The sequence below is a fragment of the Toxorhynchites rutilus genome, chromosome 3, assembly GCF_029784135.1.
Source record: "Toxorhynchites rutilus septentrionalis strain SRP chromosome 3, ASM2978413v1, whole genome shotgun sequence".
NCBI lineage: Eukaryota > Metazoa > Arthropoda > Insecta > Diptera > Culicidae > Toxorhynchites > Toxorhynchites rutilus.
Window position 1 is genome coordinate 292253264 of NC_073746.1, and position 67256 is coordinate 292320519.

The 67256-nt window shown below is 38.8% G+C and overlaps 7 protein-coding genes across 11 annotated transcripts; 2 read left to right on the plus strand and 5 right to left on the minus strand.

Moving 5' to 3' along the window:
- Positions 1–3755: 3755 nt before the first annotated feature.
- Positions 3756–6113, minus strand: LOC129779130 (programmed cell death protein 2-like). 3 transcript variants are annotated; one of them, XR_008743570.1, is made up of 4 exons: positions 5879–6113; positions 5028–5799; positions 4458–4970; positions 3756–4385 (listed from the first exon to the last, which is right to left on the minus strand). XR_008743570.1 is itself a non-coding variant. In XM_055786408.1 (4 exons), exons 1-4 carry the CDS (start codon positions 5984–5986, stop codon positions 4335–4337), a joined length of 1329 nt encoding a protein of 442 aa, XP_055642383.1. In that variant the 5' UTR covers positions 5987–6113; the 3' UTR covers positions 3757–4334. The 3 variants fall into 3 exon arrangements, 2 of the variants coding, with proteins under 2 accessions (XP_055642383.1, XP_055642382.1); XM_055786408.1 differs by having other exon boundaries at positions 3757–4385; positions 4573–4970; XM_055786407.1 differs by having other exon boundaries at positions 3757–4970.
- Positions 6114–9882: 3769 nt separating this feature from the next.
- On the plus strand, positions 9883–11173 carry LOC129779621 (proteasome subunit alpha type-3). The gene is made up of 5 exons (XM_055787207.1): positions 9883–10037; positions 10167–10373; positions 10429–10677; positions 10733–10845; positions 10909–11173. Exons 1-5 carry the CDS (start codon positions 10017–10019, stop codon positions 11078–11080), a joined length of 762 nt encoding a protein of 253 aa, XP_055643182.1. The 5' UTR covers positions 9883–10016; the 3' UTR covers positions 11081–11173.
- A 67-nt stretch (positions 11174–11240) lies between these two features.
- LOC129779620 (organic solute transporter alpha-like protein) lies at positions 11241–34811 on the minus strand. Of its 2 annotated transcripts, none has more exons than XM_055787205.1 (9): positions 34633–34811; positions 21715–21897; positions 21494–21645; positions 21323–21429; positions 21096–21221; positions 11915–12011; positions 11722–11847; positions 11532–11658; positions 11241–11472 (listed from the first exon to the last, which is right to left on the minus strand). In XM_055787205.1, exons 2-9 carry the CDS (start codon positions 21824–21826, stop codon positions 11357–11359), a joined length of 963 nt encoding a protein of 320 aa, XP_055643180.1. In that variant the 5' UTR covers positions 21827–21897; positions 34633–34811; the 3' UTR covers positions 11241–11356. The 2 variants fall into 2 exon arrangements, with proteins under 2 accessions (XP_055643180.1, XP_055643181.1); XM_055787206.1 differs by lacking the exon at positions 34633–34811 and adding an exon at positions 34171–34326.
- Positions 34812–43173: 8362 nt separating this feature from the next.
- Positions 43174–44917, minus strand: LOC129777626 (uncharacterized). Its single transcript, XM_055784003.1, has 2 exons — positions 43937–44917; positions 43174–43607 (listed from the first exon to the last, which is right to left on the minus strand). The coding sequence occupies exons 1-2, from the start codon at positions 44611–44613 to the stop codon at positions 43541–43543; spliced, it is 744 nt and encodes a 247-aa protein (XP_055639978.1). The 5' UTR covers positions 44614–44917; the 3' UTR covers positions 43174–43540.
- Positions 44918–49312: 4395 nt separating this feature from the next.
- LOC129777165 (arrestin domain-containing protein 17-like) lies at positions 49313–59261 on the minus strand. Of its 2 annotated transcripts, none has more exons than XM_055783258.1 (2): positions 59137–59261; positions 49313–50448 (listed from the first exon to the last, which is right to left on the minus strand). In XM_055783258.1, the coding sequence occupies exon 2, from the start codon at positions 50438–50440 to the stop codon at positions 49400–49402; it is 1041 nt and encodes a 346-aa protein (XP_055639233.1). In that variant the 5' UTR covers positions 50441–50448; positions 59137–59261; the 3' UTR covers positions 49313–49399. The 2 variants fall into 2 exon arrangements, with proteins under 2 accessions (XP_055639233.1, XP_055639232.1); XM_055783257.1 differs by lacking the exon at positions 59137–59261 and adding an exon at positions 56533–56704.
- Positions 56916–58388, plus strand: LOC129777166 (arrestin domain-containing protein 3-like). Its single transcript, XM_055783259.1, has 3 exons — positions 56916–57042; positions 57100–57293; positions 57355–58388. The coding sequence occupies exons 2-3, from the start codon at positions 57158–57160 to the stop codon at positions 58356–58358; spliced, it is 1140 nt and encodes a 379-aa protein (XP_055639234.1). The 5' UTR covers positions 56916–57042; positions 57100–57157; the 3' UTR covers positions 58359–58388.
- Positions 59262–61998: 2737 nt separating the features above from the next.
- On the minus strand, positions 61999–65148 carry LOC129774309 (uncharacterized). The gene has a single exon (XM_055778024.1). The coding sequence runs from the start codon at positions 65146–65148 to the stop codon at positions 61999–62001; it is 3150 nt and encodes a 1049-aa protein (XP_055633999.1).
- Between the last annotated feature and the right edge of the window lie 2108 nt (positions 65149–67256).

The following is a 67256-nucleotide window of genomic DNA, read 5'->3' on the forward strand; positions in this document are numbered from 1 at the left end:
TGACTGATGCTGTCCTGATGGACATGCCTTTATCCACTGCCGCTTTAGTCATATTCAGCTTATCCAACGTTCATTGCATCCGCGACGACTTCCTTATGTAATTTCGAGGCATTTGTGTGTGAAGAGACGAGCAAAAAGATGGTATTTTATTTGATATGAAAATCATTCAGTATCACAACGTGTGGCGCTTTTACCTAGTCGAAAATGATCCGTCTTCCCCCCAGAGCACCTTTTGCATTATTTTGCACTTTACAAGCATTTTATATTTTCCGCAGATCTTCCGTTGATTTCGATCTTTCTATAAGGGACGAAACTCGAGACATTTCAGATCACCTTCGATCATCGTTAATCTTTATACAGTAATTTACATCTAATTCGACATTAAGATAATTGAACAGGTCTGGATGCAACACGTTTAATTGGACATTTTTGTAAACATTGAGTTTGGGGCTCAAACTATGACCCCACATTGAAAGTCACCACCATTCGTGAATGTCCAATTACTGGTCAAAATCGACTCCAATGTGATACTGAGTGGTGCCTCAGCATATCGCATTATAAGTAACTTACTGTATATAAAAATGGAGTGATGTCTGTCTGTCTGATTCTTATGGACTTGGAAACTACTGAACCGATCGGCGTGAAAATTTGTATATAGGGGTTATTGGGACCGGGGAAGGTTTTAATGATAGTTTGAGACCCCTCCTCCAACTCTAAGAGGGGGCTCCCATACAAATGAAACACAAATTTCTGCATAAAATGCGATTCACATACACCATCCACGTCACGTTCACGTTCCGTCCCGTCACGTTGCGTCAATTATTCTTCCAAGCAGTTCTTATGCAAACATTCACATACACCGGCAACGGCAACTTCGACTTGCTTCGAATTGCTTCGAACGTGACGTGACCGATCGTGAACGTGACGTGGATGTTGTATGTGAATCGAGCTTAACTCAAGTGTTCCGTCTGCTGGGAACTAGGGGTGGACTGTATTTAGGTTGGTTGTTCCCCTTGTGGCTCCGCTCCGTTCTGTAAAAGCCTAACAAACTCTTTTGGATTGGCTTTAGGGAAACTTTTCTTGGGATGCGGGTTGGAGTTGTGAAAACATGGTGTTCAAAACTGTTTACACTTTATTCATGTGTTCTTGAATCATTCACTAACTATGCATTTGTTCTTGGATCATTCACTAAATATGCTGCGTCATTTAGATTTGCTATTCTGCTCCCCTGCTGAATGGAACCAAATTTGGCATGTGGAGGTTTAAGGGAGCAATAAATTATTCTATGGTGGCTCGAAACCCCTTCCCCTCTCAAAGAGGGAGGGGGGAGCTGGGGAGCTGGCTGCTATACAAATGAAACACATATTCTGCATAACTCGAGAACTATCAAGCAAAGGGGTAAGGGTAAAACTCGAGGAAGGGAGAAACATGTCATTTGCAATCTTCAACGAGAATTGAGTCTGAAAATAATTTGATATTATAATGACGAGTTCTGATAGAAGTACTAGGAAATTTATAGTAAAAGGAATTTGTGAAGGGTCCAAATTAATCAATGAACAGTTCTGCGATTGAACCCATGGACGTTCGCTTAGTAAGAAAACGTGAATGTTTGAAAATATTTATAACAAAAAACCATTTTGGGCGAGACGAAGTTTGCAGGGTCAGCTGGTCCCTAATATTTCCGCTTCAAAATATAACCACATCAACTCTTCAAGTATGTTTTTCACTGATGTTTCAAGAATCAACGGATCCACTGGTTTTGGTATCTTAAATGAACATCACACTAGCTTCCATAAAGTTGAAGACCCTTGTTCAGTGTATGTTGCCGAACTGGATGCAATATATCACAGTTTTTGTAAGACAAATAGCGTATCGGGAATTCTTCTCCATTTTCCGACAGCAGTCACTCACCTGTTGGCCAATGAACACCCAATGAACCAATGAACAGAGATAAGCTTGGAAGATGGCTATACTCTATTATCCCCAAAGTTTCAACGAAGGCCTGGTTTAAAGGGTTAGATCTTGACAGAAATTTTATTAGAACTATGTCCAGATTGATGTCCAATCATTCCGCGCTAAGTGCGCATCTCTTCCGCATAGGTCTTGCTACTAACAATTTTTGTAATTGTGGTCAAGGATAGCATGACATCGAGCACGTTGTTTGATCATGCAATGAATTTTGCAATGAAAGAATCTAACTGGTTGCCGATTTAAAGGCTCAAGGAGTACACTCACGCGTGCCTGTTCGCGATATCTTAGCTACTCGCGACTCTAACTTTATGTTCCCCATATAGGTCTTCCTAAAAAGCGCTAATATTATTATTTAGGTCGCATCTCCTGCTCCCACTTGTCCATTCTCCCTTCCTTTCCTATTACATAAGCAAAACTTAGTACCCGTTGAGATAAGATCATTACAGGAGCTATTAACATAGCAAAGAGACACTCACTACCAAAGGATACCGTTGCTACATCAACTGGCGATGTAGTTGTTACGACACACCACAGGCACTGTTCCAGACAAGGATAATACCGACAAGGCAACGAAGGAATAAATTATATTTTTTTATATTGTTCTGTAGTTTTAGCTAATTAGACTTAAGTTAATGATTATGTAGTTATGATATATTCATATCGTTTTAAAATGTACTGCTTGATGATGACTCTTTATTCACTTGAGCCTAATTAAATAAAGGAAAAAAGCGTTTTATATTATATTTTACATACCTTTTCACGCAGGCAGAACCGGAACAAATGCGCTCAATTATGCTATTAATGCTCCTTGCGTAGCATATTTGCCAAAATACTGAGGATTTCTTATAACATTAGAAGTGGTCCGTCTTACCCGTCGGGCGGCCTTACCCCGACTTTCCCTACGTAGAATAAACCTAATTATTAAAGTCACGCAGTGACTATTTTCTGTTCTATAGCTTGATGAATGGTGTCTTTTATTTGATGGGGCTCTATCTAAATACAAATTGTATTCATTGTATTGCCCTAATCATGTTTACTGACAACGATTCGATTTGCATTCTCGCCTGTACATGTCAGGATTTGTGAAACGATCTATTCTTGGAAAAACAAAAATAGTGAAGTGCAGAATATACTACCAAGAATGAATCATTACTAATTCTCTAGCACAGACTCACACCCTTAGAAGCGATGGGATGTTCACAACTCCATAGTTAAATAATCTAGTGGTAGTTTTATTTTGAACTAAATCCTGAAGCTATATGAAAATAGAATCCAACACTGGGGACTGACGGGAAAATATCTTCCCACTTGGATGCTATAAAAGGAATAGTGTTCTGGTTGAGCGATAAGTACTCGGTTCTAGTGCAAAAAGCTCTAGCGGAAGTTTTCTCATTATTGTTCGAAGGCGGAACGAATTTTTCAAAGGATGCAAATCTACGTTAAAACGTTGACGGGGAAAACGATCGTTATGAGCGTTGAAGAAAACGAAACTGTTGATGCCCTTAAGAAGAAAGTACAAGAACGCGAGGACGTTCCGCCCAACAATCAGCGGTTAATTTTCGCGGGAAAGCAACTAGAAGACGGTCGAACGCTTGCGGATTACAGCGTTATCAAAGGATCTACTATACATCTTGTGTTACGTTTGAGAGGTGGAGTGAATTAAACCGAAGGTTACCGTTTTCCCAAAACTTCGAATACTGCCATATTGAAATTGCAGTCTAATTGTGTTTGCAGTCATCAGGGATAGTTAAGTTATTGTGAACAATATTTTTCTCTCAATAAAGAACAAATGCTGCCAATGATGATGGTTCAATAGTTATTTAATTTTAATAAGTTTCATTTTCCAATCATTTTCAACTGCTACTAAATAACACCGGACTAATTAGTTTCAAACAAATTTGGTATTTTTCGTTTATAACACTATCACGCTTTTTTCCAATTGTATTATAATGTGATTTAGTATTCTGGCCTTGTGTAAGGATCACATGAAATTATTATTCAGTGATGTTTCGATAGTGTAATATTGTAGGGAAAAGAACTTTCTCTAATTGTCACTACTGCTGGATATTTTTTTAAAATCCCCTACATTAAAATGTCTTGCGTTAAAATTTTCTATCAAAATTCTCCATCGCCAATAGCAAGCTATCTTGTTTGGATCATTAGCGCTCTTGCAAGGTACAATACGTTTACGTTTATCATTCTGTTCCTTATCTCCGATCAAAAGGTAGAGGTTTCAATTGACATGATGCATTATTGCACTAAATGCCTATATCGAGCGATATCTCGGATAGAAACAAATACATATTTGTTTCTTTCGAGCTTCCTGTAATTGTGTTCTGTATCTAACCGAATTTAAAGAAGATTCATCCAATTATAATCTTCTTCCAACTGTTCATAGTGTGTATTGATACGAGCTGAAAAACATTGAAAACAAAGATCGAAATAAATAATTTTCATCCGAAATATCTTCAAAAAGTGATAAATACTTGGCTTGTCAAGTATGGATGTAAAATTTTAACACAAATGCCTTTGGCTTGGAAGCCATTACTGTGTACATTCTAAATGAGAAGTAAAACTCTGAGATTCTTGTTGCACCAATACCATTTCTGTACGCATTCTATCCGGTGTGTCCCAGCAGCTTTTCATACAGGTCCATATTAGGATGGTTCCGAAATCGATTGGAACTCGATCCCCAGTGGCCTCCAAACGTAATTTGTCGATTAAAGTTGGTAAGATTTGTACTTCGCAAATCAATTCACTACCACAATGTTGGCATCTTGGTGAAAGCACCTCCTTTAGGGGAGCGATCAGAACCGGCTGAGCATTGCGAGAATACCGTAAAATTTGTCCAGGATTTTTCTGCAGTTTGGTCAGGAAACTGTGGAACATCGTGTCTCCGTGAATAATAGCATCTTTCTCGTACAGTTCTTGTTCTCCGATTGCGGGTTGTCCACCACTGGCAATGCCCTGACCCACTGGACTATCTGGACTAGTTTTCACTGAAAATATAGAGAATTATCGTTGAACAGGTTTTCTAAAATGTAGATTCGACATACCCTCTTCTTTTTTTTGATACTCTTGTAGTAACTCTCGCACATGGTCGGAAATATTCGGTGAAGAAGAACGTTCTTCGTCAACGCTAATGTATGAACTACTTAAGGTCAAATTGATCACATCCCGCGGAATAATCTGTGGTTGTTTTAACAGTGCTATCAAGTCTCTTTTTGGAGAAACAGGCGTCTCCACTAATATTACGCCTTCTTCCATTCCTTCGATTTCAGCTGTCGCTTTGCAGGCATAAGGATTATCTACTATGATATCCTGGGCGGCAGCTCCATTAGCATTCTTTTCATCGACACGAAGTTTTCCAAACCCTGGCACCGGATCGTTCTCTAACGAGTTACTTTCATCGTCTTCGTCGGAAATTCGGCTGGGTTCGTACCGAATGATATTTCCGTTTTCTTCATTCGCTAGATCCGGTATATTTTCGGTGTCGACTCGCATATAAGTGATGGCAGCACTAGCACCGTCATCATCCCAATCGTCTGCTCCGCTACACCAGGAGATGTTACTGGCAGTGTTTTTTACAACCTGATTCGATGCTTTCAGTCCAGCCTCGCTATCCACTGGGCTCTTCTCCAACGCTTGAGCTCGCACGCAAATCCAGCTCTGCGATTGTGTAGAACAGGGAGCGTTCAGACATGCAAAGATGTATAACGTTCTATGAAATTGGGAATTTTCTAATGGTGCATATATCTGCATTATCAGTGAACGATTTTGCCCACACAGTGGGCACGGAGCTATAGCAATTTCTGAGGAGGGCCAGTTCTGCAAACGAAACGCAAACGAAGAGTTTTAATAATCGCTCTTCCAAAATCTTACTATAATTCACACATGATATACGCACCGGAACTCCACCGATTTTGTTCACTGTATGATTGAGGTACGGCTTATCCTTTTCGGTGATTGGTTCATCCTCATATCCTAGTAAAACCACACATTTATTCTTCGCCATCTGTTCCGACTAGCAAGGGTAATATTTGTTTTGCAATTACGGTAGAATTGATTTTTCACCAGCGCTGTGTGCCACAAGTCTAGTATCTTCCTTGTTTCCTACTATCGCACGTAGATCAAGGTATCTTGGTATGCTGTTGAAGTTCACACATTAGTATTGGAAGATAAGTAGAAATATTGTCCGTGCCATACAGGGCTCAGGCAACCCCATCCCGCCCAAGGCGCCTAGAAGTATATCCTAAGGTGGGCCAACTTGCTAAAACCACTCTTCAGCCATATTGGAAATGTACTGTGTTTTGTTTGTAAACAAAAGACAATACGCTAGTGCCGAAGCCCGCTCGTGATCAGTCTGTCTTTTTCACGCTATAGGCAAATAATTCCCCTTCTGCTTTCTTCCGTACTGTTTTCATATACCGCTCCCCTAACCAACTTAGTGACGAAACGGCCTCACCTTAGGATATACTTCTAAGCGCCTTGGAACCCGACATTAGGAATTGTCAAAATTTACGAAACCAGTGAGAGAGATATGGGTGGTGAAGATGATGTTGAGTGATTTGCTGCCTACATATCGCTGTTGTTTCACGCTACAGTAATTTACATTTGAAGCGACATGCCGAGGTACCACTCAGCGTCGTATTGGAGGCGATTGTGACCTGTAATTGGACAATGACGATGAGTGCGGCAAAGTATCGGCGCCTGCTGGCGACTTTGAAAGTAGAGCCATAATTTGAGCCCTGAACTCGATGTTTACAAAAATGTCCAATTAGAGGTAAAAATGTCCAATTAAGAGCCCCCGCAGACTGCAGACTTTTGTCGGCCGATAGATTGGTCAGACGACTTAATCAGTATGGAGCGATATGCATATGCGCACAGTACACCGATTCAGTACCGGCCGATAAAAAAGTTTAATAGGCTTCCCGATTACATTCAAACTATTCGGTCGGTTAACTATCGGTCGTCTGTTTAATCAGTACTAGCTAGCTTCGATCTAAAGGTGGCCGTACACTGTTTGCCCGGAGGTCAAATATTTGTTATTTTTTGACAGATAAGGTTTGATTTGATATTTGTACAAACACTATTTTGTTTGCCACTCTTCAATTTTCAACAGTAGTAAACAATATCAAACACCGAACATTGAAAAAATCAACTGAAATATTCAAGGTAACCTAACCATGTACCGACAGGTTCGAAGAACAGACTGAAAAAATATTTTAGGCATCCAATAATTGAATATTTGCTTGTCGTGTTTTGTGTAGAATATATTTGATCAGTACACGTTGACCAAATTTTATCTGTCAAAAAGAGTCAAATATTTGGCTTCGGTCAAACAGTGTATGAGCACCCTAAGCACACACGACGGTTGTTTATCGGCCAATAGTTCAATTCGCTCTCAATTTTGGCATCAGACATGCGAGCCGTGCGAATCACTGAGAATGGGATGCACGCAATGCTCTCTGAATCTCTTTCTGGTTTTCCTTCGCTGTTCTCTTCTCTGTTGTCAAACACAAATTAAATACAATCTTTCGAGAATATTCGTCCGACAGTTGGCTAGTGTGCGCACTTTTTACCAACCCGACTGTTTGGCTGGTTCGGTGTGCGCACTAGCAACCCAACCCGACCAAACTATCGGCTGAAAAAAAGTCTGCAGTGTGCGGGGACTCTAAACGTGTCGCATTACAGATCTGTTCAATCAGCAAAATGTCGCATTGATTGTAAATTACAGTATTCATAGGGTACCCATACTCTGTTTGACCGAAGCTAAATATTTGACTCTTTTTGACAGATAAAATTTGATCAACGTCTACTGATCAAATATATCGACACAATACATGGCAAGCAAATATTCAGTTATTGGAAGTCTTAAATATTTTTTCGAACCTGTCGGTACATGGTTAGGTTACCTTGAATATTCTACTCGATTTTTTTCCATTTTCGATGTTTGACATTGTTTGTCACTGTGGATAAATGAAGTAGCAAAAAAATAGTGTTTGTACAAATCAAACCTAACCAAATTGACTTCTGGACAAACAGTGTTGCACCCTATATCGTTGCAACTTTTAACGTAGAAAAATGTGTTAATATAGATGCTGTTTCCGGGTGACAGCGTGACAATTTTTTTGCATCAATTCCAGAAAGAGTGCCAAAAACACATATTCCATAGTGTTTTAGAAAATCTTCTGTGATTTTGTAAATATTTCGGTAAGTTCTAATGTTAACAGATAATTTTTTAGCCTAAACTCCTGTGAATGTTCCCTATTGATACGTTCATCCGTTTTTTCTAGTCGATCGATCAAATTTCAGTGTAAATTAGAGGAACACGAGCACGAAATGAACAATCCGTGGCTCTCGTTTTTATGCGTTTGTTGGTATGTGGATTGCAAGGAGTGATGATCAAACCGAAATATCTCGGTATGAAAAAGTCCTACAGGAACGTTCTAGCATTCAAATGAAAGCTGTTTGACAAGGTTGATAGGATTTGCTATTGAGTTGATAAAAAAAAACTGTGTTAGTCTACAGAAAGTATAGAAAATCAGGAAGAAATCGTTTTTAATTTCTTTCCGGCATTTTAGTCACTACACTCTACCCAGACGCGCTCAATCCCACGTTTTGATTAGTTAAATTTTGGTTGCGTAAGATGATAAGTTGGGAAAGAACTTTGTAGACGACATTCAGGGTGGTGGTTGCACGAGAGTTTTCACAGTTTAGCTTGTCACCATTTTTGAAGATAGGGTGGATAACTCCATTTTACCACTGTGTTGCTGTGCTATTTCCCAAAATCTGACAGTTAGTCGATACAGGTAATAAGCTAATTTTTCCGGGCTCATTTTGATAAGCTCCGCCTGGCATTTGGCATTTCATCTAGATGGTTTGTTGTTCTTCAACTGTTTTTTTCATTCCTATTTTTCTCTATCGTTGGAGGTGATACATCTTCATTGTTTACTGCATCAACGTAATCGCTTCCATTGGTATTTAGGTCCCCAAACTGTATGCTGATTAGTCCAACTCGAATTTTCTTGACAGCCTCCGACCTATCCCACTCTCTCGCAGTGATTCTGCTATTTTACGTCCCGAGTATCATCACGACTGATCTATGACGCTTATAGCGTCGTCAACTCTCTTAGAGAAGCTGTTTGTGGTTTTTCTTCGAGGAACCCTACCACACCCTAGAGTCTAGACAGTTCCCTCGAACCAGTGCAGGCCAGAAAAACGATCCCGGCGATAGATTTTCTGGCCAGAACTGGAATCAAACCGAAGCTCTCGTCTTGATAAGCGTTATTGCTAACCACTTGGTCATTCAACTTCACATGTTTCTCGCCTAGATAGTGTCAGGCTAGGCGCAGATTGAGAAGCGTATAGCGCTCGTAAGCGAACACGAGACTATCAACAGGACTCATACGTGCCACAAACGAAGCTTGGTGGAGCGCATATTGAGTCGCAGTTTGGTGTAAATGTCGTGCCACTCGCATACAATGTCTGATTCACACAGAGTTGTGCGATATATTTATTTACTAACACAACCTTCCGACCGGTACAACCATACAGTGTCAGACTCACGGCGCTATATGATTGTTCACCAACACAACCAACACAACCAGCATGAGCAGCACGAGAAACTGTGGCTCAGCCACAGCGTCGAGCGAGTCGTGTCTCACGAGCGCTCCTCCATCTCGCGTCATCTGACCAATTTGCGCCGTTCCATCTGTTTTCATTAGCCACAAAGACAGGCGCTATATCGCGCCAAGTTACTCGCGCCATACGCGTCTCAATTTGCGCCTAGCCTCAGTTACCGTGTCGTGTCACGCGTCACGTGTCCCTCAACCTCCTCAATGTGGATCTGGATTTGGATGTGTTAATTTTTTCTTATGACAAGTCGACATAAGGAATCGAATCGACGAACTGTCAAACAGTGAGTTTTGTGTATACTCATCGCATTTGGGTTTATGCTGTTTCATCTTCTATTCTGGCACTGTTTTGTGGATAACAACCGGGAAATATAAAATAATTGCGTGAATCAGTAATTTTACAGCAGAATGAGTTCAATTGGTACTGGTGTAAGTAGCGACCAATTACAAATTATTTATTGTTACCTTTATCGTGTATGATTAAAGAATACAGGTTTAGTTTAAGGTTAGATACTATTTATCCCTATACTGGTTATCGAAATTCTTCTCTTTTTACAGTACGATTTATCTGCGTCACAATTTTCGCCCGACGGTAGGGTTTTTCAAATCGAATATGCGGCAAAATCCGTCGAAAACAGCGGCACAGTGATTGGCCTTCGCGGGAAGGATGGCGTTGTGCTTGCTGTAGAAAAACTTATCACAAGTAAGCTCTATGAACCGGATTCCGGTACCCGAATCTTCACAATTGATATGTCGATTGGAATGGTATTGCGCTGAAATCGCTTCGTCGTTTTGAATGTAATGCAAATAACTGTTTCAGGCCATCAGTGGAATGATCGCCGATGGGCGCGCGATTGTGGACATTGCCCGTCAGGAGGCCGCCAACTATAGACAGCAGAACAACAGGCCAATTCCGCTGAAGCAATTGAACGATCGTTTATCCAGTTATTTCCACGCTTACACATTGTACAGTGCGGTGCGTCCGTTTGGTGTGAGCGTTGTTCTTGCAACGTGGACGGAAGACAACGGTCCCGAGATGTACATGATTGATCCATCCGGTGTCTCGTGTGTAAGTGAAATGTTGACCTGAATGACGTGCCTTATGTGACATTGTATATTTCTAGGGTTACTTTGGATGCGCCGTTGGTAAGGCAAAGCAGACAGCCAAGACTGAAATCGAGAAGCTTAAACTAGCTGATATGTCCGTCAAGGATCTGATCACCACCGCTGGCAAAATGTAATTTAATGACTTTCAGAAAAATTGGTAATGGTAATAGTTTCAAAATTATTTCGATTGCAGTATTTATCAAGTGCACGACGAGCTCAAAGATAAGGATTTCAAGCTTGAGCTCAGTTGGGTGTGTCAAGGGTCGAACGGACGCCACCAGATGGTTCCCGATGAGTTATACATTGCAGCGACCCGTGCCGGACAAGAAGCAGTCAATGAGGATGACAGTGATAATGATATCTAAACATGGAAGAGTATTTTTGGGAAAATGGAGCAAATTGCTTTCTGTTTGAGTTCATTCAAATAAACGCTTGGATAAGTAACATTATATAAAATATATTCGCAAGATTTATTTCTGTGCCAGAACATCACATAATTTGTCCCATTAAACACTAAAGTAAACATTTATCTGTCATTTCCTTACAACATACAATCACAATTATTAAGTAACATGAGAATTTGGTTCAATGCTATTCATATATTTTGCTGCACAGATGTCCACGACTCTTGTAATTCCACTTTATGTGGTTTCTGGTTTCACGAGCAGTTCCCGACTTTTGCTCGGGGTTCTGTATAGTTGCATGGCCCAAACTGAGAGCACTAACATTTCCGCGCTCAGACACATTTGGAAAACGGCTGAAAAGAATGGAAAGCAATAGAGGTATGAGACTGTCAGGATATTAAGATACACTTACCATTTTTTTGGACTTGTAGTACCATGGGGAACTCACATTTTGGTGTGACATACGTCACAATAACCATGATAACCAGCGGTTGAACTTTACAGAGTATTAGCACGGGTTGTAGCGCCACATATTTTGCCTGTTGGAAACAGCGTTGAGTTAGGAAATGCTTACCAATATTGTCGAGATCTTATAATCATACCATAACTTTAAGTTCTTCCTGCATAGGGGCGATCATACGAACTATGATGTTTAATCCCCATACTCCAAGAATTATCGAGATTACAATGAACGGGACAAAGTAGAGAATGATTTGATTGAATTTTTGCTGAAAAGAAAAAGGATTTTAGGATATGTTATACAATTTTTTGGCGGAAAGTTGTTTTTATATTTACTATTTCCTCTATGAAGACGACATTTAATCCTATGAATAAAATACTTTGTACAATTGGTAATTGAAGTGTTAGCAGCCTCGTAAACAGCATCCGGTTTCTGCAAAAAGATTAATATTTAAATAAAAAGAAATTGATCAGTGCCTAAATTCATCTTTCAATGCAACTAGAAGTATTTAACAGTGAATTTTGGTTTACTACAGTTCTTCGAGTTATTGGGCCCTGTTATCGAATCGTCCATTCGAACTTCATTTGTTGCAAATTGTATATATTTGAGCGTTTCTGAAATGTTTCCCAATGAAAAACGCGAACCAAACCGAGACAAATAATTAGCAATAACAGTAGTTATACTGTAAGTATTATGGTAATTAGGCGTCGTACACAAATTACGTAACGCTAAAAATGCGATTTTTGCACCCCCTCCCCGTAGACAAAAACAAAAAGTAACGGAAGACAAACCCCCCTCCCTCTCATGTTACGTAACGCTGATCTTTGCACAAAGTCGTTCGTTCAATATAAAAAAAATAGTTATCTGCCCAGGTTGGAATCAAACGTTCTTACGGAAGTCCCTTATATGCAAGTAGTGACATCAGAAGAACTTTCGACAAGTTTATAGAATTTTGAACAAATATAGACGGAAAATGACCACCAATTGATCGCAATATTATTTTACACATCAGCTAACGATTCCCCTGTATACTTCAAATGTTTCGTTTCCAGTTGAGATCCGGGAGCATTTTTAGTAGCACGTATTGGATCAAGATTCAATTGATTAACATGATAAATCGAAAATATATATGACCTTTTTAAAACGGGTTCTCGTCTGGTCCTCCTTTCACATTATTTGGCTTGAAAATTCCTTGAAGCTGTATAATCTCGAATTCAGGCAGCTCGTGTTTAGCAAAGTCTGGTTCTGGAACATCAGATTTGATGTATGAGGCTGTCAAAAAAGTCCTGCGGTATTTCCGCGAGGTATCGTTGTAAGCGCGTAGTTGGAAAGTAGTGGAAAGGTATTTTTGCGCGCTATAATATAGTCCTTGACAGTGTTTTGTTTGGTTAAGTCGTTCGTGAGTTATAGTGTCGCAAATATGGAGCAAAATAAAGAGAGAATCTGACATATTTTACAGTACTACTATGACAAAGGCAAAAATGCATCTCAAGCTGCCAATAAAATTTGTGCAGTTTATGAACCCGATACAGTTTCCATTTCCACCTCACAACGATGGTTTCAACGTTTTCGTTCTGGTGTAGAGGTCGTCGAAGATGCGCCACGCTCCGGAAGGCCTGTCGTCGAGAATTGCGACAAAATCGCTGAATTAGCCGAGAAAGACCAGCATAGTAGCAGCCGTAGCATCGGTCAAGAGCTGGGGATATGTCATCAAACCGTTATTAACCATTTGAAGAAGCTTGGATTCACAAAGAAGCTCGATGTATGGCTGCCACACACGTTGACGCAAAAAACATCTTTGACCGTATCGACGCATGTGAATCGCTGCTGAATCGCAACAAAATCGACCCGTTTCTGAAGGGGATGGTGACTGGCGATGAAAAGTGGGCCACTTACGACAACGTGAAGCGCAAACGGTCGTGGTCGAAGCCCGCTGGAGCGGCTCAGACGGTGGTCAAGCCCTCATTAACGACCAGGAAGGTTCTGCTGTGTGTTTGGTGGGATTGTCAAGGAATAATCTATTATGAGCTGCTTCCCTATGGCCAAACGCTCAATTCGGACCTTTACTGCCAACAACTGGACCGCTTGAAGTTAGCACTCATGAAGAAGAGGCCTTTTTGATAAACAGAGGCCGCATTGTCTTCCATCAGGACAACGCCAGGCCACACACTTCTTTGGTGACGCGCCAGAAGCTCCGGGAGCTCGGATGGGAGGTTCTTTTGCATCCGCCGTATAGTCCGGACCTTGCACCAAGTGACTACCACCTGTTTTTGTCCATGGCGAACGAGCGAGGTAGTCAGAAGTTAGCCACAAAAGAGGCCTGTGAAAATTGGCTATCCGAGTTTTTTGCCAATAAGGAAGCGAGCTTCTATAACAGGAGTATTATGAAGTTGGCATCTCGTTGGGAACAAGTCATCGAACAAAACGGCGCATATTTGACTTAAAATAGATGATTGTAACTAATTTTATGAACAAATGAAAATTTAAAAAAAATACCGCAGGACTCTTTTGACAGCCTAATATTATTCTTGGCATATATTACTCAAAAAAGTAAGATAAATTGTTCTGGTGTCCGAATTAATCTAGGTGAATTCAGGGGTTTCAGTTTGTTTTGTTCAATTCAACAATCAATAGCAAAACGTAGTTCAAAAACCGTTAAAATAGGATTTCGGTAGTAGTTTAATCTCTCTAGGTTATGTTTAACGACGGATTCCAGTGAGAGCGGGAGAATTCAGCACTTTCAATGGTTCGAGCTTCAATACCGATTTAATTCCTTCTTTCCGCTTTGAGCTGTGTATCTTCAATTCATTTTAAAAATAAACTTTCAAAGGAAATTAATTTTCACGACATTATGACTACACTTTTGGAAATTACATTCTCTGTGCTTTAGTAACAAAAAGATTAACGATGTTATTTGTTTATTATAACGCTATACGAATCAAATAGGTGAGATGGGGAAAAATATTATTAACCTTTTTTAAAAAACCTGTAAATTATGTATGAAACACAAAAAATTGTAATCTGCATCTAAAGATTTTTGGTTTGAAAAAGTCTAAAAAATCCGTAAAAATGCTTATTATTATGTAGATATGGTAACCCTTTTTTTTATCCAGTTCATTTATTTGTAAGGCTCAATCGCATAAGCTTTGCGGTGCCGCTAATTCAAGGTTTGTTTATACAAAGTTTCAACTAATTTCTATGTTTAGTAGGATTCGACCGAATACTCGCGGTTTACTCGAGGTTAAAAGGGCAACATTTTTGTGGGACGGGTCAGGTTGGGGATATGGATATGAGGTATCGTTGTCTCAACCGAGGGTTGCCGCACGCACTGTAGCATTGTGCATAATGACCAGGGATAGCATCTGGTGTTCGACTAGCTGTCGAGGGTATATGGTAACCCTGTTCGAGATGCATTTATCGGTGCTTGCCTACTGGCTGCTGTTAAACCCATTAAAACACGTGCTTCGTCATCTTGGCTCAGAGAACACACCTCATTCAGTCCCAGAATCGGAGCTGTCTGCTCAAGCATATAGGGGCCCGTGAATTTATTTAGGAATAAAAATGGAATTTTGTTACGAAACGATCACGGCAAACAACCCCCTCCCTCCCTTCCACCCTATGTCACATTAAGCAACGCAACCTCGACCCACCTCAGCCCCCCCCCCCCTACTCCTTACGTAATTTGTCCACGACAAGTGTAATAGTGAAATATAATAGGGCCCTATAATACACTGAGAGAAGTAATTAGTAAATATAACGAATTTTTTGGTAAATACTACCAATCTATAGTCATTTTCGACTGTACTAATAAACATATATGTCAAGCAGAACCATGATTCGGAAGCCCAATATCGGCTACATTTTCTCGCCGAAAATGCACGTATCAGAATTATATCCTTATTATACCTCCGTATTGCCTTATGGGACCAATGAAAATGGTTAATACGCGCTTTTCTCACCAGTTTTCAGATATGACAATATCCAAGCTTACTAATGTTATCGAGTAAAATATACTAATCTCTGGTAGGGATGCGGGTTTGTTGACAATATGTACAAAAAATTTGTACATTCTACTAATTTTGCATTACCAAATGTATTTGGTAGTTTTCGATCGAGGATTTTTCTGAGTGTAGCAAAATACAGCTAACGCGCAAAATTTTTATCGACTCGATTTTTGAAGGGTCATCCATTAGCATCTTGACAGTTTTGTATCTCCGTTTGAACGAACCCTCAAAACATTTTAATGATCTGTCAATGCCAAAACGTTAGTCATAATCAACATTTTCATCATTTTACACGAACGAGCAACGTTTAATAATTATTAAAATTTATTACCGAAATTCGGAGTCGGTGGTTGCAGCTTTATTAGCGCTCACTCCAATTTTCGGCCGTAATAATAGTCCTATCTCTCCGTATCTCCGTTTGAACGAACCCTCAAAACATTTTAATGATCTGTCAATGCCAAAACGTTAGTCATAATCAACATTTTCATCATTTTACACGAACGAGCAACGTTTAATAATTATTAAAATTTATTACCGAAATTCGGAGTCGGTGGTTGCAGCTTTATTAGCGCTCACTCCAATTTTCGGCCGTAATAATAGTCCTAGTCGGCAGGCTTCTCCGATTGGGCTCTTAAAGAAAAACATCCTCAGGGATGAGGCTCATGACTTTGTCAGCAAGCAAAATATGCGTGGATGCGAACCCACGTGTGCTTTAAGAAACACCTTTGTATTCGCAAAAAAATACTGTTTGGTGTGGTTTGCATGCCGGTGAAGTGATTGGGTCGTATTTCTTCGTTGATAAGAACGACCGTTATGTTAATGTCAATGGAGAGCGCTATCGCGACATGTTGACGGACTATTTTTGGACCTTGGAAGATCTTAACTTGTGATGAAACGAATAGTGATTTGGCCGGATACCGGATATCCAACCAGCTTTGTGGTCGAATATTCGGCTCTTTGTTAGCAAATGCAAGCTTAAGAGATACGGCATGTGGCATGGTGCAAATAGAATGTTAAATGTAAGAAAAAAAGAAATATATTTATAAATAAAAAATTTGAACGAATATTAAATTTTTCGTTTAGAATAAATATCTATATATATAAAAATGGATTTCTGTCTGTCTATCTGTCTGATTCTTATGGACTCGGAAACTACTGAGCCGATCAACATGAAAATTGGTATGTAGGGGTTTTTGGGGCCGGGGAAGGTTTTCGTGATAGTTTGAGACCCTTCCCCTCTCTCTAAGGGGGGGCTGCCATACAAATTGAACACAAATTTCTACATTACTCGGGAATTAATCAAGCAAATGAAACGAGATTTGGCATATGGAGATTTTAGGGTGCGATAAATGTTTCTATGGTGGTTAGACTTTCCACCCCCTCTCTAAGGGAGGACTGCCATACAAATGAAACACAAATGTCTGCATTACTCGAGAATTAATCAAGCAAATGAAACCAAATTAGGCATATGGAGGTTTTAAGATGCAATAAATGTTTCTATGAAGGTTAGACTCTCCACCCCCCTCTCTAAAGGGGTGAGGGGGGGGGGGTCTGCCATACAAATTAAACACAAATTTCTGCATTACTCGAGAATTAATCAAGCAAATGAAACCAAATTTGGCATGTGCAGATTTTAGGGTGCAATAAATGATTCTATGATGGTTAGATACTCCTCCCTCTCTCTTAGGTGGGGCTGCCATACAAATGAAACACAGATTTCTGCATAACTCGAGAACTAATCAGGAAAATGAAACCAAAAAAAAAAAATGAACAGTTCTGCGATTGGACCCATGAACTTACTCATAGTAAGAAAACGTGAATGTTTGAAGGTATTGATAACAAAAAAACAAATTTTGGGCGGGACGAAGTTTGCCGGGTCAGCTAGTTCTATATATAAATTGACGCAAGAACTGAAGTCGCTTGATCACCAGAAGCATCGTATGTTCTTGGATTGGGCTGAGCAACAACTTGAAAATGATCCGGATTTTCATCGAAAAATCATTTTCAGTGATGAGGCTCATTTCTGGCTAAATGGCTTCGTCAATAAGCAAATTATGCGTTATTGGTCAGGCAGCAATCCACACGTGCTCCCTGAGCCACCATTGCAACCCGAAAAAAATGGGAATCGCTACCGCTCAATAATAATCGAATATTTTTGCCCAGAATTGAATAATATGGACTTGGACAATATGTGGTTTCAACAGGACGGCACCATAAGCCACACAGCGAATTTAAAAATCGATTTATTGAAAACCAAGTTTGGTAAGCATGTTATCTCACGAAATGGCCCAGTCAATTGGCCGCATCGGTCGTGCGATTTGACGCCGTTAGACTATTTCCTGTGGGACTACGTCAAGTATATGGTCTATGTCAACAAGCCAGCAACGATTGATCAACTTCGTATGAATATCGAACGTGAAATTGCAGCAGTATCGGCCGATTTATGCTTGAAAACCGTCAAAAATTGGTTTCAGCGTCTGGACTTCTGCAAGTGTGCTCATGGTGACCATACAGAAGAAATCGAGTTTCACACATAATGGCATCAAATGTACTTTCACATGAATAAAGAATTTCGTTGAAATCCAAAACCGTTTTTGTTTTATTTAAAAAAAACTTTTGTAACGCTTTTATTGGAAAACCCGATATTTTGACGATTGTTTTGCGACAAGGCAAGGTTTTCATATTTGGATAGAGCGTTTGAATTTGAATCGAACGAATTTAAGAATGTATTGGTTTGAAGCTCGATTTCGATCGATTTTTATACCAATTTTATTACGGAATATGAATGATTGTTCAATACTGTTATCACATGGTTTATGGTCCATGCGGCGATTTGAAATTTTTATCGCCATGCATGGCAGATGGAATATGAGCAAAGTGTTTCCCTAGAGATTTCACCAACGACACAATCACAAGTTTAGGCGGATATCCAACATATCAACGAAGAACGTTCATTCTGAGAGGCGCGTAGGATTTTGTACTGATACCTGGAACCTGAAAACTGTAGCTTCAAAATGATGCACATCCCATCGATATGCGTGGATTTTTCGCGAAGTTACAGCAAGTCAAAAATCACTTAAAGTTTCAGACTTCGCACTCTTTTCCTCTATTTTTTTTTTTGTCGAGTGTAGGATGAATGCAAAAGCAAAGCGACTTTTACTTCAAATTCTGGAGAGCTTCAAGCGGTCTGAATACATGCTCTAGAAGATATTAGTTCATTTGCACTCGAGAATTCGAATGATTGTTACATTGTATTTTTATTATTTTGGGTCTATGCTATACAATAGATTAACATAGATCTTTCAAACAACCACTTCACAAATCGAAGGTTTTCTGGTTACAAACCGTTTCAATAATTATTTTTATGGATATGATTGGTTGTAACTCAAAACCAATTCTAATCAACGGTATATCAAGCCAACTATCCTCTCTGAACTCATAAAATTTAGTTCACAGAAATAAATTCTTTGCTCACATTTATTGAATAAACATCAAAACCTCAAGATAAGCTTAATGGAATGCGCTATATAACAATGCCGAATAGAATGAACATTGAATAAGCTATCAAACTTCGTTCAAAAGTAAGTTATGAATTTTAGTTTTCTTCGATATGATTGCGCCGACATTTGAAGACATTTTTTCTCACCATGTGAAAAAATCACCTGGCATCCCTGGTGAATACTCCTCGATTGAATGACAACGATGAAATGATGCGGTTTCAAATAGACCGGCACCCAGCAGTTATAAATTTGGCCGTTCATCAGGCAATTGTCAAGCACGTATTTTCCACCAACGAGACAGCCCTTTATTTCGTTTTTCTACTTTACGACAAATATATATACAACTTTTCCTCATTTCAGTTAACTTTTAAGAGATCAAATATTGGGTTGGGGAAAAAGAAATGTCGTATGTTGTCAATATACGGCAACACCTCAACATATCTTGTGTTGTACTTATCGCATCGGGTCATACTATACGGCTATTTAAAGACGAAAATCTGTGCTACAAGTGTCGTTTTGACAGTATTGTGATTGTCCTTTTCAGTCTCAAATTATAGCGTCAAAGATGGAGTCCACCAAGCAAGAAATTTGCCATATTTTACGTTTTTACTACCTGCGAGGTAAAACTGCAACGAAGGCGACCGAAAAAAATCGTATAGTTTATGGACCCGATATTGTAACGATTCGCACAGTACAGCGTTGGTTTGACCAATTTCGTTCTGGTGTAGTGGCTGTCGAAGATACAACCCGTACTAGTAGGCCAATCGTCGTGGAAACCGATAAAATCATTGAAATCATCCAAGTAGACCGGCATGTGAGCACTCGCTTGATTGGCCAGGAACTGAGTATAGACCATAAAATCCTTTGGAACCATTTGCAGAAGATTGGATTCTAAAAAAAAGCTGGATGTATGGGTGCCACATGAGTTGACGCAAAAAAATCTTTTAGACCGAATCAACGCCTGCGATGCACTGCTGAAACGGAACGAACTCGACCCATTTTTGACGAAGATGGTGACTGGTGATGAAAAGTGGATCACGTACAAGAACCTAAAGCGAAAAAAGTCGTGGTCGAAGCGCGGTGAGCCGGCCCAAACCATCGCCAAGCCCGGATTGACGGCCAGGAAGGTTTTGCTGTTTGGTGGGATTGGAAGGGAATCATCCACTATGAGCTGCTCAACTATGACCAGACCCTCAACTCGGTTCTCTACTGTGAGCAGCTTGACCGCTTGAAGCAGGCGATTGATCAGAAGCGGCCAGAAAAGATCAATAGGAATGGTGTTGTTTCCCACCAGGATAACGCTCGGCTTCACACATCTTTGATGACCCGCCAGAAGCTACGGGAGTTCGGGTGGGATGTCCTGTTGCACCCACCGTATAGTCCGGACCTGGCTCCAAGTGATTATCATCTCTTCCGGTCCATGCAAAACGCCCTTGGTGATACTTAGTTGGCCTCAAAAGAGGCTTGCTCAAATTGACTGTCTGAGTTTCTTGCAAATAAGGAGGGGGGGTTTTATAAGGGGGGGATAATGAAGTTGCCCTCTAAATGGCAACAAGTTTGCGAACAAAACGGCACATATTTGACTTAAATTGGATAATTTTAAGTATAAAGCGTCAAATTTCGATCAGAAATACGACATTTCTTTTTCCCCAACCCAATATGTCAAAATACATTGAACCAACTTCCGTTCAAATCTTCAAAACATCCAAACATACTTGCGATACATTTGTTTTGTTTTATTGAACTCCCAAAATATTCGATAGAAACAATTTATATGGCAGAACAACGTTTGCCGGGTCAGCTAGTAGAAAAAGGAAATTGTGAAGGGCCAATCAGAAGATCAATCAATGAAGAGTTCTGCGATTGAACCTACAAACGTTCGTTTTGTATAAAAACGTGAATGTTCGAAAGAATTTATATAAAAAAACACCCTCTTCATGTGATCCCGAAAGACGTAATCCTACGTCAAAGTACAACTGGATTTACTGTGCACAGAAGAACTCAAAACTCACTTGGTAACGGCAGATCGTTTCAGAAACGGCAAACAGCAACAGCAAGGGGGTGTCCTAATGTTAAACGTTTCAGAGTCGCTAGCCTTAATGAAAGTGTCCTCTCCGCCAACATAATCTACAACGAGACTGTAGAAAGGATAATACATTTAAGGACATCCGGAGTAGTTAGTCATTTGATCCCACCATGGGGGAGGAATGGGATCGGCCCGAGTGCTGCGTATACTCACCTATGAAACACATATGCGGTAATCATAAAATAGATATGCGATACACTATCGCAAATAAAGTACGACTTGGGAATGAGAATCGACACTATCGCCAGCGCTGTCACTATCTGTTGAGATGGATAGGGTTAGTGCTATCTGCGTCACTATCTGTCACTCAAAGTGTAACATTACCGGATATATTATCAGGATAACGATGGTTTTACTCTTGAAACGTTTAGGCGTTTGTCGGAGTACCTGCCTGACGCTGTTGACGCTTACCACGAACGTTGAAAAGCTGAGTAAAATGGTTATGGCTATGATCACAGTTAAAATGGTGTCTATTCCTAGAAAAGTTTAAGCTTGTGGGTAATTTTAATTGCTTTTCAGACAACAGTTTTGGATGTCATATATACCATTGATATATTCAACCACCGTTGGTAGTTCGCTGGGACATGTTACAATTGTGGTTTGATTATCGGTTAGCCTAGGTGGCATGATGTCTTCTGTGGCCATATTGGGCGTCATTTCATGATTCACGATTTTGATATTATTCCGTTGGCGGAGAACATGTTTTCCTCAAATATATGTCAGTCACGCTGAAGTAGAAAATGAAAACCGATTATTAAAACATCAGAGATAACTTAAATCAATTGATATTGATTGGTTTGCATGTGAGTATGAGCCACGAGACATTGAGTGAATCAGCACGTGTTAGACAATAAATTGGCGATGCGCAGCTTGTTTCATTTCCCATGTAAAGCGGTGTAAATGGTGTAAAGCGTATTTTTTCGTTTAAGTAAATTAATTATTTGCGCCGTTCAATTTTTTCATGAAGATTAGAATTTTGAACGCTGTTGCATTCATCAAGTAAAAATAAGCTACTTTTCGTCACTTCTAAGCAACAGTAGTACTTTGCTAAGTGTTGTAATTTATGAGAAGTGAACTGACAGTTGATCATTAATGTATCAGAATGAGATTCGGTAAAAAAAATCAGCTTTTTCACAAGTTACATTTATACTCAATTAATTTGATAGATAAAATTTCGATAAAAATGATAATAACTCGACTAAATTGGAACACTATTTTGAACGTTGAAGTACCGAAGTTAAAGTGCCTTATGAACAATAGCAGTAACGAATTATCGAAATGATTAGGAATTTTCATCAGCATCAATTTGGAGGCGTTGTGATGGTGCACCTCAAGAACACAAATTTCACAATGTGTTGAATAAAATCAGCCTTTAGCCAGGATTCGATCGTAAACACACAGTGAATTGATTTTTATAAATAGTCTATTTGATTCGAAATAGTTACCCTGAACTAAGCACACATTGATATGCATGTTCTAAGATCGCATCGTTCGCATTGAGATGTGATTGGCGATCATCGTACATTCAAAGACAAATAGGTTTAGAAAATTCGAAATAATTACACACAACCTGTTCGATGAAAACTCGGCCATGAAATTTATGGTCTTTCTGACTTCTGTGGCGATAGTTCAATTTTGAACAGTCCAGCGCTCGTGGGGGCATCGAAAACCCTAGCCATCATTTGATGTTACATCACTGTTTTACCGGCAGTACCTACTTCCCAACCCATGTTTTTTTTAGGTTGTCCGACATCGTGGATGGAATCTTCACGTTCATCGATATTTCCGACTAGTTCAAACCCCCTGTCGCCGTAATGCTTCCAACAGTAAAGACATTCATGTAGCAACTGACGCAAATATGGCCTCTCTTCACAATGATTCATACAAATAATTGTGATGTTTTTGCTCTGTCCGAAAATTGGCTTTCTCCAGAAACTTATCTCTTTTCTCACGATTTTAATATTATTCGCTTGGATTGTGATGACTCATATGGAGGGATGCTGTTGGGAAATGATAAGTGTTACTTTTTTTTTACAATTGGCATTTCACCTATCGTGATATCGAAACGGTTGCTTGTCATCAGAGGAAAAGACATCTGTATTATCAGCTTGGCCTTCGAGAGTTGCGGTTACCCTGACATATGATCAGGCTAACCGATCTCTGAGTCATGGTTCATCTTGGAGGACTTGAACTCTCACAGAACTGTCTGTGGGAAAAGAATGATGACAACCGTTCAATATTCGAATATATTTTGTAACAGGTTGATCATGACCATGACACGTGTTGTATTCTTAGTGCTTAAAGAATACAACACGTGTACCTCAATTACGTGCCAAATCAAGTTCTCTTGACTTCTCACTTTGTTCGAATAGTCTGTAAGCCCGTAAGTGGATTGTAATCCTTATGGTGGTGATCACTTCCCATTAAAGTTTCTATCACCAGTAACCTATCACGGCATAGGACGTAACAAGACACATTCTCCCCTATTCTGCTCCGGTGAATGATATGAGATGGCTCGATTCGCAGTATTCCCAAAGGTGAATGGCGTGACTATATTCATCAGATGAGATTCGACGTCGTGTCCTCTTCTGTTATCAACTCCGGTTTTGAAATGACTTCCAGAACAAAGTGAGTTTTCTCCCTCGTTTGATCAATGATACGCATGCACATAAAGCCCATGAGCGGACAGCCAGTTACAAACGCCCTTGAGAATCAGCTTAAAAACTTGATCAAAGGAAAATAATATTAATAGTAGAAGTGTATAGCTGGCCCAAACAAACGTTCCTTTTTTATGAGTGTTAAAATATTTGTACGTATTTGGCAAACCTGACCTCAGACTGAATTTCAGCTTGAAATTGTACAAAAAAATCCCTAACGATCAGGGATGGCAACCCTCCTGGTTTTTCAGGAATTCCCAGAATTTTGGCACATAACCTTGCGAGCATTCAATTTAACCTGATTTTTCAGAAATGATACTGTTTTTTCTGATCTTAGTACTTTTACTTATTTGAATGAAAATTATTCGGAAAAATATTCTGGGATTCCTGTCATCCCTGTTTTCCTGTTTGGAAATGAGAACTCTCATAATAGCTCTACGGTTCGCATATGTATAATGCTCACATCAAACTAAATTCTTCTGATACAAAAATGAGCCTACTTTTTTTATCAATACGTATGATCGTTGCAAATCGATTGAATGAGATTTTCCAGAGTGAAAATCCCGAATTATTTTCTTCCGCTATTTTCCAAATACTTTTTAAATCGAACAGTAACATGTGGTCGAGCGTTGCCATGATGAAATATTATCGACTCGTGTATGGTCGCATAATCTGGACATTTTCCGACAATAGCTCGCTTCAAACGGATCAATTGTTGCAAATTGTCAATTGATCGTTTGACCAGTTTTAGAAGTTTGTAGTGGATCATACCGTTTTGATCCTACCAAATACATAGCATTACTTTGCAGTGTGGATATTCTTCGGCTTTGTTATTCCTGTTTGGCCGGGCTCTACATACAATCTTTTGCGTTTTTGATCCGTTTTTCCTCTCCGGTATCGATTCGATGCAAGAAAACTTCCTTTTGTACCATTCAAGCAACATTTCGCACATGTAGAATCGTGTGTGTGTGAAAAATCACACACAGCAAAATTCAGTATACACATGCTTCTTGACTATACTTTCCATTTATTTCGTACAAAAAAATTTTTATACACTTATTTTTTAATGCATAATAATTACTCACACATTCAACCAGGTATACGCGCAATAAAGTTCCGCGAAAAGTTTTTTGGCTAATTATTTTTCCCTAACAGATGAAAAAATCTCCATTTAGGCGTTGCAAAATTGAATGTGTACTCCAAATTTCTCCAAACAAACAAACCGTGTAGGTAAGATCATTGCAAATAAGCGTACTTTTTTTGTCAATGTGTAATGTCACAATGTCAACCACTGCTTGGACAGTGTTGGTTTTTGGTTTTTTTTCTTGATGTTTGAAACAGTTTTTAATCGAAATTTCATGTAAGAGGGAAGAAATAGATATTGTTACACGTACAATGATAATAAGTAAGACTGTTCGAGGAAAGACATTGCGGGAAATAGCTGTCGGAAGAACCCACTCTACAGTAAAGAAAATCATAAACAAGTGGAAAAACGAAGGACCCTTGTAAAATCTCCCGGGTAGAGTACGCAAACGGATTCTATCTTCTGATGATGAACGAGTAATTGCGCGAACTTTGCCAATGAACCCTAAAACAAACATTCGAAAATTGGCTTCCGAAGTAACCGGCATCATTGGAAGACCTGTCTGCGTAAACACTGTCCGTAGAGCAACATACAGGTATAATCTGAGAGGTCGTGTTGGCTGTTACAAGTATTTCATCCCAAAGGTGAATATGAAAAACAACGACTACAGTTTCCTAAAGCATATGTAAACAGACCTGAGGAGTTCTGGAACAAGGTCTTTTATACGAATTGTTACTGAAGTTTTTTTGTCCATTGATTACAATGAGATCTCGCTCATAGATTCAGGGTCGTCTCGGATGTGAGGTGTTCTAAATCACGACAACTGGATTTTTAGACTAAACTAACCTTCACATTTATTGTTCACATGAATTTTGTTTGTCTTCGGATCCAGCCAAGCCACCACGCCACGTCTCCTGCTGCTGCTGCTGCTGTTGCTGGTCCCCGATGTCCTGGATGACACCTTTTCAAGAACTGCCGGCAGGAAAACTTCTGCTGTCACGCAATGTTGTGCGTGATAACGTCACAAGGTGTACGCTCTCTCAAACAACTCCACAATTCTTGGGGGTAGACCGTGGCACTTTGAAAAATGTCACACGGCTTTCCGTTCACTTGCACGTACGTTTTCTGAATTTTTTCCACAGGAATTTCGATCCCTACTTTCTCACTCGAGTTACACCGTTGATGCGTGATATAATCACCGGCGAATAATTTCCACAGAACGTGTGGTTTAACAACGTGTTGCCCCTTAGACTCTCGAGGGCCGAATAGAGCCTCTACACGTCATCCGAAGTCCTTTCATTATCTCTCCCATTCCTATTGACCAGACATGGCGAGAACCGGATCATTGGATGTGGTGAATATGGCGTGGTAGCTTGGGTGACTGGTGGCTAGCTTGGGTGGCGGTTGGTTGAGGTTTTACATTATATGAATGACATTTCGAGTTTACAGTTGTATTTTAGTATAACGTATCGATTATACTTTAACTATGAATAAAACAGAAATTCTGTTTCAAACGACAAACATTAGTTTTTTTCAACCGTTACGAGTGGTGAATACACTAATAAACCGACTTCATACACAGTAAATCCTTTTGTTACCGCACATTGGTAACAGAATGAGCCGGGAACCAATCTCTTTGAACCGGGTGGAAGTCAGATGGTGTTGAGGAAATCAGGATCGGTGCTCCAGGTTCAGAATTTGGTTTCCACAGTAAATCACGGCGGCGGTAGTCAGTTGATGTAGTGTACATTGGTGGCTTCTGAAACTGGAACCATGGAGTTTATTGATTCGGCGATGAACAAGATGGCTGAATTGATCTTCCTGAAACGTAACCTGCAGTCTCCCGTTCAGAAATTGGGTCTCCCTCGTGATTACTACTTTCAACATAATAATGACCCGAAGCAAACTGACCTCATCGTGCGGGAATATCTGCTCTATAATGTCCCAATCAACTCAAAACACCTCCGCAATCACCGGACCTGAACACTATTGAGTATCTATGGTGGGAAATCAAGAACCATCTGAAGAATAAAAATCCAGGGAACGAAGCGGAACTCAAAACGACGATTGCGGAGATATGGGAGGCACTTCCGTCTACAGTGACCAGAAATCACGCCTCGGCGCTTGCAGGAAGTGCTGAACGTCAAAGGGGGGCCATACCAAATACTAGGGTATTGATTTTTGTTACCTGTTAACATTTCTAAACTGATTCCAATTATTTTTAAGGCACGTCTTAATTGGGGATTTTCTGTTTGTATTTTAAACATGAAGTAGAAATTTGACCGTTTATATTTTTTCTTATCACTAAAATGAATCGATTTTACGATGAATAAGAGTCCCATATAATTATTTGCTTTTTACCCCCGAAAAACTCGAAATAACAAAGCAGCACAAGATGTATACTCAGTTTTGGGATTGACTGTACACAGCTTCTTGACTGTTACAAATTTTGGTTCTATAACCGTAACTGCTTTAGAAAGCTTAGAATTTTCTCGTTTCTTGTTCACTACATATATGCAGGTCACTTTAATTATCAACCAATAAACCATAATGTAAAAGTTTCACGTGTATCGACAAACAGTTAAGCGATGATAGTTCTCGTATCACATTTTCTCACCAATTTTCAATGCCGTGAAATCAATTAACTAGCTAGTTTAGCGGTGGAGAACTGAACATAAGAGCACACTCAGCGTTACAAACATAAACAATCAAATCGCACCGACGGCAGTGTGTGATTTTGTTTACTAACCATCGGTTTGTCACGAATGGCGGAAAATACGAGACGAATGGAGAAAAATTGGCAGGAAAACAAAATCTCCAATTGAACTAATTGGACGTGACTATAGGCCCACATGTCATTGAACCTCGCATAACCACATGGCGTTGAGCGTTTTGGGCGACTTGTCGCGTGCGTTGTGCGCTGTATGCATTTTTTATTTCGGTTTAATATTTGTGTAACCTTTACGATCATCCGCGGCACGATGTCACTTCAAGGAAGACTGTGGGTCGGGTAGACACTGCTGGTTTCTATGATTTGAGACTCATATTTTATTGCGGAACTTTGTTGAATCAACGACTAGGGCTTCATCAGTGGATGGATATTGCCAAACGCAAACCAAACAAATTGACCGTTTGGGGACTACGGTTATGGTTTCGTAGTTTGAGTTAATTAATGATTTGTGCCTTATTGTTTTTTCCAACGTGATGATAGTTTAATAATCAGACTATATTTATTTGTGAGTAACAACAAGCCTGTTCAAGAAGTTTTTTTTCTTTCGATGCACATGGATAATGCCACACGATCAAAAACTATAAGACTACATCGTGAGAAAATTTCGTTATGTACATGTGAACTTCCGAGAACCGGCGAAAGAGAAAAAGAGACTCAAAATTTGTTTTGTGTTTTTCAGCTCAATTCACACCACATCAAGGTTATTCATTATATATTCACGCTCTCTCTCTATATCCGATGAGTTGCCAAACAAACAGCTGTCCTTTGTGGTGTTTCGAAGGCCCAGATATTTTTGGGGGGTAAGTTCTGATGATGCAAGATCATGACATTGAATTCGAAAGCCGACACTACGACAATTGCAATGTTTTGATGTATAAATAATCCGGCGCGTATTCGATCGCGCCGCGGCACTTAACAGAGAGATCGTTGATCTCTTCTTTGTTAAAAAATGCAGGCGTGTTTCTGAAGACAGTGTACTGAAACATTCGTCTCACATTCTTCATTCATTTATTCGAAGGTAGCGATGGCTCAATTTTCATGAATGGCCCAACATTGATACACCTTCAACCATGTCATCATCAAAAGTAATGCTCCGGATATGAACAAACCTGAGATATATTTCAAGTTCTGCAGTTTCCATCAATTCACTTCTATATTTCACAGACTATCGCCTGACAAAATGTGGAATGCTTTCAAGGCCAGCTCAGAGTTTGTCTGTGCCGGGCGCAAACACGTTTCAAATTGCAACAGAACGGGCCTTCGTTGAACCTACTAACGTCCGTCCATGGTCTGGCAACTATCTTCTTAAACCAGTTTGTAACAGTGCTAGTCGGACTTCTACAAAGTGAATAGCTCGTTGACTAAGTATGGTGGATTGAATTGGCTAGTCACATGGAGAGAAGGTTATGTGATTCGTGAAATGAAAGTGGATTTTACATAGCATTTGACTAAGATCTACTGCTTTGCAGCGAGTGTGTAAATATGCGAAAAAAAAACGGCGATTACGTGTATAGTGAGTCAGTACTACTGGCTACTTTTCTCCTGTGCTACCATTTTTGACATGGACTGTACTGTTAGTTTTAAGAAAGTCTCCAAGGGTCTATTCTGAACTAACTTAATTAGCATTTGATATTCATAGCATCAGGTGTATTTGTAGTAGTGGTTGCTTTACACGAAAATAAGCAAACTCCCATTTGTTTCAAGTTTCAGTTCATACGTGATGGACTGTTCTGTCGATGCATGGATGTTACTGTTTATCGGTCTAATTACACTATCAGAATATCTATTTTGCTTTGCTCATTTCATAACACTGTTACCGAGGTGAAACATATAACCTAGTGCAGCCCGATACCGGTCGGCTTTTTGATAGGAGGCTACAAACGCTACCAAACAGACTGAAAAATGTTATTCATTTGAAAACCTTGCCCACGAAGGAAAAAACCGTGAGCATTTTTGGTTCTGTGTACTTCTTTTTTACAATTTTGTACCTACTCGAAAATCATCGGTTCCTAAATCTTATCTAATTGACAGACGGTATCAGATGTGTTTCTTGTTCATAAACCGGATGTGTATGTTTCAACAGAATAATAAGGATAATGTATATACACAACACATTACAATTCTGACGAAAAAAATTGCGTGAATGCATACGAGGGTAAGCTGAGAAGTTCTCGCCATGCTCATAGTTAATACTGCTTCAAATAAGAATAGGGAATATCGGGGTAAAACCGACACTGTGCATAAAACACCTTCTGACTTTTCCAGTTAAAAGCCATTTTTGCAAATTTTCTGATGACCTTTGTACACATTTGCCATTTCTTACGTTTCGGGTCACCATACAGCCGCTGAAGTCGCGTTTTTGTCAGAACAAACAACAAAACAAAATCGATCATCAAACTGGAAACAGGCCGTGTAAAATTTCGCTAGTGGAATTTAAGTTTTTTTTGTCGGAACATTTTGTAAAATTCAATACCTCTGTGACTCTAATTCAACTTAGATCATTGTTCAGTGTATGCTGTGAGAAAATGAGTGGTTTTGTTGCTTATAGATGCTCAAAAGTTTTGTTTTGAAATTTTGAGTCCGTTCGGGGTAAAATCGATACCTTAAGTCAGGGTAAAACCGATAACCAGTTTGTGGCTTATTTGCAGGAAAAACGTGTCATCATTATTTGTTGTAGATGTCTCGTGTTTAGGTTTTGAAGACAAAACGGCATAGCCGGTCTGATATTTAGATGAAAACAGCCAAAGCCAACATTGAGTAGAGCATGCAGCATCAGCAGCGAAAACTATGGGGTTCAAAAAAAAGGAAAGGTTTCGCTTGTAGTCGAAATACATCAATTTGTTTGGGTTCTATCATTCAAAATACGTATCATTTGCAACTATTCCTCCCTCATCCAAGTGTTCCCTTTCCAAGTATTCACATGGTATATAGCAGTGGCGTCGACCGGGATGGCGGGGGGTGTGGACCGCCCCCGGGTACACGATTTGTGGGGTGCAGAATGAGCCTAATAAATATGATAGTTTTTCCTTTTGTGGTGGGTAGGGGGTGCGTAAATCAACACTTCTACGCTGGGTGCGACACCAGATCTTCCACCCTAGGTGCAATTGTTTCACTTTTCTGGCGATTTTGGAGACTTTGCTCTAATATCTTGAAATGCTTAATGCACTGATGATATAACTATAAAATTGATATCACAATTGCTTCTTTAGAGTAATCCCTTGGTTTCACTATCACTTCATTTGAGAATTACAGTTGAATCATTACATAATAGGAAAAAATCCATCCAAAATCCAAAATCCACTCATTATTGTTTGTGTTTGACGTTTGCTTAGCGTGAGCACGTAGAATTTACCCGTTTATAAATATTTAAATTTCTCCCGTGTTTCATCAGTTCTCATCATCGATAACAGTTAACTGTGATTGCTTGGTAAGTGTTTCGCAGTTGACTATAGCATATACCGCTCTGAATCATATTTCGGACGCTTAAGGCAAAACAGATATAAACTTTATGCACAGGTATTATTTGGTTGATATTTTTAATTAATTAGTTCAATATGCTTTTAAGCTTCCTACTTTGGTACCTATTTGATTGAAAACATAAAAAAATCATCGAATAGAATGCTTTTCAAATGAAGCGAAAAAGGATCAAACTTCGGACAGATTGAATTCAAATTTCGGACACTTTATTTTGTAATTTACCATCCCTTGCTCTAAAGAAGCAATTGTAATATCATTTTGATAGTTATATCAGTGCATTAAGGTATTATTTGGTTAACATCTATATATATATATATATATATATATATATATATATATATATATATATATATATATATATATATATATATATATAAGTTATAAGCGAAACCAGGCTTAACCTTCAAAACCATCAACACAGAGCACGTGTTGTCGAGCGGGTAGTCATTGAACGAGGGTAATGATTTAAAGCAGGGTGATTTTATTGGGAGTGGCAATACGTGTTTTTTCTTGCCTGAACGTAAGTCAACTAAAAAAACTCGACCACGGGAGCTACAAATGAATTTCAAATGACTATATTCATTCGTTGGCGCATCAACAATACATATGAACTCGGCGAAAGAGAAAGAGAAAGATATCAAACTGATCAATAGTGGAAATTAAATGAAATTGATGTAATTGAGGCCGTGCCCAGAGAATTAGGAATTGCATTTGCGACCCGGACATGTTTGACGCTGTCAAATTCAGTGTATTAGTATATGGATGCCTTAGGGCCGAACTATTCAAATAAATAACCATAAAAGGATACATAGGAGAGCTCTTCATATGAAAACGAACTTTTATTAGCAAGCCTCATACGAGAGTCGGAGAGGTCGGCTGTCATCTTCAGTAATTACGGATGGTTTATGAGCACAATTCTGGAATTATTCACCTTGCATGTATGAGAAGAATAAAAGTTTTTCTGAAGGCACTAGCAAGCTCTATGCAAAATGGACTAAATGCTAATCACAATTACGGCACTTTCGTCATAGAAAAATTGCGTGAAGCATGAATCATGCTGATATATTCTTCTTGTTATCCTGATTTGGTTTTCTCTGAGTTTCATCTGTTCCCTAACCTTGAGAAATTTTTACGGGATTTTTGATTTGGGCAAATGGTAGAACTAGTATGATACGTGATATAATTATCGACGATTAGTTGATAAAACAATTTTTCTCTATTCTGAGGATGGATGATTATTCTAATAGGTTGTAATAGGATTAATAGTCTTAAATAAATTAACAGCGAATGGTTTTAATGACATGAAGATATTCACTATTCAAATCAATTGAGGAACTTTCATTGTTTTTTTTTTAATATTTTAGTTTTGAGCTATGGCGAATGACAGTGGCAGTGAGAGATAGTTTCGGAAAGAAATCCGAAATCATTAATTATTAATGCTGTCACAGAAATACACTACGTTTCATAACGTCAGAACCACTTATTTTTTTCGAGTTTTCAGAGATATGTAAGAGCACGATTGAAATGAAGTATATATGTTTGATTGTTGTAAAAGTTGTTGTTGATTTTGTAAAAGAGTGAGAGTTTTTCCATCTGGTTCTATAGTTATGAAATCTCTAGAGTTTTTTGTTTTTCAAATGTTTCGTTCTAGTGCAGTAGCGCACTACGTAAATAAATTGAAAATTAACCGAGAAATTACCGATGGGAGGATGTAATCGCTTTTTTCCACGAGTATTCACCCCCTATATAGAAATCAAAGACGTAATCTTATGTCAAAACACGACATGGAATCGATAGGATGTCATAACCGAACAGTATTGCTTATCTGTATGTGTTGGATTGCGAACACTAGATCGGAGGCTCACGGTTCTTCGGTGAGAACGTGCCTTTGGGAATTTGAATTTGCAGGTTCATAACAGAAACTTTTTTGAAAAAATTGTTCTGAAAAGAACTGATGAATCAACCAGTGGGAGCGCTGAAGTAATATAAGAAGTGTTTCTCGATTATAACTGAATAAAGTTTCAAGCACGTGTCACAATAAAATAGCTCAATTTCCAATTGTTCGTTGTTAATGACACACAGTAGAATTCCGATTATCCGCGGAAGCGATTTCCTTAGTCATTCTATATGTTTATTCTCTTTTGTTCTGTTCTGTTTCACATTCCCCCTTATTCCACGCGGCGAATGACGTGGGATAGCAAAGTTGCTCGCTCCATTGTGGAAGCTACCTTACTTTTCAACATCTTTTTGATACCGATTTAGTCGATAACATATGAGGACACGACTTCAAATCTCACCTAGCCACGCCATTCGCCTACGGGAATGTAGTGACTTGAGCCATCTCACGTCATTCGCCGCACGGAATAAAGGGGATTATCTGACCACTGTTATACACGAGGTTTTCGTTATTCGCGGTGACCTTCGGGTTGTAAATAATAGTTGATTGCACAGAATATCACACACTAGCGATTGGCAACTGTAGGTCAATTAACGGAATCTTGAAGATCGGAAACATATTATCAACGTTGATAACAATTCACACATGTCCAGGTAACGTAACGTTCAACGTCAACATATAACGTAAGATTTGACATTTGCCTTTACGTTGCATTTCGTTGACATTTAATGGATTTTCTAATTTAACCTAGTGTATCTTGCAGTCTCTGAACAAAAAGTGATGTAATCACATGAAACTTGAAATACGTTCATAAATTTGATGATCTATGAATGATGACGACGAGAGCTAGGCTATATTTGACTACAATCAGGACACGGGAACTCGTATTTTGATCGCCCACGCGTACACGCACACGTGCGGATTGTGTTCGATTTATCATTAATCATAATTCTCTCGCGACATCTCGCGTTTCGTACATGCTTTATGTTTCAGTATGCTCCCATGAGTTTCTAAGGCACTTATTTTGTGGAGCACTTCTAATCTTCTGAAAACTGAAACCTCACTAACTCCTGTGAAGTCACTGTTGGATGTGAGGAAAATACTTGGTTCGCATTTGAAGTTCTATCCAGAAGGCATTATTTTCTTGAAGCTTACCGTTGATATCTCTGGGGGAAAATTGCATGTACTCAAACATAATACAAACGACCCATCTAGATGGGGCAATATACTTTTCATCCCAACATAACGCGATAGTGGAATACACACTGGCACTGGTTAACCAACCAGTTAACCATTTACTAGACCGTAACCCGTTAGACCAAGCTCGTAGTAAAGACTAACTAACCGAAGGAAAGTAGTGAGACTCGAATGATCATTTGCCGCGATATCTGTGAGTCAACGATCGGGTGTTATGTCACATATCTTACTATTTCTGCATACAGAAATTTACTAATTTCCGCCAATCGATAGATTAGTATTACTAACGATAATGCTTGTTTCGTTTGTTTACACTCAAATCACCGCACGAGAGATTCAGCCGGATGATCTTCTCATCCCCTCCCACGGTGGGAATAAGTTAGCGAACCGTGGAAAACTGCACTCTTGATCTTTAATTACCGTACGAGGGATCCCTCAGCCGTACGTTCTTCAACTGAGTAGACACAGGAACGATCGTTGCCACTATTTTCGCTGTTTCGTAAACGTTTTGCAATACTGTTGCGCGCGACTGATTCAATCCGTCCGAATCGGTGGCAGACTTTCAACTAACTGCAGCAAGCACGAGGTAACGCCAGAGAGACCGCAATTCGTACTGAACTGAGGTTGAGCCATCATAACCCTTGAAAAGAAAAATACGAGTTCAAAAGTGTCTCTTCTTAGATTTCCTTCGCTCTATGAGAGGCACCAGCAGAACGTGGACACATAAATACGAAAAACCTGCCGTGTGGAGTCAACATGTTTGCACATTGGAGAGACGAACTAATAACGATAATGGCCTGCTAAAGAAACTGAGCTGCGGGCTGATAAATGTGGCTAGTGAGGTTGGTCAGTGTGTAGTAAAACTTGTTGCCAAATGATGACCGTTGTAATGATCATTGTACTCGAAAGAAAAATATAAACAGCATGAAATGGGATCCATAGCAGTGTGAAATGGAGACCGCTGTTAATTTGCTGATGAGAATCAATACAATGCAAGTCATATTTATCACTGCACTTTCTATGAAATTCATTCTTATAATCAATAACAAGGTATTTAATATGTTTTTGTTCGCACACACGCACACACGCTCGCGACTGCTATAATTTTATTTCTGTAAGTGCATGGAGCAATTTCACGTCAAATCATACCAATGAAACACAGATTTCTGCATTACTCGAGAATTAATCAAGCAAACGAAACAAAATTTGGCATATGAAGGTTTTAGGGAGCAATAAATGTTTCTATGGCGGTTCGATACTAAGGGCAAGAGGGCTGACATACAAATGGCATGACACACCTCCTTCCCCTAGATTGAAGAGAGGGTCCCATAAAAATAACACATATATTTCAACCAAACATATTCATGAAAATATGAAAAAATAAATAAATTCGGGAGCGACGAAGTTTGCCGGGCCAGATAGTTTTCTATATAAATGAAATTAATAATAACTATACCCATCAATCTAGTGATTGGAAAGGATTAAGATTTGGGACTAGGATGGAGCGAGTGGGGTATTTTTTTTATGAGGAGGGAAATGATCTACATCAGGGGTAGCCAAACTTTTGGGCATTACGGGCGATTAATTGTTCAAATGTTAGGCTTCGGTCCACCAAAGTCGACTGTATCAAAAAGTCATTAAAAAATGAATGTAGTACTCGACGATAAAACAAAGTTTCGACCCTCCTGTACTCGCGCTCAAAGTAATAACTCGTATACTCACGCACGGTGTCACAGACTCTGCGTGTCTCGGTAATTTTGCTATTTTGTATTTGTAGGTATTTAGCTTAAGTAAACAAGATATAATCAAATGAAAAAAATTATAGGAGGTTGTGCCCAAGATACGACCGCATTGTTGACGTAGAACTACGCTGTTATTTTATATAAGTCGCTTATTTATACCTTCGGATGTTATTCTATTATGCTGTGTATTTTAGAAACAACTGGTTAGTAGAATAATCTCTGAAATAAGTTTTTCATTGTAGAATCAGTAGACGATAATTGATTGGTGATTCATTTTTGCTCTCGCAAAACAATACACTATCTGATCGTATGTCGCAATTTATTTCATGTCAATGCATTGTAAACTTACCTCCAACGCTATTCCGGTGGCCTTTTTCGCAATTGACTTAAACTCGGCTACAGTCGATTATATACATGTTGCACCAACACCATCATTCCACATCTCATAACTACACTAATATATCTTTGGCACTGCATGGAAACAACAACAATGACAAAATCGTTCGTACAACGTAAACCAAGCGCCAAACAAGCGTTCGCCATAGCATGCATACAGAGCCATACATTGGTGGTTTGAAACTACTAGGAACATAAACACTTCTCATAATTTTGCGCTATTCTCAACCGAAACACTTCTGTTATTATTACTGACCACGGATAAAGTTGCATTACTTTCTCATGCTCGACATAAGCGCAGCTGTCATCCTTAGTGGAGGATGTTCTACTACTGGCAAGCGATCCCAAATAACTTATAACATTCCAGTGAGACATTCAAGTTACTCGGTATACCCCAAATAATTTTTTGGCGCACAACTTTAACGCCTGCTTCGCCATAACGTCAGTTTAATGCATTGATGCATTCTCAAAGGCACCAACGAAGCCCTTATGATGACGGAAAACGAACAATGTTAACTGCTTGGAAAAAGACTGAATTATGACACACAGCTTGTACTCTGCTGTAACACTCATCGATGCGAATTCGCTGATGAGTTTGTCAAGAGCGATCGCCTTCACCACCAGCGGGGGGAGCTTGATTTAGGTTGCTGCCTGGGTAACGGCGTTTACATTTTCGATTTTTTTTAGGAAAATGGAAACGCTTTAAGTTTTCATGAATTTTAACCATTTACAAACCAGGGGATTCTAATGTATAGCATATTAAACAAATCTTACGGAATTTCCGATTCGTTTAGTATGTGAATCGGCAAAATCCGTTCGTGGCAAAAATAGTTATTAACGTTAACTTTATTTCATAAAAACGTGACTTGTTTTCTGATATGGCACCCTTAATGAAAGACGTAGTTCTACGTCAAAAACTCCAGAAAATATTTTTTCTTCAGCTTCATTCAGTCGTTTAATTCGCTCTCTTCAACAAAATTTTTAATTCTCGTTCTGTGTGACCATGTACTCGAGTATAGGAGGGTTAATTAAAAGAAAATATGCCATACTAATAAATATTAAATGATAAATAAGTCTATAAAATAAAAATACCGGTTACTAAATAATTGATAAGTAATATTCTATGTTCTGTAAAATCTTATCAATCAATACATATTATTTTTGAGGAAATTGTGATTTATGAAGTATTTATTTTCCATAAAAATATACCCAAGATGATTGTTATATTCCTCAATTATGTATGAAATCTAGAGATGGAACGGATATCCGGTAACTATCCGGCTTGTGCGACCATTATTTGCTATCCTGCCGAATACCGGATAGTGCTCACTCGATTAGAGTAGAAAATATTATTAGAAAATAATGAATAATTTCTCATTAACACGAGATTAATCATGTTTTTTTTTTCAAAATAGGGTTAATATTAACTCATAACATTAATACATTAACACTATTACTTTTATTATATTTTTTTCTCCAACCGATTATTAACCAACCAGTCTCAGAGAACAGTCTTTCATTGCAAACACTACAAGCAGTTGAAAGATAAACTCTAGCAAACCTTGCCAATCGAGGGTAGTGCTTAGATTATGAAGACCAACAAGCGTAAGGAACGTTATTGCGATCAATTCGAGATGTTTTCGCATAACAGTCGATTTCGTTAGTAATGGATTTTTTTTAAATGGGAACTACCTTTTTCATTTACCACTTCATTGAAACTGTCCTAAAAGGTGTCATGAGCTTCGCGTGTAAAGTTTAATTCAGTTTCGTCTCTTCAGCTTCGTTTAATATGATTTGTGGTGAAGTAAGTTTACCCTCTCTTAGATTATCATTCCTGAAGACCGTTCCGAGTATTTCGCCAATGAAAATAATTGATTGATGTTCTTTACTTATTCGAATTCGTATTACTGACTGTTACACGACTAGTATTAAAATTATTTCAATATATCCACAAAAATTTCATAATTGTAATACAAAATCCTAAACAGAAAAAAATCTGTTCAATATTCCTATTATATATTTTTTATTATATTATATTTTTGTATTTTTTGAAGCGATAGAATCTCATAGAATAGAGTTGTTTCTCGAACGTTATGTGTTGCGAATTGCATATGTTGCCGAAATGTTTCCCAAAGGAAAAAATATCAGGAATGCAACATGCAAACCAAACAGCTTGGAAAATTATGCTGACAGCTTTCACCCGATTGTATGTATAACAGCAAAATAGAACTAACGAACAAAATTCTGTTCAACTAGAATTACATAATAGGGCCCAATATTAAATTTTAGAAATTTCTAAAGCGTTTTTCTAATCATGACTATATTCATTGAAAGTGATCTGCACAATTAATTCAAATGACTCATCATAGTTTTAAAATCAAAATAACAATACTTCATTGAAACTCGCATGCGCAGTCTTCAAAGGCGAAGCTTTCTCCAAAAAAAAAAATAGATTTTATTGATTCTCGAAACCTTATGTCGGATGTTTCCAGCATTTTTAATTGGAAATTGGAAATTGTTCCTAGAGACAATTCAAAGTTATTACAAGTTATGGTCGAACAGCTGGATGTGTTAATATAAAATAAATAACAATCTGAAAGAAAATATCAAAACGGAAACTTTAATGAAGAAATATCTACTCTTACAACTAATATGTTTTATTGAGGTTAGCATTAACAGCTTATAAAATGATCACGGCGAAAGGTGGAGGGATATTTAACACGTTCGTCGCCCAATGCGCTGTTTTTGAGTTTCTCGCGAGGCCCAAATTGCGGATGATTCATTAAATGAAGACCAAACTTAGTTTGTAGACAACCTTTACATGATCTAGTGAAATTCCTTTCTATGTGAAGACGAATTGATAACAATAGCGAATGCCAAAGTCATATCATACGGGTATCGCAAAAAACTCCAGTACAAACCTTCTGTACTACAAATTGATAAAAAGTAAAGTATAAATATTATATTAATATGATCATGATTTTTTTATTTTTCTCCATATCCTATAGTTACATTTAGGTGCCTACGCTGTAGTTTTGAAAATCCTATTAAATTTGAACGAGGAAAGTGTCACCCATATCTGGGTGACGGGGCGACGAAAAGGTTAATCCATTGTGTTTGGAGGTGACACTATCCTAGACCAGCTGGCGGGCGCCTAGGCATACTTACGCGGGCGACCGGTAGACCGCGGATTACCGTTTGGCCATTCCTAGTCTAGATAATAGGTAGTACTTAATTTTATTAATGTCATTCTTCTGAGTCTTCTGTGAAACTAAACTGAGTTTTCACTAAAATCGCATAAATCAAATACAGCATTGAAACGACGCATGATGTTGGTTATGGCTTATGATGGTTCATTACCATGCAACGTGGCAGGCGAAAAAAATCGGAGGTTTTGAATCATAACCAAGAATGACGTTGTCTAAAAGATCAGTTTGGCAGCAAACACGGATTTCGCGTTCTTTCATCTTTAATTCAATGTTTCCAATCCTAGTAGCTCACATTTATTCTAGCAGGGCGACAGATTGACCGGGACGCGAAGCACGAATTTACGCTGAACGACAAACAAGCGATCGGTTACGATATTGTGAAACGGGTCCCAGATGATTGAACCCATCGAACCAAACTGACATACAGGGATTGCAGTGTGTATGGATCTTCAAACTCTTTTGTCAAATTTCCAATAGTACTAAGCTGTCGTCGTGCCTTCACGATTACCTGGCACTTCGAAACACTGAAAGATACAAACTTGACTAGTAACTCCTGAAGCCGGCCACAATCTTTTTCGTTATAATAAATTGTGACAAAGATTTTTGTGTCGCCTACGTACACAAAATAGCACCCGTAAATATCCGGGAATACTACAGGGCCAAGACTATTTCCTTGAGGTACTCCTGAGGGGTTACAGAACCAGTCTGAAGTTGAAAATCAAATCTTGACCACAAGAGGTCTATTGCAGGGATACGATTCAAGTCCCTCAACAAATTTTTGTTGCGTCATCATTCCTTGCTGAACCGATAGAAATGATTTTTTTCCCTTTCGATCTGCTCGATTTGCGGACCCGAATTAAGTCATGGATCATGAAATGATATTCTGTAAAATTATTGTGTAATAGTAATTTTTGTGTAATTTTCTATGGTCTCAACAAAAATTCTCTTAGTTCTAGTTTGGAAATGAAAAAAAAGGTTGTTAGAAAAAGTTCTAATCCTTAAATATGTCCATTTTGCGAAGTACGAGATGTCTGTACCCACCCTTAGAAAAATCCTCGGTCGAAAACTACTAAATACATTTGGTAATGCAAAATTAGTAGAATGTACAAATTTTTTTGTACATATTGTCAACAAACCCGCATCCATACCAGAGATTAGTATATTTTACTCGATAACATTAGTAAGCTTGTATATTGTCATATCTGAAAATTGGTGGGAAAAGCGCGTATTAACCATTTTCATTGTTCCCATAAGGCAATACGGAGGTATAATAAGGATATAATTCTGATACGTGCATTTTCGGCGAGAAAATGTAGCCGATATTGGGCTTCCGAATCATGGTTCTGCTTGACATATGTGTTTATTAGTACGGTCGAAAATGACTATAGATTGGTAGTATTTACCAAAAAATTCGTTATATTTACTAATTATTTCTCTCAGTGCAAGCATATTAATTTTAGAAAATCCTTTTGTTCAGGGTAAAACCGCAAAGATGATTCTGTCCCATGTTTTCCTATAGATATTAAGACAATAAATCTCAAACTAATCATAATAGTCAATTGTTGTACACATTTTTGTAGGAGCTGTCATTTTCGAATTACATATATCGTTTTTAGAAGTATAATACAATATTCGCCAAAATACAGTCTAGACCAAATTTGGAGAAATTGAGGTACCTAATTTGCTAATATCTTCACCCTTAACACGTTGAGTGCCACGGTTTTATAGCGATTGGATGGACATTTTTAAACGTATTAGGACCATCGTTTCATATCGCAGTGGAAGGTATTTCTGTTCGAAAGGGAATGCTTATGAGCTTATATGCTGATATTATATTCATATATATTTATTATCATATGTTATACTGTCAGTCACCGGTGACTGACGCGGCCTGAACGAAAACTCAGCGTCAGTCACCGGTGACTGACGTGGCAATCAACGTGTTAATCATGCTTTTATCTTTACTTTTGATCAGTTTTGAGAAAATACCGCTTATCCTATAGACCAGTTGGTATTTATAGTATACGAGTCGTTGTATGCGATTATGAGAGGCATGCGTAAAATAGTATTCAACTCTTTTATTACCTCATTGTGTCGTGTTCACAAACAGCCACATGCTATATACTTCTAGGCGTGTTTCGAATCTATATGCCCGCCAGCGCCGTTCCCAATCATGAATGAGCGTAGACTGAACTTTTCCGTCAAGAAGTGATCCTGGGGCGACACTGTATCTATTTACTGCTATAATCGCCTGTCATGACAAGAGCATCACATGTGATTGATGTACACGGTTATCCATTCCATGGCTCGGAAAGTATAACCCTGAATTCTCGCGTAACTTTTGAAAAGGTCCTATGTAACAAATGTAAACAAATCGAGTTAATGGATGCACGCTATTAGTTTTCAATCATTGAATGTATTACAAAAACAATCGTTCACGTATCTATCTTCTTCATCTTTTTGTCCCTGATACAAAAAATATCCAATGTACAGATTCGAATTTTAAGCACCCGGCTGTTACTTCGGACGCCACTTTCCTCCGACGGCCGAAACGTCCGAAGTAACAAAGCAGTCAAAACAATTCGCAGTCGTACTTCGGTCGTTTTGGAATTTGTTTCTTACAGGTGTTGTTATCGATTTCAGTGCAATTTAACGAGTGATAACAATAATAATCAGTCTTTAGAACGAAATGCTGATATTTGGATTGTTGTTTATTAGTTAGTTTCAAATTTTTATAGTGCAACGTAATATGTCCAATGTGCAAACGCGGGGTGACCGGAAAAAATCGCCAAGTAAAAGAAAAAAGCAGAAACAACCGCAGAGAAAAAAGCTTTATATCATGCAAGCCTATTAGAAATAGACTGATGTGAAAAATCGTGGTCAACGAATGAAGCACACGCTGAAAAAACATTATGGGTATAATTTCTGCACGGCAGAAAGCGCAATTTTTATTATTAATTTATTTCAAACGAAAAAAAATACAATGTTGGTTTGTTCATGTAGCAGATTTTCTATATGGAAAAATCGTTTAGCGCGTAATCTTAATATTAGAAAATTAGAAGTGTGGAGTAATATTTATATTATTGTTATTAGTAAATTGTAATACTTATTTATCGTAGTGAAATTTCTTCTGAGGCTCATGTAATGGGGACGAAGTCCCCATTTAACGAGGATTAGGAATCGAGGCGGCCCATGCCGCCAAGATGACGCAATCCGAGTCCACCGCCGACCCGCCGTCGGAAGCGGCGGTGTCTCGCAAGCAAACCTGTGTTCCACTGATTGCCCGGTTAGTTTGAAACATAGGATACGATCCTTTAGCAATGTCCGACCGAGCTTTAGCGAGCGTCGGACGGCATACGTTCACCTAGTACATGACGTTTGCCCGGTATCTTTTTTCTTTGAAATATTCATTGCAGGTCAAAACACGGAACAAAACAGGATAACAGGAAGTACTAAATGAGAACATGATCTTATGTCGTTTTGAGTTTGGGTTAAGATGATGGTTTCGGTACATTACATTGTACATTTTAGTACATTGGCTAATCGATCATGAGTTATGAGTTATTAAAGGAATATGAAGTGTCACGTAAAATAAAATTATAGATATCATTCATATGTTTTTATTTTTGCGAAGAACAATGTAATATTTCCTCATATCGAAAATTCATTAAAAGTCCATTGTAATAGTTGATAAAGAGGAATATTAATTATTGTATATTAGCTATTTTCCTTAAATAAGATAACTTGTCCTTTGTTCCATGATATTTTTCTACTGAACTGGCTACAATCGCGTAAAGTTTCCTGTATTTCCTTTTAGTAGGCTCCAGTTGGTTAGTTTCAGAGTTCACTAATGTAAGCTTGTGACAAGCTAAATCTCGTCTCAATCCATCGAAAAGGGTCCACACACTTGGGTGACTGCAATGAAATATAGAATTGAGGGCATTGTGAAATCCTTCGCAACTATTAGTAGTCCTTGGTGATTCATTGAGAGCTGTATCGTAGTGGTTCCATGTTCGAGGATGAAATAGTGGACCTCTTCCGGCAGCACCTTGTATATAAGTTGAAAAAAAATAGGACAGAACTTCGTTGAATCTGTCTTCATCAGGAAAAGTACTAGCAAGGCTTTTGAAAATATCTTGTACGTCTTCTTTTGGAACGAACGACAATGCTGCCAATGACTTCAACTTCAATCTTGTATCAATATTTGATTCATATTCCGATTTTAGGCCAACTGCATTAATTTTTCTTATAATGCTCTGGCACAAATGAAAATAACAACCTTTAATTTCGGTTTCCGGGAAAACAATTCTCGCAGCATTCATACAAGCCTTTTCAAAATCCAGAAGTATCCTCTCAGGAGCCATATCCGGAACTAACCTTTTTAAAATATTAAACATCTCCAAGTACGTTTGTTCATTTTTCTTCGTCAGCAGTATATACACACATGGTGGATACGAATTTCCTACTTTGGCATGGACTGTATAGAGTTGGTAAAACATATTTGGTGCTTTGTCAAATGTTCCGTCGCCGAATAGTGTGTCTTGACTTAATTTGCCCATTAAATCTCGATCTCCTAATATTAAAATTCGATTTGAACCGTCTAATACCGAGTCGTGTAATACAAGATCCCTGTATTTCTCAGGAATTGCAAAATCTGCCGTGGGTGGATTTGGCAAGTGCTTCATTACTCGGTGGTTTCGAAGAGTTCTAGCAAGGGAAGATTGCTTTGGCAGATAAGCAATTACATCCGTGCTTAGTTTTGACAATGTCTCTCCAATAACATTGCGGGCGGTGGCATTTATTTCAGCCATGGCTTCTACCATTCGTCTTTTTGCGATGTTTGCTTCAGCTTTTTGAGGACAGGCATCATGACTGTGACTACTTGGCTCTTGTATAATGTCGTTGTTTCTTGTCTTCATACGGGAATGGCACTTCGATTGTCGATTTTCACGGCACTTCCATGTATCTATTCCATTTAATGTTTTAGCATACAGATACTCAAAACCGTTATAGATGAGAACTCGGTTGTCTTTCTGACTGGTCGAAAGCTCCATTGCTTATAAATCAAAAAAATTAAAAGTTAGATTCTTCGAACTTCTGATTATAAACAAAACCGAGACCGAAAGAACAAAACGTGTTTAACAATTTTCGATGCCTACTTGAGTATTGCTGCGAATGTGAGGGTAATTAAAAACATTATCTTTTTTTCCGTGCAGCAGTAATACCCATGCTGTTTTTTGAAAGTGTGCTTTATTCGATGACTACGATTTTTCACGTCAGTCTATTTCTAGTAGGCTTGTGTGACATAATGCTTTTTTCTCTACGGTTATTACTGTTGCTTTCATTTACTTACCGATTTATTCCGGGAACCAAACGCGGGCAGTCAAAACGTCCAATGTAACATTTTTCGCTCCGAGGCTTCAACCTTAATCTCAAATCACGGAACAATAGTTACGATTGGTTTTACGAAGTTATTCTTGACAGCTAGTGGTGAAAACAGTGATAAAGATTGATAGCTTTTAAGACAATTCGCGAAATAATGTTCGGGTCTTCAACTACGTTTTTCTCGAGTTGGCGAAAATGTTACATTGGACCTTTTCAAAAGTTACGCGAGAATTCGTTATTTTTCGAATTCTCGCGTAACTTTCGAAAAGGTCCAATGTAACATTTTCGTCAACTCGAGTAAAACGAAGTTGAAGACCCGAACATTAATCTGCGAATTGTATTGAAAGGTATCGATCTCTAGCGCTGCTTTCACCACTAGCAGTCAAGAATAACTCTGTAAAACCAATCGTAGCTGTTGTTCAGTGATTCGAGCTTAAATTTGAAGCCTAGGAACGAAAAATGTTACATTGGACGTTTTGACTGCCGCGTTTGCACATTGGACATATTACGTTGCACGATGCGAATCTGAAACTAACTACTAAACAGCAATTCAAATATCAGCATTTCGTTCTAAAGACGTATTATTGTTGTTATCACTCGTTGAATTGCACTGAAATCGCTAACAACGCCTGTAAGAAACAAAAACCCAAAACGACCGAAGTACGACTTTGTGTTGTTTTGACTGCTTTGTTACTTCGGACGTTCCGAGCGTCGGAGGAAAGTGGCGTCCGAAGTAACAGCCGAGTGCTTAAAATACGAATCTGTACATTGGATATTTTTTGTATCGGCGATAAAAAGATGAAGAAGATAGATACATGAACGGTTGTTCTTGTAATGCATTCAATGATTGAAAACTAAGAGCGTGCATCCATTAACTCGATTTGTTTACTTTTGTTACATAGGACCTTTTCAAAAGTTAAGCGAGAATTGTTTATTATCCAAAATGTTATTTATTTAGTTTCAGGTTCTTAATTTTTTATATATGTCTGGTTGACAAGCGAACAATGAATTAATGAAATTAAATTAAATTAAATTAAAAGTGGCCATTTTATTGTTTATTGGTGAACCGTTTGAGTGCGGAACAAAATATGCCAAGCTTGGGTATATTTATAAAAGCTTTAGCTATTCAAGTGCCATTTTTAAAATCCATCGAAAAATGGAAGAGCAATAAGCGATAGGGGTTGTACTGATTGTCCCCTCCGCATGCCCTTTTTCTACCGTGTCTTTCTCCCGATTTCCTGGCATCCTCGTTTATATTTAATAAAGAAAAAGTCCACTGGTCGGACCTGACAAGCTCCAATAACCTTTTCTTATTGACTTTTTTTTAATACTAACGATGTTCATAGCTATCAACAACGTGAACATTGAACAAAACCTAATAAACAACTCTTAACATTACTAAAACTACATTTATCAACATATCTAAATCAAAGACATTTACTTTACACGACGCGCTCTTCTATTTCCGGAGACGGTCACCAACAGAAAAAAGACCATATATATTCATGGACGCGGCCTCTCGACTACTCAAACCGGTCCATTGTTAAGCACGCGGGGTCCCTCAGATGAGTTGGTATGGAGCTGACAATGACCCTGCCAATTGACAGATTGCTGATTTTGTTGTCTGCGGTTTTGATTTATTTCAGTGATAGCAGAGTCATCACTTTAGCCGATGGTGAACGACTGTTAAAACTCTTACGACCCGTCAAAACCTCGTTCTGGTTGGTTTTCATCGTCTTCAGTACAGTACAGCGATGTTTTATTGTGTCGTGTAATGTTGTGCCGTCTTTTCATTTTCTTTTGATCTGTCATTTTATTTTCATTAGGTTTTATCTATTGAAGTTATAGGTAAATAGTTTTTTTTTAATTTTATGCGATATACCCTATCTACATAGCTTGCTATTTCATTTCTTTTAAGTGCGTTTTATTTTTTTTTATTTTAAAAAAATACCGTGGACGGAGCCAATCTTCTACAAATAAGCAAGAACCAACAAGTGACTTGTATATCAGTATATCAAACCAGAAATCACAAGATGCTGCTCGTAACCGTTGGTTCAAAGCGTAATTTATGCTTCGCCCAAATTCGAAAAACAATATTTCGTATAGCAGCTATGTGCACCGGGCACACCCCAAGTAATGGATATTGAAAATTATTATTGGCTGGTTGTTGGCCCGTTGACTTGAGAATAAAAATTGTGAAATCGGTTCTACGTTAGTCGTTCTTTATTGACTGGGTTGTTGACAAAAATGTGAAGAACAGATGTATGGGATAAATGGGACTGTTTCTAATTTTCCCCAACAAAACCATTTATTAATTTACATTTACTAATGATAAATCACCATACGCATGATTCTTAAAGCTCATCCATTTTTACTGAAGACGATACGTGGAATTATGAGTACGAAATTCCGCGCAGCGAATGACCTGAGATGGCTCAAGTCACAGTATTCCCACAGGCGAATGGCGTGACTATGGTTTGTCACTTAGGTGTCGACTCGGGTATCAATTGGGAGCTGAAGGTTCGGTTGATTCCACAATAAAGCGAGAAACTTTATTACCTCACGTCATTCGCAGCGCGAAATAAAGGGGGCTATCTAGACCAGGGCCCGAAATCTTCGAAGGTGAAAAATGAGGACCGACTCTACTCTCAACTTCGCTTCGACTAGAACTGCTTCGGCAGTCGCCGCCAACAAAAAGTGACTTGACTAGAAAATGAATTGACTAGCGTTGACTAGCGGAGATAACTGGTGAACTAGTCCAATCAGTGGTTATTTTAACTGACGCGACTATTGAATACAAATCTGTCTCTTCATCCAACTGACTTCAATCCACACTTCCATTTCCCCCTGACATTAATCCATATCCGCGTACATAATCTTATTTTTACGTCCATATAAAGAGGAACGAAAACATGATTTCTGATGCAAAAAAGAAGTTACCCCATCAATGGACGGATTATTGTCTACCCATCGTGAACTCAAACCAACGAACTTATACATTTATCAAGTATGCTATAAAGGTTCTCGCGTTAGTATTAGTTAGTATTAGGCGTGCAAAATAGCGCACACACACTGCACGTTATTTTATACGTGTAAGTAATTTTCGTGTACGATACAAAGGAATTTAGCTCACCTGTAGCGTATGTCAAACCACGTTGAAACATCGATGCATGCACATGTGCATGGGAGAGAGAAAGAGAGGAACGAATTCATTTTAGGGGAAGTCACTTCAAAATGCAATGAGGACAATTCGAGTTGACGGCGGAATAGTGTCGACATCTGGATACGTTATTAGTTTGTATGAGGCCAACTCTTCTCTATCAGATTAGTCGGCCCTAAGGCTGTTTGAAATTAATAAAATTTGAATGAATTTTTTTTTCTTGGCGTTATTTACCTACTAGAAGTACGTTGTTCTGACCCTAATTTAAACTAATTTCTATGAATTTTCAGATATTCTCACCAAAACTTACCATTATAATATAAAATTATCTTTAGACACAATTTTTGGATGATATTGTTTCACTAGTTGCAAGCAAAAGTGATTCTCATTTAAATAGAGTACTAATTTGGTTTGGGAAAACTAATTGTCATTCATAATTTTTTTATTTTAAAAGCGTGTTCATTTCTTTTGCAAACCCATATTGTCATGCCTACTCCCCCATTTCGTAATACGAAGCTCAATGCCGTCAACGCGTATTTGACTGGGAAGAATGAAATGATATAGTCGAGTCGGTAGAGGGAGATAGCGACTAAGAGCTCCCGCACACTACAGACGGCCGGATCGGCCTACTGGTGCAAAAACCGACCCAACTGAATCGGTGTAATGTGCGCACATGCATACCTCTCCGTACTGATTAAGAAGCCGACCGAACTATCGGTCGACAAGTCAGTCTGCAGTCTGCGGGGGCTCTAAACGCCCGACTGACTGTTCAGTCGTTTTGGCGGAGAAACTGCGTGATGAAGCCAAAAGTCATTACTAACTGACTATGGATATAGTCAGTCAATTAGTCAGCTGACTATCCTCAGTTGACTATGACTATGCAGAGCTCTGATCTAGACATTCATCAACATTCAGACAACGGACGAGTGCCTGGAAAAACGACATTTCTAATCGAAGTGTTCACCATTGTCATGGATAACAACAGAGTCATAAGTTTTGGGAGTTGGATTAAGCGCTAGCATCAATTCGTTGTAGTCCATGTAGAGTATTTTAAGAGGATAACATAATCTTGATGAATAATCTTGCACAAAGTAAATTCGGTATCCTGGAATTTCCTGAACAAATCAGCAGGCAGAAATCGGATGGGAATAGACTGGGATAAGTAGACCTGAAATTATCTTTTATTTCTATTTTCACGAGGTGTTTCTTCTGAGTCTATTTGAATTCATGTGTACTGTACTGGGTGTTAACAGCACCCAGCTCATTCCACATTTTAGATCTTCTTCCCAATCAACTTAATAATCTCTCATTGTAATCGGTTCTGTTTCGCTCCCTCCTTCGTCTTCGGAGAGTTCTTCAACGGTCATGTTGGATGATATGGAATATGCACGGGAAGAACTGGCAGTCGGTAATTCCAGATACGACGGAGGTGCGGTGGCGGCTTGTTCTATCGCTGCTAACGATGGAACTGATTGAGCGTAGCCAAGCAGAGCTTCGCGTTGTTTTTCGATGATTATATTCGGGTAGATATTATTATTTTGTATTCTCAACGTTCCGAGTGTAACAGGAAGAATTACTGTGGGTCTCTTCCGTGATCGAACAGGATGGAGTACGATTTCGATCTCGTATCTGGTATGGATTATGTGACAACGGGTGTCATCACTTGGACTACCGGAACCGATGAGAATGTTCTCCTCAAATCGAAGAGATTGTCTCCTAGGTATTCTACCCGTTTGTCTTTCTTCTATTATGGTGTGCTCTAGTTGTTGTTTGATCCTCGGTACCTGACTGATGAATGTGTCAATTCTTTTAAGTTTGATAGAGACAAACCTCATATCCACGATACTGTGATTGTTAACGTGAATTTTTAGCTCTATAATTTCACCTGGTGCATAACCAGAGCGAGGTATACTGGCGCTCACTGTCAATGGTTCGGTGAGGCCAAAATAGAATGAGGAAACTGTTTCAGCCATAGCAGGAAATGATAACCTCTCCGACAGAAGATTTAGATCGTACACTGTTTTAACGGTCATCAGAGCCTGGTAGGTGATGTTGTGTTTCCATGGTCGTTCCAGGGAGACTCTCACTACGTATCGGATGTGACCGTATTTGCTTTCCATGGAAGCTGGAACATTGGCTGGTATTACACATGAGAAGGGGTAGCTATAGGAACCAGCAATCATCTCCAACGCGTTTCCCACATCGGATCCAATGAAGTAACTGCTTGTGCTGAAGTAATCTTCGCGGCCACTGAAATTCGTCTTTTGTTTCTTGTTGTCTGAATCATTTTTCACCTTGGCGATCCAATTGGTTGCTGCAAAGCCGCATATTTGCATACATAGGCCTGGAAAAAAGAGAAAAAAACGAAGTGATTAAGTGATGTGTTTTGAACAGTAACTAATTTACTAGTAAAAACTAGTGTTTTAGTTTTGTTGGTGATTGTGCAATGTTATATGGAGAACGCAGCTGACGTCATTTGTAAATGGTTTTATTTAGCTTGCCCTTTAACATGTTTGTCTGTAGCGCCCCACATTTATCCCACATTAATTGGAATTTGACCCCCTTCCTGTTGACCGATTGATCTGAAATTTGGAACACACTTTTATCTCTGCAGTCACTATAAAACTGCGTATTTCATGATCTTGAAAATCCAAGATGGCGGCCGCTACAAAATGGCGGATCACATATTTTCTCAGAACTTCATATGAAAAATACAAATCTAAGATGGCGCCACTATAAAATGGCGGACTACACATTTTCTCAAACTCCCATTAATATGGGTATCAAATGAATGAGCTTGACTAGTATAACACAGATGTTTACGAAAAATGTAAATCAAAGATGGCTGCCACTACAAAATGGCGGACTACATATTTTTTTTCAAAACTCCATTAATATGAGTATCAAACGAAAGGGCTTGACTATTAATATGGGTATCAAACGAAAGGGCTTGACTAGTAGAACACAGTTATTTATGAAAAATACAAATCCAAGATGGTGGGCACTACAAAATGGCGTTTTTCCAAAACCCCATCAATATGGGTATCAAATGAAAGAAATTGACTAGTAGAACACAGTTATTTATGAAAAAAATGTAGATTTGATATGGCCACCACCTAGAGATGGGCAAAACGGTTCATTTCAGTGAGCGGCTCAGAGCCGTGCGCTCAATGAAAAGAGCCGGCTTATTTGAGCGGCTCGACGGCTCTTTTCAAGAACTGGTTTATTCGGATATGTAAAGAATGGAAGACGTAAAAAATAAGGTTTAAAACAATAATCAGTGCAGAGAAAAGTAAAAATATTACTTTACTAAAGGTTTTCTCTGAAATATTTCCATCACAATGATATTCTTTTTTTTTATTTATAAACATTATCTTTCCAATGTTATATGATGGAAGTCTACTACATCTTTCACTGCAAACTTGTCTTGCTTTCGGAAAAACTCGCTCATATGGTACTGAAGGCGCCGGAATATATAATATTTTCAAAAAAAAGATAGAGCCGCGGAGAGATAAATTTCCTTTCATTCCACCAAAACGAAGGGTCGCTTAGTCTCAGCAAATGTGGTTCCGCTAAATGTTTATCTACAATAGATGTTGCAACAGCTTTTGGATCATGTGAGGATCGAAGATTGCCAACCAATGCATTAAACTCCTCCCATACAGATGACAGCGCTTCATCACCAACGATTTGTGGTAGTTTCGTAGGTGTGTGTTCTATGGATGTCATTTTTAGCATCCTTATCAACGACTGGTGTGCATAGTTGTACTTTCTGTTATCCCCAAAACCTTGCTGCTTGAAGCGAGGATCTAGCAGTATTTGTTAGGCTACTAATTCGTCTGACTCAAGATTTGTAGATCGCTTTACCAGCTCCGGAATCAATTTATACAGAGCTTTTTTATAACCACTAGAACTGATTTCTCTTGATCCATAAAATGTTGATCATGTCGAATTATCAGTCGGGAGAATATAGCAGTTTTCGATAACGACACAGTTTTCTCCTCGTGTTATATCCCAAACGTTTGTAAAATATTTCGAATGGAATATTTTCATGATTAACTGTATTATATTAGTCAAATCATTTCATTCGATACCCATATGCTGGTTGGATTTATCATAAATAACTGTGATTTACTAGTCAACCCCGTTCATCTGATACCCATATGATAGGGTTTTCCGAAGAAATGTAGTCTGCCATTTCGTAACGGTCACCATTTTCGATTTACATTTTTCATGAATAACTGTGTTCTACTAGTCAAGTCCTTTCATTAGATACCCATATTGAGGGGATTTTGAAAGTAATACATATTTCGCTATTTTGGGGTGGCTGCCATTTTGGATTTACATTTTTCATAAATAACTGTGATCTACTAGGCAAACCCTTCCATTCGATACCCATATTGATGGGGTTTTGACGAAATTAGTAGTCTGTCATTTTATAACGGCCGCCATCTTGGATTTACATTTTACATAAATATCTGTGTCCTACTAGTCAAGTCCTTTCATTAGATACCCATATTGATGGGGTTTTGAAAAAAATACATATTTCGCCCATCTGGGATGGCGGCCATTTTGAATTTACATTTTTCATAAATAACTGTGATCTACTAGGCAGGCCCTTTTATTTGATACCCAAATTAATAGGGTTTTGGCGAAATTATCTGTCTGCCATTTTGTAACGTCCGCTATCTTGGATTTCCATTTTACATAAATAACTGTGTCCTACTAGTCTAGTCCTTTCATTAGATACTCATATTGATAGGGTTTCGAGAAAATATGTAATCCGCCAAAATTTACAAACATACAAACAGATAAATGAAACCGCTTGAAATGCAGCATGGGAAACATATATTTCTTCCGCACTGCCGCAAGCCACGGTTCGTCAGAACAAGCGTACGATTCACGGTTCTTTATCAATAAGCCAGCTCTCAAAAGAAACACGGTTCTTTTATGAACCGCAGTTCTTTTTTGAACCGTGGTTCTCAAATGAACGGCTCCTCAATGAACCGCGGTTCAAAAAGAGCCACGGCTCATAAAAGAACGGTGGGTCTTTTTTGAACCGTGGTTCATTCAAGAGCCGTACATTTGAGAGCCGCGGCTCATTTTTAAAGAACTGTGGATCGAACGCTCTTTCTGACGTACCGGCTCAAATGAGCGGCTCGTGAGCGCTCGCCCATCTCTACCACCACCACAAATAGGCGATACATATTTTTCACAATACCCTGTTATTATGGGTATCAAATGAAAGGGCTTGAATAGTAGATCACATAACTTGAAAACTCCAAATCCAAGATGGTCGCAATCACAAATAAGAAAATTACTTTTATATATATATATATATATATATATATATATATATATATATATATATATATATATATATATATATATATATATATATATATATATATATATATATATATATATATATATATATATATATATATATATATTTATATCTGCAGAGTTAATGGAAATATTACCAATAGGAACTGATTGTTCTAATACTCATAAAATACCTTTATCTCTGCTGTCATTTTAAAACTGGTTATTTCGTGATCGTTTTTTCCTCACTTTGTAACTTTCAGTTCTAGTAATCAACGTTCTCCTAACAAAATGCTCAATGTCAGTTCCAATCGTCGAACACGGGGCTCAACGTGTTAAAGAATCTTGAACGAGAATTATGTTATGATATTAATGTTTTATTAACATTACACTTTTCGGTAGAAATCTTTAAAAAAAATTTGAAAAATGATTAAGTAAGGATCAATACTACTTGTTCCAAGCATTCAAATAACATCAAGTAAAATTTTCTTTGCATAATTTGAAACTGCTTTGGGGCTTGCTAATCTGATAGAGTTAATTGCTCCACACCACCGTAGATGTCGACCCTTCACATTCGCCAGCGCGATTTTTTTCATTAATTGATTTTTTTCTGTTGTAGAAGCATTAGTTTACAAAGTTCTTGCCATGAACAATCCCAATTAGATCAATAAATGATTTTTTCTGAGATTGAATCCACGAACGTTCGCTTAGTGAGAAAACCGTCCGTTTGGCATGGAATGGCTGTTTTGTTACACGTATAATGGTAATAAGTATGAATTATCGTGGAAAGACATTGCAGGAAATAGCAGCTATACTCGGAAGAACCAACTATACAGCAAAGTGGAAATACGAAGGAACTATGGATAATTTCTCGGGTAGAAAACACAAACGTATCCTGTTTTCTGATGATGAACGAGTAATTGTGCGAACATTTTGAAAGAACTCAAAAACAAACATTCCTAAATTGACTACCGAAGTAGTCGACACCAGACCTGTCAGCGCAGACACTGTCCGTGAAAAGTCTTTCATTTCAAAGGTGAATATAAAAAAATGACCACAGTTTGCTAAAGCATATGTTAACATAACTAAGGAGTTCTGGAACAAGGTCCTTTATACGAATGAGATGAAAACCGATCCCTTTGAATCCAATGGAAAACAGATGGTGTGAAGGAAATCAGGATCGGTGCTCCAATTTCAGCATTTGGTTCCCACAGTAAAACACGGCGGCGGCAGTCAGATGATGTATGGTACGATGGCGGCTTCTGGAACTGGAACCACAAGGTTTATCGATTCGGCGATGGACAAGATGGCTTCATTGAACATCCTGAAACGTAACCTTCAGTGTCTCGTGCAGAAACTGGGTCTCTTTCGTGATTACTACTTCCATCAGGGTAGTAATCACGAACGCAGAACTCGAAAAGACGATTAAGGAGATCTGGGAGAGCATTTCGTTTATAGTGACCGCAAATTTCGCCCGGTGTTTGTAGACAGTGCTGGACGCCAAAGGGGGTCATTCCCAATATCTGTTAACATTTCCGAACTGATTTAGATTTTCTTCTTAAGAAAAACTTGAACTGTACACTCAATTTTGCCACGTCTTAATTGGAGATTTTTTGTTTATATTTCAACCAAAAGAAAATAAAGTTATTGGAGAATAGTTATACTAAGTGTAATAGAATACACTGAGATCTTTGTAGTAATGGAAAAACACTAGGCGGAGAATACTGCAGCTTGGAAACAATACTTGCTGCCCGCCACCATCAACTCGAACGACTATTTGTTGAAAAATGACACATAAAATCTAAGACTCTTACATGGTGAACTATTCTCATTTATAAGAGTCGAAGTTATGGCAAACCAGAAACGAATTATGTGATACAATGTTGATTGATGGAAATCTTCAAAAATTGTTTCAATCTTCAAATGAATGTAACTGCTCCGCATACACTGTTGAAGGTGCTGAAGCTGTTAAATATCAAGAATAAATTTTTACATCTAGGATAATCATTATTTCTTTCATATGAATAGATATAGCATGATTGGGTCATACAGTGGGACAGTTGATACGGGGATTCTATTGCTGTGTTTTTAACAACACGAATAGTCTGATGTTTCTTGTTGCGAGCAGCAGAGCGTGTATATCCGTGATTTCCGTAGATTTCCCTAGCAATTAAAGGCCCGGAGAAGCTAAAAGTTTCTAGCTAGACTGTGCATATGTTTCCTTTTTTTCTGTATTATAGTGACTTTTAACACTTTTGGCTGGTTCCAGTTTTGGAAGAATGTCGGGAGTGGGAATTGATTTCGTGACCCTTAGCCTGAGAGGCACGGATGATACCACTACGCCAGATCGCGTTCACTATATACATATGTTAAAAAGCATGAAAAAATTGCAAAAAATAGAACTAATCCACCGTGAATGTTTTAAGAATGGAATCCAATCAATCTTCATTCGTTCGCAAGATCTGTATCAGATATTACAAAAGAAACTTCGGAAATACCTGACTATCGAACGAATCGGATGTAGATATTAGCTCTAACTAATACCAGAATAACGTTTAGAACCAATAACGTTTAACCTTCCTATACTTGCGTGTAGGTCTGACAGACCGAGCATCAATGAGGTGGCAGAATTAAATGACTATTAAAACTGAATGAAGTTAAAGAAAAAATATATTCTGGAGCTTTTTCACTTAATTATACTATTTTCTTTGAATAAATACCAATAACGCCCAAAAATACCCAATAGCAATATCACAGAGACGCACACAGTCCAGAGTACACAAATTACGATTTTTTGCGCGAGTATAGGAGTGTTAAAAAGTGCAAGTTTCCTTTATCAATGCTATTTTTAATAAATCGTCTTGAATCTTGAACAAATACATTTTATGTTTGGAGTTGAATGGATAGCACAGAATATCACACCACTAGTAATACGAATATTAGAATATCACACCACTAGTCCTGGCCTGATTAGCGGTAGCAGTTCATTCACTACATTTGAAGACATGTTCCCACTTATTTACACTGGAGTTTCTGTTACGCAGTTGCTAGATAACATCGTGCACTTTGAAATTCGCCACCTTATGTCTATCACCTAGTTTACCTCTGATTTTTTTATTTTTATCCAATGTGAGTTCTATTTTTCCGCTTGCGGTATCTCCGGGTCGATATATCGCCGACGGATTGTTATCGAACAATATTACACATCTAATATGTTTTGACTCCTTGGCTTTGTCGTTTCTGGTCATCATGTTCGCGAAAACAAAAACACCCCAATCCACAATGAACGCAATCGGGTACTGTATTCAAATCGCGTCCACGATTTTCGGCTACACCAGTCGCTATAAATTTCAGTTGAATCGATTTGCGCTTATCTCCTGATAGTGAAGAATTATCATTGTCGTAGCTGCATTTTTCAACAGAAGATAACCGTTTTTCGACGTCTATTGCAATTTTGTTTATTTCGATATATCAAGATGCTGTTGACGTTGAAACAATCTGATTCTTGTGAAGCAATACTTTTTAATATAATCAGTTAGTCATCACTGTGGATTTCACCAGCTAGGTATTAGTTATAATAAAATATGACGATTGGTAAGAACGTTGATAAATGGTATTTAGTTAATCTGTGCATCATTGCTTCCGATAAGCATTTGTTGAAATTTGCCAGGTGTGAATATATTCAGTGCGTTGCTGGTTTTGAATCGTGAACAAGTTCGACCTCAACCATGCCCAAAGAGAAACCTTCAAAAAAAGTGAATTGCCAAGTGCGTTTCGATAGCAACCCCAATGCGATTTTCAGGGCAGGAGATGCGGTTTCCGGGACGGTTATACTTACTCTAACTAAGCTGAAAAAAGTTAAAGGTTGGTATTGGAAAACCTTGAGTCACCTTATCTATGATTCACAGTTTTTCGATTTTCACAGGAGTGTATGTATTGATTTCTGGCTTTGCTGAAACATTTTGGGACGGTAAGGTATATCATGGTCCCAAAAACCGGAAAACGAAGGCACACTTCAAAGGCTATGAAGATTTCATTGATAAGAAGATCTACCTCGTAGAATCCGACGATGGAAGTCCTATAGATTTACCCATGGGCTCTAATCAGTATCATATTCGGTTCGACATTCCTTCGACAGCATCAACTTCAATGGAAGGGAGGCATGGACACGTACGATACTTAGTGAAGATTGTGCTAGAAAGGCCTTGGAAGTATGATCAAAACTTTCAGACGCCTCTCACGGTATTAGCCAGGGCTAATAGTCAGAGTTCGCATCTTAGCAAACCTATAAAAGTAGAAGATCAGTTGAGATTCTATTGCTGGATGTGTCGTTCTGACCCACTTTTAGTGGCAGCCACCGTACCCAGATCTGGGTATGTTCCTGGCGAAACCATTGATGTTACTCTGACTGTAAACAATCTGAGTAAGGAAGAAGTATCAGAAATCATCGTAAAGTTCCAAAAGGTTATTCAATTTATTAGTCAAGTACAGATAATTGGGGAAACGCAACTTTTTGCCGAAAACAAGATAGTTAAATATGAACTTCTCGAGATTCAGAAGACCCTATCGGTGGCTAAGCTCACTAATACCAAATTTGAAAAACAATTCGTTGTTGGACCAATAACGCCTACAGAAAATCAGCATTGTGATGTTATCAAAATTGGATACGAAATGCATATATCCGTGAAACCACGACTATCCAGGCAGACAATTGAGATGACGATTCCGATCGTGGTTGGATCTTCCGAATCGACAACAAATGAAGTAACACCTTTCCAGAGATCTTCTGGAATCGAGAAGCTAGCTATGCACTTAGATGAAACTCTTCCCACAGCTCCTCCACCACCATACTTCGAAAGCAGTTGCAGCATAGGGAGGATAAATTCTATTCAGAGTGTTTACGAAAGAGAAATAAGTGAAGATAATTGAAGAACAGATTGATTAACATATATGATAAAATAGTACAGTAATTTGTGAAATCCTATATTTCATTTTTGCAAATACCTATTTTGTGTAAATCGAAATAAAAATAAAAATTATGAAATAAACTATTGCGCTTCTATAATGCATTCATGAACTGCTTTGATGTTCAAGGTTTGAAGGTTTGAATTTGAAAGTTTGAATAAATCAAAAATTCAATACTAAACGATAGGATCCGAAGGCAGTTTTGCATTGCTGAAATTTCTACTTCATGCTATTTGATTACTAAACACATGTAGTCTGGACACTTACTCAACCATTTTTTTATACACTTCTTGTTATTTCCACAAACATTTACCATTATAATATAAAATTATTACCAGGTAAAGTTACCGTTTAATGTTTTCGCAATTTCGAAAAGACATGTTATTTCATTACATAAAATACAAATTTTCATTCATTTCATTCATTCATAATGAAAGCATGTTAATTCCACCTGAAAAACCATAAAAAATTTGCATACCAGAATCCGAATTGAATTCCGATTCCAATAATACGACAGCAAAAGCAACAAGTTTTCATAGACCTTATTTTAAGATTTTCCAAAACGAAACTCGCAACTTGATAGCTCAGTAAAATTAATTGGTAAACCACCCAGCAAACATTAAATCGTATAATAAGCGTATATCTAACATCATATGCCCTAAAATTTTGTTGGCATATAATGCGCCTAACTGGCATATGCATGCAAAAGTGGAGGCCATATACATACATGGCAAATGCTTACCGAATTTGTTTGGATGAATATGCAACTTTGACCGGCTATAATAGCGATTATGTTGAAATTGAATTGCGATCTAATATGAATATATTCATGAATTGTCAAAGCACCAAATACGACTTTTGCCATACTCATATACAATTTATTACAGACATAGAAAAAAAAACTGTTAAGAAGTCGAAAATCTATGGTGTTAAAACACGCGGTCAGTTTGGTAGATTTTAATTGAAATTTAACTCTGTCTGATATTCCAGCGATAACACGATAGACGTTGAGTACTTCAGTATGTATTTCCGACTGATGAAGAGAATGATTCTGCGTTGGGCTTTAATATTTATAGTCTTGGTCAGATTAAAAGCGCGAGAAAAAGCTTTACGATAGGTCAAGCTGACCATTTAGACAAATTGAGCGAGAGCTCGAAAGTTAGCGAGCTTTCTCCGTGTTTCTAGGTCTAGGCTAGGAAAGTTATCTACATTCCTGAACATACGCCGGCCACCGTTGAAAATTTCATTTTCAACATTAAATTCACTATGGTGGTGACCTGCGACTAACTATCCTAACACTTATCAATGATCTATGATTTTATACAAATATTCGTTGATTTTCTTGAACGTAAAATTGGTTGGATTTCAGTGTGATGATAGTGGCCAAGAACTAATTGTTTCACTGTTTTGGTAATTGATCCTCATGACGTCAAGTTGCTCCTCCTCCTTCGGCTTCCTCCATCTCACATCCTTCGTCCCTTGGTTGCCGTTGTTTTCTGGTCCTGGGCGCTGCGGTTGTGGGTTGTAGCGCATAATGCATGATGCAGCGTGCTCAAGAAGTTGTGCTCGTGGTTGTGGGGTGGCAGGTTGTCCTCCTTTACCAGAACCATAGTTCCGATACGGATGTTGTCCTTTTCAGTTGTCCATTTGGTACGAGGCTGCAAGCTAGAGAGGTATTCTGTGGTCCACCTTTTCCACAGTCTGCGTAAATATTCCTGTACGGTTTGCCAGCGATCGAGTTGGTTCGAGGGAATGTTTTCGAGTGACGGTTCGGCTACTGCAGTGAGTGGGCGATGGCTTAAAAAATGTCCCGGAGTTTACACATCGAGATCTTCGGGATCAGCTGAGAGCTGGGTGAGCGGCCTCGAATTCAGGCAGCTTTCTATCTGGGTTAGAAGGGTGGTTAGCTGTTCTGCTGTTAGCGATGAATTACCGAGAGTGACACGAAGATGGGTCTTGACCGACTTCACCGCGGCCTCCCACAAGCCTCCAAAGTTCGGTGAACGAGGTGGAATAAATTTGAACTCGATACTGTCCTCTGCACATGAACGTTGGATAGCCTGCTTCATTTGCTGCGAATTAAATTGTTGTTCAAGTTCCCATAGTTCTCGTGTAGCACCCTTAAAATTTGTTGCGTTATCGCATTCAATAAGGCGTGGTTTTCCACGTCGTGCAATAAATCTCCGGAGCGCTGCGATGAACGAACCGGGGGAGAGGTCTCCCACTAGTTCGATATGAACCGCTTTTACGGATAAACAGACAAAAATTGCGACATAACATTTTGTTGTCTTCGAACGGTGCTGTGGATGACGATAAAACAGTGGACCACAAAGATCCACACCCGTGGAAAGGAAAGGCAATGTTGGAGAGACTCTCTCGGGAGGTAAATCACCCATGATTTGCTCTTGGAGTTTCGGGCGACATCTAAAACAGCTTATGCACGAATGTACAATTCTTCTGGCAAGATTACGAATACGTAACGGCCAGAACTTTTCTCGTATGCGATGAGTAACTGCGGTCCGGCATGAAGCATTTTCTCATGGTAATATTGAGCTATCATTGTTGTTAGTGGGTGGTTGGGGGGTAAAATCATTGGATGCATTCTATTCGACGAAACAGCAGCGTTACGCAATCGGTAGTATTCCGTTGGAAATGAAGGGAACTAAATTCTTCAATTTTGAACTTCTCTTCACTTGTTCGTTGCCTTCTAAACAAGCAAATTCTTCACGAAATATTTCGTGTTGTGCAATTCTCACTAATGTTTCAACAGACCTTTCTAATTCGGAGGGTCCTAACTGACCTTGTTGGCCCTGATGACGATTACGAGGATCAGCATTGAAACGGAATCGATGAATCCATGCCACTAGACGAAGTAGTGCAATATAGGTTGACCGTAATGCGAAGATTTGGTTCGGCGGGATTGGCTGTACGGCTAACGAGATCGGCTGTTCTTCTAGGTCTTCTCGCCGAATGTTTTCTCTGGCAGGTCGTTGAAACGCTGGCCAAAATCTCGTCGATTGAGACAGTCAAGGCGGTCCATTCCACCAGAGATTGGTATGCTGGAGTTGAGCATGGTCCATTCCACGAGATATTATGTCCGCAGGGTTCTCTGTCCCGGGAACATGAGTCCACAATCCAGACGATGTTATGTGTTGGATCTCCGAGACCCTGTTCGCAACAAATGTTTTCCACCGGGAAGGCGTGCTGGCTAGCCAGTGGAGGACGATAGTGGAATCTGTCCAGAAAAATGCTTTCATCTCATGCTTGATGGAGCTTTGAACCTTTTGATAGAGGTGAGAGAGAAGCAAGGCTGACGAAAGTTCTAGTCGAGGCAAGCAAACTCTTTTCTGTTTTCGTGAGCCGCCCAGAGGAGCGACCTCAGATTGCTACAAAAAGGTTTACTACAACATCTCCGTTTCTAGCTACTGCGCGTAAATAGAGACACGCGCCGTATGCCTTTTCGGAGGCATCACAAAATCCGTGCATCTCAATCATGATAGGATTTCCAATACGAATGACCCATCGGGGAACTGCGATATGCCTGAGAGATTCGAGATTGTGTCTGAATTCAATCCACCGTTCGCACAATTCTTGATCTAGCGGTTCATTTTTTTTCGCCATTTTTTTGGTTTCGCCAAAGGTGTTGCAAATAAATCTTAGCTGTGACAATAGCTGGTCCAACTAATCCAAGTGGATCAAAGAGTTTAGCAGCATCTGACAAAATGACTCTTTTCGTGAACGTCTTACAATCGTTCCATCGCGGAACATTGAAGAGAAACTGATCCGTTGTCGTTTGCCACTGTAGCCCTAGTGTTTTTATTGGATTCGAAGAAGGCTCCAACTCTAAAAGCGTTCTCTCATCTCGCAAGCTAGGAGGAACCATTTCAAGAACTGGAGGACAGTTGGAAGACCACTTGCGTAAGCAAAACCCGGCGGACTGATGTAATTGTATCAGCTGCGCACACAGCTGCCGACCTGTCGCGATATCATTAACTCCGGTTAATAAATCATCCATGTAAAAGTCATTGGATGTCACTCTTGCGGCGAGAGGATATTCATTTTCACCAATTTTGGCTAACTCCTTCAAACATCTGGTTGCCAGGTACGGGGCACTCGACATTCCGTAAGTGACTGTTGTAAGTTGGTAAGTCTTTAGTGGTTCTGTGGGCGAGTCTCGCCATAAGATTTGTTGGAGTTGACAGTCGGATGGATGAACGACAATCTGCCGGAACATTTTTTCGATATCCGATATTATTGCGTATCGAAACATACGAAAACGTAAAATTATCGCGATCAAGTCGTCTTGCACGACAAGTCCGACCATGAGTACATCGTTTAATGACACTCCGGTGTCAGTAGCACAGGAGGCATCGAACACGACCCTCAATTTCGTAGTAAGACTTTCGGGTTTAACTATGCAATGGTGCGGTAAATAGTATGTTGGCAAATTACTATTGGGTTTGTCTGGCGATGCTTCTATCATATGACCCAGTCGGCGATATTCTTCAATAAATTCGCAATAGGATTTTTTCAATGAGGAATTTAAGGTTAAGCGACGCTCTAAAGAGAAAAAGCGACGAGCGGCAACTTCCTTTGAGCTACCAAGCGTGGAAATTTTGTCAGAGCGCTTCGGAAGACGAACAAAAAATCGTCCGGTAGCATAACGTGTAGTTGTGTTGGAAACATGTGCTTCACAATACGTTTCCTCTACGGAGAATGTGCTGCTAGTTTGGCAAGTTTCTAGCTCGAAAAGGCGTGCTAGTTGGTTATCGTAAGATTGCGCCTTACAAACGTGCGTAAAACTGGGTGTTGTTGATGGTGGTGGTCCTACTTTTCCCGACACCACCCATCCTAGGACAGTTTTTTGCAAAACCGGTTGCTCTGGACCTAGTCGTATAAGTCCGTCTTCAATCAGATCATAATAAACCTCCATTCCTAAAATCATGTCGATTGGACTAGGTTCGTTGAATGTAGGGTCGGCGAGTACGATATTTTTGGGAAGTTTCCATTTTTCTGTATGAATTGTCCTGCTCGGGAGTTCTCTGGTGATTCCCGGCAAAACATGTAGCGAGAAATCAGCGATAAAATTCGAACAATGAGAATGAATTCGTGCGACGACAGAGTGAGATGAGATGATTTGCGAATTTCCTACACCTCCAATTTCTTGGTGGTTTTTGTATCTTCGTAGTGTTAGTCTTTGTGCTAATTGCTCCGTGATCAAATTTATTTGCGATGCTGGGTCAAGCCATGCTCTTGCCCAAACGGCGTATCCGTTAAGATTCGAAACTTTTACGACAGCGGTTTGCAGTAATACGGTGGAAGGAACTGTTCGAATATTTCCTATCAGAGTGGTCGATATGCAGCTGGTGGTGGTCGAAGTCGAAGGTATGTCAATGTTAGAGGGCTGAGCTGAAGGGTTGGCGAGAGGCTGGGCAGCTAGAGGTTTGCGAGAAGGTTGAGGTCTGTTGGATTCGAGTATGCTTTCTGGTGGTATGTGTTTCGAGTTTGAAGGATCTGGTGTGCGAAATGTGGCATTTTGATGTAGCATAGTGTGGTGCTTTTGTCCACAGACTCTACAAGAGCTCGATGGGCATTGTTTGACGAGATGACTCGGCGAAAGACAATTGATACACAGCGAACTCCTTTTGACGGCATCAAAGCGTTGAGAATCGTTCATTTTACGAAGTGCGTCGCAGTGGAATGCAGAATGTGTACCTTGCTTGCAGAATATGCATAATTTGGACGATAAGTTACTGGTGACAGCGTGAATTAATTTCGGTTTCATTGGCCGAACAGGTTCTGTTTTAGCGAATTCGGGATTACGAGATTTGTACGATGACGATAAAGACTGTAGTACTGATGCGTGACCTCGTAAAAACTCAATCAGATCTTCGTAAGTAGGTACATCCGTAGATTTATGATGTTGCTCCCACATCTTAAGTGTGGCTCCTTCTAAGCGTGCGCACAGCATGTGTGCTAAAAGTACGCTCCATCCATCGGTGGGTATTCCCATCTTCTGTATCATGCTAAGATTTCGTTCAAAATCATCGATAATGCGTGTTAGGGACTCATAGCATTCCCTACGCATAGGTTCAATTGAGAGAAGAGAATCAATATAATTTTTCACTACAAGTTTTTTGTTGTCGAAACGTTTATTTAGTAGCTCCCAAGCTACTGCGTAATTCGCACCAGTCAATTCTACTGACTCGATCACTCGTTTTGCTTCTTTTGGGAGTGACGATAGTAAGTATGTGAACTTGTCTACAGGTTTCAACTGTGAGTTCGAATCTATCATGCTCACGAAAATGTCGCGAAAAGTGAGCCAATTGGTTATGGAACCGTCGAATGACGGAAGCTTCACTTCCGGCAACTTGATACGAGAAAACATTTGGTCAGAGTTATCACGTGTTTTGGAAACGATAACCTTATTTGCATCGGAATCGGTATTGGTCTGTTTGCTAAGTTCAGTAACAATGAACCCATACACCATCATATAGTTACGTTCAAATTCATCGCGTATCCTGCGATTTTCTTCTTCATCCGCGTATGAGGTATCAATAGATTTACCCTCATCTTCCTCCAATTCGATCTGCAAACGAACCGACTGAAACTGCGCAAAAATTTCTTCCACTCTTCCTTCCAGTAAATTTTTGTCACTTTGCTCATCGTAATTGCTAACCTGATCAACAAGATTTTTCATTGAGTCAGTGCAGAAACGTTCCTGCCGAGATAGTGTCCGCAAACTTGGAGCCATTTTGAGAATATGAATCACGAACGAGAATTGTACAAAATGAGTCTACCAACAGAGTCGAAAATTCCGAATTTAATCACGCACTCGTCAAACTATTTCTACTGCCACAGATTCCGATAACGAGGATTAATGAATAAATCTACTTTCACACACTTGCTATGAAATTTCGTTCAATTTTCGCAAAAGCACATATACAATTTCAGGGACTCGTATAATAATCAATGTAATTAACTTAGCGAGAACTATCCCGATTTATTTCGTTTCCTTATAATCGTTGATGCATACTCACAGTGACCACGCTGTCCGTGATTATCGTTACCTCTATTGTCCAGTGTAACAATAGATGTTACAACCTCAATAGCTGACCCAAGCCAAGCGCGCGAAACTGCTCCAAGCCCTGTGATCCTGTGATGCGATCCTGCGATGCGATCCTGTTCTGCGATCTGCGGTTCTTTCGTACACTATTCTGCGATTTTATTACCGAACTAAGCGGCTTCACTTTTTCGATAGATTTTTTTTTCTTATTTCCGGTTTTATCACTAAACTCACAACTAAACTGTCTTTCGATTTAATTCACCCGCGCGTTGGAACCATCGATCCGGTTCGAAGGACCAACTTTTTTATGTTAAGAAATCGAAAATCGATGGTGTTAAAACACGCGGTCAGTTTGGTAGATTTTTATTGAAATTTAACTCTGTCTGATATTCCAGCGATAACACGATAGACGTTGAGTACTTCAGTATGTATTTCCGACTGCTGAAGAGAGTGATTCTGCTTTGGGCTTTAATATTTATAGTCTTGGTCAGATTAAAAGCGCGAGAAAAAGCTTTACGATAGGTCAAGCTGACCATTTAGACAAATTGAGCGAGAGCTCGAAAGTTAGCGAGCTTTCTCCGTGTTTCTAGGTCTAGGCTAGGAAAATTATCTACATTCCTGAACAAAAATAAATGGCGCAAAATATTTTCGTGAAATGTTTATTATAGCCTCACGAATCGCCATTTTTATATATGAGTATTTATGTTTGTAGAAATAATAATTGTTTGATTGACTTCTGTTGGGAGTGGAATATGAATGTTTAAAATGGCACAGATTGATGTTTGGTGAATACTGCTCCGATGTGGTTTAGAACTCCGGTCGTCTGGATTATCATCCACCAGCTATCTCGCGCGGCTATCTGAAATTTAATTCAAAAGCGGTTAAAACTTTCGAGTGCATCAGCATTTTATTGAAATTTCAATATGATGTAATATGTTCTTTATTAGGATCTAATATGATTTACTGTTTCATGATTTTTTTCAGCATGCAACACGATTTACTACAGTACTGAATCGATTCAAATTATACGCTTATACGACACACAAACTGCATCAGCGTATTATATGCATATGATGCGGATTAAATATATTTTACGACAATGTACATCATAAAATTGATGTTTATTATACCGAAATGCGACTTAATTTGATTATGGTATATAAAATCGAGTTTTTACATTTTGTGCGATTTCAAATATACACGATACATACTCTGATTGATATTATATGCGATTATGATTTATTCGGATTTCTTGTAAGACTTGGCACGTGCAAAATTATACGATTTAATGTTTGCTGGGCAGATTACGAAACCATGTATCGTTTCAGTGCGAACCCAACAGTTTTCGGGTTAGAACTAGTGATCCCCGATAATCGTTCGATTAATCGATTAATCGAATACTTCCTACAGAAATCGATTATGAATCGAACGAATACTGCACAACCAATAATCGAAGCGAACGAATACTTTACATCGATTAATCGATCCAAACCCAGAGCAAAAAAACCGTACGGCCGCTGCAGTTTTATTATGAAAATCAATTATTATCTTTGACACTCTCCTAAACTCCTAAAAGAGGCTCAATGCCGTCGATTCGAAATGAGCTTCGTTTACGAGTTTATGGGAGCGTAAATGATAATAATTGATTTTCAGGCGGAATGAACACTTTTTTGATTCCAGATGGCTTTCTAACAAATGTGAAATATTATTATAACTAATTATTTCTCTCAGTGTGACGATTAATCGATTAATCGATTATTTGGAGCGATTAATCTCATCGAATAACAAACTGCTGA

Coding starts and splice junctions, on each gene's coding strand:
- LOC129779130 (XM_055786407.1), bottom strand. CDS start 5,986: ATGGCGAAGAATAAATGTGTGGTTTTACTAGGATATGAGGATGAACCA. Junction 5,800..5,878: donor ACAAAATCGGTGGAGTTCCG/GTGCGTATATCA, acceptor TTTCGTTTGCAG/AACTGGCCCTCCTCAGAAAT. Junction 4,971..5,027: donor GTATCAAAAAAAAGAAGAGG/GTATGTCGAATC, acceptor CTATATTTTCAG/TGAAAACTAGTCCAGATAGT.
- LOC129779621 (XM_055787207.1), top strand. CDS start 10,017: ATGAGTTCAATTGGTACTGGT. Junction 10,038..10,166: donor TGAGTTCAATTGGTACTGGT/GTAAGTAGCGAC, acceptor CTCTTTTTACAG/TACGATTTATCTGCGTCACA. Junction 10,846..10,908: donor ATCACCACCGCTGGCAAAAT/GTAATTTAATGA, acceptor TTTCGATTGCAG/TATTTATCAAGTGCACGACG.
- LOC129779620 (XM_055787205.1), bottom strand. CDS start 21,826: ATGACGCCCAATATGGCCACAGAAGACATCATGCCACCTAGGCTAACC. Junction 21,430..21,493: donor TTATCCTGATAATATATCCG/GTAATGTTACAC, acceptor CCATCTCAACAG/ATAGTGACAGCGCTGGCGAT. Junction 12,012..21,095: donor AAACGATCTGCCGTTACCAA/GTGAGTTTTGAG, acceptor ATCTTTTTGCAG/AAACCGGATGCTGTTTACGA.
- LOC129777626 (XM_055784003.1), bottom strand. CDS start 44,613: ATGGAGCTTTCGACCAGTCAGAAAGACAACCGAGTTCTCATCTATAAC. Junction 43,608..43,936: donor ATGTTTAATATTTTAAAAAG/GTTAGTTCCGGA, acceptor CTTATATACAAG/GTGCTGCCGGAAGAGGTCCA.
- LOC129777165 (XM_055783257.1), bottom strand. CDS start 56,680: ATGATGACCAGAAACGACAAAGCCAAGGAGTCAAAACATATTAGATGT. Junction 50,449..56,532: donor TAAAAATAAAAAAATCAGAG/GTAAACTAGGTG, acceptor TCTTTTTTCCAG/GCCTATGTATGCAAATATGC.
- LOC129777166 (XM_055783259.1), top strand. CDS start 57,158: ATGCCCAAAGAGAAACCTTCAAAAAAAGTGAATTGCCAAGTGCGTTTC. Junction 57,294..57,354: donor TAAGCTGAAAAAAGTTAAAG/GTTGGTATTGGA, acceptor CGATTTTCACAG/GAGTGTATGTATTGATTTCT.
- LOC129774309 (XM_055778024.1), bottom strand. CDS start 65,148: ATGGCTCCAAGTTTGCGGACACTATCTCGGCAGGAACGTTTCTGCACT.